Source organism: Vigna angularis, chromosome 1 (assembly GCF_016808095.1).
Source record: "Vigna angularis cultivar LongXiaoDou No.4 chromosome 1, ASM1680809v1, whole genome shotgun sequence".
Lineage (NCBI taxonomy): Eukaryota > Viridiplantae > Streptophyta > Magnoliopsida > Fabales > Fabaceae > Vigna > Vigna angularis.
The window spans coordinates 30,207,471-30,279,559 of record NC_068970.1 but is presented as its reverse complement, the minus strand read 5'-3'; the positions used below and the strand labels follow the sequence as shown (position 1 = coordinate 30,279,559).

General features: G+C 35.8%; 4 protein-coding genes across 5 annotated transcripts; 2 read left to right on the top strand and 2 right to left on the bottom strand.

Annotated features, from left to right (window-relative positions):
• Nucleotides 1–13,509: 13,509 nt before the first annotated feature.
• LOC108345756 (glucosidase 2 subunit beta) lies at nt 13,510–32,963 on the bottom strand. Of its 2 annotated transcripts, none has more exons than XM_017584496.2 (18): nt 32,828–32,963; nt 32,544–32,649; nt 32,330–32,446; nt 32,125–32,220; nt 31,310–31,549; nt 29,664–29,890; nt 29,064–29,162; nt 28,850–28,942; nt 15,790–16,117; nt 15,604–15,693; nt 15,422–15,523; nt 15,260–15,317; nt 15,071–15,139; nt 14,840–14,927; nt 14,325–14,386; nt 14,158–14,209; nt 13,992–14,077; nt 13,510–13,921 (listed from the first exon to the last, which is right to left on the bottom strand). In XM_017584496.2, exons 2-17 carry the CDS (start codon nt 32,644–32,646, stop codon nt 14,015–14,017), a joined length of 1,887 nt encoding a protein of 628 aa, XP_017439985.1. In that variant the 5' UTR covers nt 32,647–32,649; nt 32,828–32,963; the 3' UTR covers nt 13,510–13,921; nt 13,992–14,014. The 2 variants fall into 2 exon arrangements, with proteins under 2 accessions (XP_017439985.1, XP_052731071.1); XM_052875111.1 differs by having other exon boundaries at nt 32,544–32,677; nt 32,828–32,916.
• A 10,610-nt stretch (nt 32,964–43,573) lies between these two features.
• On the top strand, nt 43,574–48,058 carry LOC108327612 (uncharacterized). The gene is made up of 7 exons (XM_017561302.2): nt 43,574–43,896; nt 44,005–44,081; nt 44,732–44,866; nt 45,781–45,835; nt 46,002–46,089; nt 47,516–47,614; nt 47,728–48,058. The coding sequence occupies exons 1-7, from the start codon at nt 43,604–43,606 to the stop codon at nt 47,839–47,841; spliced, it is 861 nt and encodes a 286-aa protein (XP_017416791.2). The 5' UTR covers nt 43,574–43,603; the 3' UTR covers nt 47,842–48,058.
• Nucleotides 48,059–59,187: 11,129 nt separating this feature from the next.
• LOC108323870 (DNA-damage-repair/toleration protein DRT111, chloroplastic) lies at nt 59,188–64,377 on the top strand. Its single transcript, XM_017556670.2, has 2 exons — nt 59,188–60,250; nt 63,793–64,377. Exons 1-2 carry the CDS (start codon nt 59,435–59,437, stop codon nt 64,087–64,089), a joined length of 1,113 nt encoding a protein of 370 aa, XP_017412159.1. The 5' UTR covers nt 59,188–59,434; the 3' UTR covers nt 64,090–64,377.
• Nucleotides 64,378–64,720: 343 nt separating this feature from the next.
• On the bottom strand, nt 64,721–67,829 carry LOC108341259 (B3 domain-containing protein Os06g0112300). The gene is made up of 4 exons (XM_017578957.1): nt 67,798–67,829; nt 67,663–67,710; nt 65,738–65,895; nt 64,721–65,277 (listed from the first exon to the last, which is right to left on the bottom strand). Exons 2-4 carry the CDS (start codon nt 67,688–67,690, stop codon nt 64,963–64,965), a joined length of 501 nt encoding a protein of 166 aa, XP_017434446.1. The 5' UTR covers nt 67,691–67,710; nt 67,798–67,829; the 3' UTR covers nt 64,721–64,962.
• Between the last annotated feature and the right edge of the window lie 4,260 nt (nt 67,830–72,089).

Sequence of the window (72,089 nt, the reverse complement as noted above, 5' to 3'; positions counted from 1 at the left end):
TTAAACTAAAACATTACCTTGCACAACGAACCACACACAATCGCCTTTCTTCTTCAACGAACCACCTCCACAAAGAAATCCCTTTCTTTCACGAACCAAACGCAAATAACGAACACATGAACCACGAAAATGCACGCGCAGATGAACCACGAACCAAACCCAAACAAAGAACAGCAACACCAACACCAATTGTAACTGATTTTGAGTACCAATTTCATTCAAGATTAAACAGGAATCAGTTCGACTAAACACACGTCAGCAAAAAACCAAGAACACGTGGACAGAGACGTTAGACACATCAGCACATATTTAACGGTGTTAGTTTTCGAGGACTAAAACCAAAGTTTCGAAAAGATTGAGGACCAAATCGTACCTTACTTTGAAAGAGGGACGAAAACCAGAAACGGCCAATAGTTTAGGGACTAAAAACATATTTAACCCTAAAATTTATAATGAAGTGTATTAATTAAAAAAATGAAAAAGAAACCCTAAAATATAGTAGAAAAAATAATCAGAAAAGAGATTAACAAAATAGTAGAAAAAAGGGCTAATGTAAATTAAGAAGAAATAGATTATCATATTTAAAAATAATTTAAATATATTTTTCTTTTTTAACATCTGAAACACCTTAACCATAATGAAATAATTATTCAAAACAAATAATAATTCAAATAGAGTGAATAACCTAACTATATTACGTAAGGTACTTGATACGTAAGGTACTTCAGTTACCCTAAATGGATAATAAGGAAAAAAATGCTACTTGCAAATGTGTTAAATAGATGTATCCACAAAAGATAATCTAGAATAGAATATTAGATAAAGAAATTTGGAATCCAAACTTATTAATTAAATAATGATAAGACGATACATTTATATTTATTTAACATATTTTATAAAAAATAAAATAGTTATAAAAAATAAACTTTTATACTTTTTTTTAAAAAAAAATGTCAAATAAATATAAAGAATTTATATATGTCAAAATATATTTTTTATATTAATTAAGCATGGAAAAAGCTTCACTGTAGCTGTATTTTGAAATGTCGCTGCTGCCGACGGGAATCTTGGGTTGGAATGGGTTTTCTTATCACTCTATGACTATGGTTCTTTTGCACACATTGAAAATTTGTATGGTTCACGTAATGAACAATTGGACAATGGGAATTTGAAAGAGCAGTGGGTCTGTGGGGTTCGTTGCAAAACCACAGTGGGAATGAGACAGAACAATGGAATAGGAAGAGAGATTTGTGTGTAGGGAGGTGCACGCTTGTAAATTTTCATGCACCGTCACTGTCAGCAATGGACAAATAAAACTCCAGGGGCAGTGTTGTCGTTTTAAAATACGTATTAGAATACAGGAAGCAATTGTCTCACTTGTAACCAATTGTTTCACATGTCTTACCTAATCAGCAGTTTGTTTTGTTGTCAAAGAATGAGATTGGCACAAGGTGTGCTATGCCACGACAACAAGTCCATAAATAAGAATTATTTCAGGGTGTAGATTTGACGCTAAGAGTTCAACGTTCAGTAGGTCATTTAAGAGTTCAAGGCTGCATTCAACTTTAAGTTTTCTCGTAACTATTCCTCCAAATCAGTATTTGTGCAAGACACTTTGATGTTAAAGTCAGTTCAACGTTTGACAGTACAAATATTAATAATGGTACATTAAATGCATATCATTTGCCTCACCTCAAATCTATATTTAATCTATATTTATAGATTTTGGAATAAACTTTTTGATTAATAATGACCTAAGTACAGCCTAATTGTTGGTAAGCACACTTTATTTTTAAGTTTTTTAACATTAATGTTAATTGTTTTACCATTGACCGATCGGTCTAACTTCTCAATCGCATGTCTTAATGAGAGTTAATCGTTCGACCTATGGCCGACTGGACAGTCATACGGTATAAGGACCCTCAAATCTGAGCCTGAAATGACTAACAAAGAGGTTTGTAATAGGATGAATAACGCTCACCTTTTGGGCTATTCATGGGTGGTTATGATCTTTGGTTGTTTGTTTCGAGAGCCTATAGAACGTTCGACTAAGCGATTAACAACCTTTCGCATTTTTTGAAAATGTGATTGTTGAGGGAAGGGCGCATGACACTTTGAATCACACACCCACTAGAATTTGAAGAATCATATGTTGTTGTAGTACTTGAAAAACACTAGAAAGGAGTTGAATAGTGTTAATGAAAAAATTCTTTTCGTAACCCTTCTGATATAGTATGTTGTAGAACTTTATGATTTTCTTTTAAATGATTAGACACTCCACCTATTAAAAGATTGTTTCAAGAAATACTTTGTCGTTTTATTAAGAATGTACACTGTAGAGTTTATTGGAACTTCTTTCATTTAATAGTAATCGTTTAGCTTGTAAAGTTCGTGCGTTTAGAAATAAAAACTCAACTGCAGGTTTTGTAAGAGAAGCGTTTAGGCAAGAGAGGAAGTAATTGCACAAATATTTTATATTAGTTCATCCAATTGAGCTACGTCCAGTCTCCTTCGCAGAGGGTTCCATTATAATCTCCACAAGATTACACTGAGTATTCGCACCACTCCTAGTCTTCTCAGTCAACGAATAACCTCTTGTTACCCTAGACTGAATGAGTATTCTCACCACTCCTGGTCTCCTCAGTTAGGGAATAACCTCCTGTTACCCTAAATTGGATGAGTATTCTCATCACTCCTAGTCCCCTCAGTCAACGAATAACCTCCTATTACCATAGACTGGATGAGTATTCGCACCACTCCTGGTACTAAGCAATCTTGCCTACATTTCCTTTAACTCAATTGGGTTCAACAAGTGTTTTAATTCTCTTCAGAATTACAATCGAAGATTGCTTACAAGTCGTTTAAACTATTACTCACGCAGAGATGATTTAATTACAATACAATGCAGTCTAAACACTCGCAGGTGTTTCTCTCTTTTCTCTTTCTTACAAACAGTAGGCGATATGACAATGAAGCTTGAAAATATTTATTTTCTTCTCTTTTCTCTTTTTCTCTTTTTCTACTCAAATGTATTCTTTTTCTTGAGCTCTTTTCTTTTTGAACGCTTCTCAAGATAAATATTTCGTTGTAAGCTTTTATCTAGCTACCGTTGAAGTAGCATTTGACAATAAAGCTTTTCTTCCAAAGATACCAAACATAGGTTAAGGACTTCATCGTTTGACGAAGTATAACATTTTAGCTTATGGTATTGTTTAGGCAGAGTAAACACTTTTGTTATTTTACATTTACACACATACAACATTTAGATTTATTTGTGCTTTAAGTTTTAGTCTTTTAGTGTATTTTGTCAATGACATCGTTTTTGACATTGTTTCATTTTTCAAGAGCTAATCTAAATACCTTTTAGGTATGATAAGCTTTACGATTTTAGCTTCAACTCTCTTATATGCTTTTAACTTCTTTTATCATTGCATCTAGGTGTTTGACTTAGTTGTTTTAATGTTTCCTAAAATCCTAAATGTTTTTCTAAGGTTTAGGGATGTTGGTTTTAAGTCTTTGTATTTTCATCCTATGTTGTTTTCATATTATTATTCCTTTTAATGTTATTTGGTTAAACTTCAAAATACGAGAGTGTTTAGGCACATAGACGATTTTGTCTTAACAGTTGTGAGTCGTTGGATTTGGCTTGATCCAATAGATGAATGTAACTAATTGAGAGGTCTTTTTTGGCTATAAATACAGATGGGTCTTACCTGTCATTTTTACTTTCGCTTTCAAATTTATTCTGCCAACCGAACGTCCTTCATATTTTAAGTAATAATATGATCATTGATTTGTCTTCGTCTGAGGAGTCCGCAGAGAAGGGCGACCAAGGGTATGAGAACAACACTTCTTCATCATCAGTTCCATTTCTGGTCTCGTCTTTGATTTTGGGATCAACCGAGTGAGACACAAATTTAATAACTTAGTGGCACAAGTCAACAATGACACTAACTGAAGTGGAAACAATGGATACAATCGATCAATTACCCCGTCGCCTCCCATAAGAAAAGCCATAAAGATATTGACCCCTTAAGGCTCTTAACTTGAGGCATATTTAGTACTGAGTTCCAACTTGGTACTAAAGTATCTTTTCGCCTGGCCCTGAATGAGAAAGAATTGGTGAGGGGCTATCTCACTAAGAGTTGCTGGACGTTGCATTTGAGCTTAATGTTCGAGTGACTCTCCTAACCTTTTAGGGTTCCTGATGTCGTAGAGGGAAGCGTTAAGCTGGGTAAGAAGTTGAATAAGGCACATTCTAAAGGTTAACTAAAGGGAAATAATAGTGCCTAATGTGAAGGTGTAGTTGAAGGAGGCTACTACTACTCACGTGTATTGCCATAAAAAATAATATGAAGCCACTCTACGACTACAAGAAGCCCGTGCGACGAGAAGAGCATTATTGATGTTGATCGTCTGCTTCAAAGGTGAAATAACGATATAAATTTAGATTGTCAAAAGTTGAAGACAATAATGGAAGAGCTGACCACCCAGAATATCGAACTTATCTAATAGAAGAGTGAGTTTGCCAAAGAGAAAAACACCTTGGCCGCTTAGTTGGAGGATGTAAACAATGAGTTGTTCAATGAGCATAGGCCGATTTCCACAAGGCTCTTGTCTAAGCCGCCTTCTTCTATAACATCTCCCTAAACAAGGGAAACTTTGACATCGTGAAGCATGATGAGCTTGTAAACATCCAATATATTCCTTTAGATGAAGATGTTGGGGTTGAACCGAATGCTGAAGTTGTTGCGGAAGACCGGGCAACTGAAGACGGGGAGGTTGTTCGGGATCAAGTCAATGGTCAAGGGGGCGATCAAGAATAGGTCCTCTTTGGGGAGTTCATTTTTGTAGTGGCCAGGGAACAAACAATCTTTTTGTAGGACTTGCACATGATTGTTTAGCTGTCGGCCACATGATTTTGTAAATGACACAACACACAAGTTCTACCACTTTTGAATTGATGTTATTGATTGTTGTCGACGCCTTGCAAACCTTAATAAATTTGATTGGTTATGTCTTAACGCTAACATAAAAATAAATTATAAATGTATGCGACTACTTGAGTACTTAAGTGCTTTCGCTAATGATTCTTGCATTTAAGACTGCGTGAGTGGCCTTTAGTTATAATTTATCAATTGAAGTTCACTTAGGAGGTCTTATTGTTAATACAAGATCGTCTAGAGATACTAGACCGTTTAGCAACCCAAGTTTTAAAGCTTAACAATAAGCATTAAACGAAATATTTTCTCAGGAAGAGAAACGCCTACTTGACCTGAAATATCTAAGAATATACTCAATCAAATGAAAAACCTAATGTGTTAGACGAGAAGCTACACAAATCGTCCAAGTAGTAATACAAAATCTTTTCAAAATAAAGAACATACAACACAACGTTTTCCTAAAGTTTATATCGTCTAACATATTGTTTATAGGAAGAGTCTGATCAATAAGAAAAGACTACATGAAAGTTTTAGTGATAATATTCTTAAGGATTCCTACTCATTGAGAGGTGAAAAGAAAAAAGTATTTCATAAAGGAACTATCTAAGGAATATGTGCAAAACATTAGGATGTGTTCTCAAGCTATTTTATTGAAACATATATTCTTTAGAATCATAAAAACACTAAAGTTTAATGTCTTACATATAAAAACAATGTTACAAGCGAAAGTATCTTGTGAAGAATATCGTCTAATGGAAACTGCTAAAATATACATCTAAAATAGCTTTTCATAAGCAGTCTAATGCTTTACATCGTTTACTTCAATATCTTATATATCAACTAATATAACATGAAGAATACATTATTTACTGATAACACGTGCAATAAGATATTTTGAACAAGGAATACAAATTAACGTCTATAAACATTCAAAACAATTAAATGCATGTATTGTAAAGTGTTATTTTTCTTGTATACTATGTCTTTGTTATTTATGCAAAACAAAAATACACCAAGGATTGATTAGAACATCTGCACATGTTGGATAAACACGTTGAGAGAAGTAAAGAACATTATAGGAATAAATCTCTTGAAGACTTATGCTCTGACGAACCGTGCAAGTTACTCTTCAATGCAAACTCTGATAAAACATCGTACCTCTGCGAAAAAAGACTAAAGACTGACCTCCCACCTTAAAGGCTACCTACTCTCATAAAATGAACTCAGTATCCAATGGTCATCTCTCAAGAGAGCCAATATAAAGAAGATCAATTGAAGAGAAGAGAGTTGTTGCTACTGAAAAAGATGTAGAAGGGCATTTGAAACAAAAATATAAGTGGAAGAAAATAAGAGAAGAAAAAGAGAGATAAAGAACATGATCAAGAAAGATTATCATATATCATCTCTATCTCATCATATATATACTCTGAAGTTTATCTCTGTGTTCATGGTGTGTAACGCAAGTGCTCAAAAAATAGAAGGGATAAAACTAAAGAGTCAACAAAAATCAAGTGTATCGCTCTAAGTTCATATCATCTAATGTTGTCGACCAAAGAGGAAAAGAGAGAGAGAGAGAGAGAGAGAAATTACAACAATTTTGAAATGTTTTGTTTTGATTAAAATCCTCTCTAAGAGGGTTATTTTCATCTTGTAATCAAACACTTGTAAACCAAGAGTGGTTAGAATACTCGATAACCAGGAGTGGGTAAACTCGGACTAGACAATTGTCTAAAGTTAGACCCTGAAGAGGGTAAACTCATTCTAGTCGTGTCGACTAGGGAATCAAGAGTAGTTCTAATACACGTTGTAACTAGGAGTGGTGCTAATACTCATTGTAACCAGGGGTGATGAGAATACTCGGTTAGATCTTAGAGAGGCTAAACGCGGACTAGTCGTGTTGACTAGGGAACCAAGAGTGGTGTAATAATACTTGCAACCAGGACTGAGTTAAAGTTAGATAATCTTGAAAAGATTAGTGAAACCCCTTAAGAGTTCTTAAAGGAAAACTAGATGTATCTCAAATTGAGTGAATCAGTATAAAAAGTGTACTTTGTTGTTTTTCCTTTAAAGTTTTTACAAATCCTTTTGAAATGTTATTGTATGATCGTATTCTTATTTACATACCTTATAAACCCAACATCTAAACATAGTACACTCAAGTATACTCTCATTACAAGTCATTAGAAGCTGCTTTGTGAAAATATTTTGAAAACATTATTCACCTTCCCACCCTCCCTCTAGTGTTTTCCTATGTACCTCAGTTTCTACCCCCTATTGACAAGAGTTCATGGCTGAACTTAGTTTTTTACCGGGTAGGCATGTGGTTTGTAGGGGTTCACGAGTGAACTCCCCCTTCACTAACCTCTTATATTTTACTAATTCAACTGAGTCGTAGAGATTCATGGAAGAACTCATCCTTCATAAACCTTTAACGTCTCAATTATTAGATCGAGTGGCAGGATGAACTTGTCATTCACCAGCTTGGCACGAGATTGGCAGGGATTCACAAATGAACTTGTCTGTCACCAACCTTTTATGCTTCGTTTAGGTTATACTTGCACAAATTTCCTTGAAAATTCATCGTTGTATTGATTGTCGTAAAATTTACAAATGGTTTGTACAATTACTCAGCTAAAATAAAATTTCAAGTGAGAAGCACTACAAGTATTGGTGATGACCATCCTGCTCGGGTGCTCCATTCCATAGGCCTTGTTCTTTAGGTCTTCTACAATTCTAAATGGTTTCTCCTAGTTTGGTGCGAGTTATCCATGTGTTTGCTTTTGGCACATTTTGCAAGTCTTCCTTTATACTAAATTTCCTTCGTTGAAGCTACTAGGTTGAACCTTGGTGTTGTATCTTCGTGTTATCACCTTTTAATAGGTCATTTCCTACACTACTGCCAGCTCTAACCTTGGTTGTGCGTCGTTAAGGTCCATATCTTAGACTTGCCTTTTGAGCGAAGTTTCACCAACCTCCACAGGTAGCATGACATCAGTACCATATGCGAGTTTAAAAGGTATTTCTCCAGTGGTACCGTGCGAAGAGCAATGGAAGGCCCACAAGACTTCAAGCAACTCCTCTACATGAGTGCCCTTTGCTTCACCTAAACGCCGCTTTAGCTCGACCATAATGGTTTTGTTTACCACTTTAACTTGGTCATTCGTCTATTGGTGTTTCTCTAAGCTAGTGTGTGTTTGATGCCTAAGTTTTTGTAGAACTTCGTGAGCTTCTTATCAATAAACTGACGATCATTGTCTGTTATGACTGTGCGGGAAAGTCCTAAGTGACATATAACCTTTATGAACTTCTGCAATTATTGGGTTGTGATGGTTGCCAATGTTCAACCTCCACCCATTTAGTCAAGTAATCAATGGCAACCAACAGGAACTTCTTTAGTGGCCGACCGAATGAGAATGAACTACAATGTTCATCTCTCACTACACAAACGACCAAGGAAAGGTGGTGTTCTACAACTGTTGGCAACACTTTAACATTGTTACCATGCTCCTAGTAGTTCTTATATTTTTGGATGAAAACTTTGCAATCCTCCTCCATAGTCAGCCAATAGTAGCCTACTCACAATTTTATAGACGGGGATCAAGAACCATAACACAACAAGGACCCATCACTCGAGGAATGGCTAAGAAACTTCAATAAGATCTTGAAGATTCCCCTACAGCAGGTCAAGTGCTCTTTGCATGCTTTGAGTGGAAGCCAGGAGTCCAACCAGATGATCCAGAATGGTCCAAACCAGAGCGAATATGCCATCTTTTTTTTAAAAGCACGTGTATAAGTGTTGCTTCTAGAATTTCATCACATTTCCCATGCCTTGCTACGTGGCTTGTGATCCTTCTTTAGTGGCAAACATTTGCACCGCACAAAGCTGGGTGAATCTATTATAAATTCACCTTTGCTTTCTTTGTAAAACACTTTTGGAATATTTGAGAATTTCTGCTAATGCAATTTCCAGCCATGTTCTCTACAACCAAGAGTCATTCCCTTGCTTCCCCTTTCACCCCTATAGCTTCCTTCCTTGATGGGTGGTTGTCTAAGCTATAGCCACTTCACTTAAAGAACTTCACCCACTCCAAACAACCACCGATCAACACCTTCTCCACTGCCAGTTTCCAACTACTTTCGCTGATCCAGATTTCACGAAGGACTTGATGAATTCTACACCTGGACGATGCTATCAAGGAAAGATTCTAGTAGTGAAAAGGAATCAATAATTTTAGAAATAAGAGTTATTTCACTACACAACTATTGTAGTGTTTGTCTCCTGACTAAGTCTTTTATTAGATTGGATTAAGAATAAGTCGGATAAGAAATTCCATTTGTAGGGAGAGAAAAGACATAAGAAAAATCTACTATACAGACTAATTGAATTGAAAATTGATGAGTGCTTCCACATTTTATCAATATTCTTTAGATAAAGTAGATTTAATAGCTTTAATTTAGCTAATTCGCTTTCGTAATATTAAAAAAAGTATTCTTTCATATTCTATATTCTAATAAAATGAAAAACTTTTTATTCTAAAATCGAATAAAAAAGAAAAAAAGTTTCTTTAGTTATTTTAGAAAACAAATCGGGAGACATAGTCAGCCAATAATAGCCTACTCACAATTACTTTAAGTGTTTGTCATTTGGTATGGAGGCCACACACGTCGTTGTGTAACTCATTGACCACGTCTTGGGATTCTTAGTATTCTAGGTATTTTAATAATGGGGTAAAGAACCCTTGTCTGTATAAATCTTTTCCCAAAAATATGAATCGTGCGATCCTCTTCGCATTCGCTGAGCCGAGGCCTCGCCCTCATCTTGCTTCTTAATCAAGGCCTTGACATCCTCCCTCCAACCTCCTTGTCCGTCCACGGAAACAGTTATGCACTCTACTATTGGCTTCATCAACACTTGCCTTATTACGGTAGACAATTCTAGCTTCTCCTTACCGCTTGCCAACTTAGATAGGGTATCGGCTCGTGTATTCTCTATTTGAGGAATGTGCTTGATGTCCATGGCTTTGAAACCCTTAATAAGCTTTGTAGCCTTGTTAAAATACTGGACGAGTTAGTCATCCTTAATTTGGAAGGTTTCATTCATTTGACCGACCACTAGCTAGGAGTTCGTCCAACAGTCCACTTGTCACGCTTCCACGTCTTTAGCCAAGACTAGACCTGCAACTAAGGCCTCATATTCAACCTGGTTATTATAAACTTTAAATTTGAACACCAATGAGTGTTCAACAACTGTATTGTTCGGCCCTTCGAGCACGACACCAGCTCCACCGCCCTTCTTGTCAAACGATTTGTTGACGTATAGCTTCTAAGTTGGATCCAAACATTAATCTTGTCTTAGGAGCTCCACAAAAAATTTTGCAAGATGTTTCTGTCATATCGATCCATGCGGCTCGAATCGGAGGTCGAATTCTGAAAGCTCTACTGACCAGCCCACCATGCATCCAACTAAGTTAGACTTCCTCAAGATCTTTGCGATTGAATGGTTGGTGCGAATGACCACTTGATGGCTTTGAAAATATGGCCTCAACCAATATACTGCTATTAGTAGCGCCAACGCCACCTTCTTAATCTATTGATAGCATGTCTCTAGATCCTACAAAACACTGCTAACAAAAGAAATTATTTTTGGCTCAAAGATCTCCTAGATTAAACTTGTAATAATATGGTCAGCTACAGTTGTACGTCACTCTTTGTGACCGATCGTGCCATGGGACTAGCCAATTGGGTCTTTATTTCCATAAACACGGCTTCCCACTATGCGACCCACTTAACAGGAGAGTTATTCTTTGTCATCTTCAAGATGAAATTTATTTTCTCGACCAACTTGGGGATGAACTGGAAAAGGGATGTTAGACGACCTACTAGTCGATGCACCTCTTTGAGATTATAGGGACCCCTTAGCTTTAGGATGATTGCGCACTTGTTCGAATTTACCTCAATGTCTTGTGCAATGAGCTTGAAGCCTAGGAACTTGCCCACTCCAATGTCGAACGTACATTTGAAGGGGTTCAACCGCATGTTGTAGTGTGTTATTTTATCAAAGACCTCCTTTAATTCTCTAATATACTCCTTGATTTATTGGGATCTCACCACCCTGTCATTCACGTAGATCTCCATGCACCAACTGATCTGGTGGTGGAAGATCTTGTTCAAAAGTTGAGGATTTGGTGATCTGACATGCCATCCACCAATCAATTAATGCTAGGAAGAGGATAAGAATCCTTCGGGCAAACCTTATTACGGTCAGTGAAGCCTATGCACATCCTCCACTAGTCGCTCAATTTCTTAATCATGACCACATTCACCAACCACATAGTGTAAGTGACTTCCCGAATGAAGTATGCCTTTTGCAGCTTCTTTACTTCGATCTCCATGGTCTTCTTTTTCTCCTTATCCAGACAACATTTCTTCTGCACAACTGGGCATGCCTCCTTGAATAAGGTCAGCTTATGGGACATCACCATACCGTGAATGTTTGGCATGTCTACTGCTATCTAGGAAAACAAGTCGTTGTAGGCCTTCAACACTCACGCCAACGCTTGTTCGTGGTTAATATCTAGGTCGTCGCCCATATTCATCACTTGACCTTCCTGCTTTCCCAAGCCCAATTGCTTGATTTTTCCTTGCGACTCCATACGATCTTCTGTTTTGGTCCTGGGGTCCAAGTCAGTCACTACCACTTTTGAACGTTTGGCCTTGCGCAGGAAAAGATAGGGTGTTACCTTGAGCCTTTCGTGTAACACTTTTTGTGCAATCTTCTTATCTGCATGGATTGTGCAGATTGTCACCTTATTGAAGGGAAACTTCATTGCTAGGTGAGTCATGAAGACTATCTCACCAAACGCATTCAAGCATGGTCGCCCAATCAATATGTTTTAAGAAGTGTTAGCCTCCACCAAGAAATACCTCATCCGCATCTTTTTGTTGTCTCAATAGGTTCCTAGCCTCGTCCTCTAGTCTACATAGTCGTAGGTATCCACTTTCTCTCCCACGAAGCTGACTATCTACTATTTGTATGACATAATGAGGTTTTCTAACAGGTCTATCCTGAGGAACGACTTCCAGTATAAGATGTTGATTGAGCTCCTTTGGTTAATCAACACTTTATGTTATAATGCACAGCAGAATATTTAGTGAACAGACAAAAATCAAGAAGGAAGTCAATTGGTTTTTCGTTAGAAATAACTTCTTTTAAAAAATGATTTACCTTTTTAAAAGTTTCTTCACAAAACAGAAAAATTATGTCAAATAAACGCAAGTAAATAAAAGAATATAAGAAAGAAAAACTTGCATTTAGTTGTTAATCTCTCTAGAAAAAATCCTACGTTTAGTTGTTAATCTTTCTAGAAAAAAGATTAACCAATAACTAGAAATAAACCAACTACTTATAACAATGAAATAGAATATAGGTTTAGAATACACATTTCTTAACCGACAAGAGATAAACAATATTTTATTTTAACCTACAAAAGTATGAACTAGCTTAAATTTGCTTAGTAAATATGACTTGCCACTTAGATATACTAAGATAAGTACTTTTTATAAGCACAAATTCACAAGCTCACTTAAACATACATACATACATTTCTTCTAGCACACATCTCTTAACTTTCAAGTGAAAAGTTCTTAAAATTAAGTTTAGAGAAACTATATATATATACCATTACTCCTTAATTTGAAAATTGGGTCAGAACAATTTTCCATTTTTACACCCTTTTAATCAAATTGGGCCATTTTACTCAGAACTTCCTCTGATGAGTTTTGTCTTATAAATAATAGAAGAATATTTTCTTCGTCTACTGTTATATTTTCTTATTACACCTCTATAATGCATTACTAAAATATCAGTATTCATTATTTAAATAAAAGGTCTCACTAATACACTAAAGATTTTGTATTACATACTTGGACAAGTTAAAGAACAGGCTATTCAACCAGACATCCAAATTTACTATTTTTAAAATATTTTTCATTATTATTGTCTTAACAACAATTTACACATTATACAATTTACACATAATAATTTGAAAAAACTGGCAAATCTATATTTTAGGTTAAAAAATCCATAATACTTCGGATTTCTCTTAACTATGCAATTCTAAAATATATTCTAAATTACATGAACTAAAACTACTTTAAATTATACATTGTAAAATCCAAAACATAATTTCCATTTCCAGAATCCAAACTACAGGTATAAATGCCAGTCTAAATTATACTTTTAGATTACATAGGCTAAAATATAGTTTCAGATTACATAATTCTAACATGCACTTAAAATATAGTTTCAAATTACATAATCTCACCAAATTTCACAATTTGCAATTATATTTTTCACATTATATAATCCAAAATCATATTCTAAATTTCAAAACCATATTTAAAATTCCATAGTCATAACTATATTTCAATTACATAATCTTAAACAAACAACAAATTATTAGACATATCAGTCATTTTATCTTATGGAGGTGAAGAAAAAGTAAAGGAAAAAACATCCTAATAGTAGATCGATATAAATCTCCTAAAGAGAACACACACAAAAAAATATGCAAACTTTATGCATCACGTGAGTGTATAATGATATAATGATGATTGTTGAAACCACTTATCAATCTTAAAATCGATAATAAAGTACTCATTCTAACAAAATTTGGCTGAAGAAATTCTGACCGTCGCTAGTATTGCATATAGTATTAATATCCACCCTCCGGTAATGGAATGGACAATTTCAAGCCGAGGCAGAGACCTTGCGTATTTGAGTTCAACAATGGAAAAATGTGCAATGGGATTAGTCATATTAGAATGTTGCCAACTCGGACAGCCATAAGGATTACCAATCTCTAGTCAAGATGTTCCTAGCCTCTCCCTAACCCCACCCAATATCAAATTTGGGTAAGCTCTAGCATACAAAACTTAAGGGCACCACTTCTTCAGTTACATGATGATCATCATACTACCTGTTCAAATGAAAATTGATCAACTTCAGGACTCAGGTCTCAAGAAAAAGAGTCAGCCTAGTAAAGTTACCTTTTAAAATCCATCCTGGTTGTTCACAACTCATCATGGTTTGCTGGTTGTTCCGTATTCAATAACTCTAGCTTGTGTTGTAACTCCTGCAAAGTTCCACAGTTGATATTAATACCATAGCGGGGTAAGCACCACATCGGTTCTCATGTCATATATAGAAAAGTACCTTTAGCTTTTCCTCTTGACAAAGGGCTGGAGTAGATAATAAAGCTACATATCTGTCATGAGGCCAATGAGACAACAATGAGAAAAAGGGAGCACCAGAGAAAAATTTGACGAAAAGGAGACGAGAATAGTGGTAGTAGCATTGAAAGACAAGACACAAATCCCTACTCGCAACGGCTTGGTTCATCTACATCAGTAATCTCATTTTTCAACCCACATCTTAGCTTGACCTGTTAAAAACAAAACAATTAAATCATAAGGGGTCAACAAATTAGAAACTGTTTCCTTGTGCAACTACACTAACTACTATAATTACTATTATGACAAACAATGGTTTACGGAAACGGAAATGGGGATCACAATCCTCTGCAGTTGAATACAATTGTAGAGAATTTTTAGTAAAAAATTTAATTTGAAAAATCCAGCTTTTTTATTTGGACTGCACCAGTTTCCTCTGTCCCAAACCCAGAAGGCACTGTTTATTAAAATGCTATTAAGGACAAAAAATATATATATATATATATATATATATATATATATATATATATATATTATACTTCTACACTTAGCGAAATTACATTCTGCATCTAACCAAAGACAGCAGATTTTATCATTATAGACTGATTACAAAAGAAAAAAGTTGTCAAAACTGTAAAAAATTATCACACATCCATTTAAACAACCTTCAAACTCCTATCAGGACCATTCCAGCATTTATCGCCATTAGAGAACACCATTACTTTGTATGAATCCTCAAATTTGTCCCAGCGCCTGCAAAAGACAAGAAAATTGAATTATGTCACTTTTAGAGGGAGGAAATAGAATTTTCTTTGCATCCATTGATATTTGCCCCTTTTTTGAACTGAAGAATAGTACCCTAACAAAAATTATCAGCAAGTTACTAAAAACCATACCCCAAACGGGTGGTGGAATAACCCTCCTCTTGAGAAGCCTGTTTATAGGGGCAGACTTTGTAAGTGTACCTGAATCAAAATTTCCATCACTAGAAAGTGAGATGAACAGGACTATATAAACCGTGCATTCAGAAAAGAAAAGAAAAAAAGTAAAAGCAGAAATAAACTGGTAGGGAGATATAATGTAACTTGTTCTCCTTGCCCTCAAAGCACTGATCATAGAATGTATAAAACTCCTTTGCTGGGCCTGTAATATTTAAGCTCTATTTCAGTTTATTCACGCCAATTTTGTAACTCATTTCTACAACTCAAATGTATGATAGTGACAAATGTTACTAGTGACAGACTAACCAAAATCATGTTTTAGCTTTTGCGTCAGACTTGATATTCTAGACTGTATTTTAGACAACTTGGCACTTGATTCATCATATTCCTTGCGTACACGAGCAGCATCTAAGGAACCAAAGAGAAAGTCTTAACTCTTAAGCTATATCTACATGGATAATATAGGCAATAAAGTGCTAGGGATCTACCTGTCTGATTCACTGGAGCCTGGAATAAGTTGACAGCCTGAAAAATATTTCGTACTGTTTTCTGTATTTTCTCTAACCAAGAAGGATTATCTGTTGTGGTACCATATGAGATGATTTAAACTATCTCATCACAACTCCATTTAAATACCAAACTTGGATAAAGATTATGAAATATGTATAACAAACCTGACAAGTCTGGTTCATTATCAGAATCGGATTTAGATGAGGAACTAAGGTCATCATCATGCTCGTCCTCTTGATATTCCTCGTCAACGTCATCTTCATCATCATATTTGTGGACATCATCATCATATCTGTTGCTCTCATCATCAGTTTCAGAATTATAGCCTTCATATTCGTCCTTTTTTGTCTCCTTTGGAAGATCTTCTTTGTCTAATTTAGTATCAGTTCCAGCACTTTGGACATCAGTATTTTCTCCTGTCCAACGTGAAGCAACAAGCCGGCCCAACTCTTCCCTCGATAATCCCTCAGTGTTTTCAGTTACGTCATTCCCCTACAGATATGCCAACAAAGAGAAAAATAACCAGCAGAAAAGAGAAGCGAAAGAAAATTGCAAAATTTAATACATCTCTATCACTGAAATATATTAGTTTTTTGAGAAAGAAAAGAATCTCATCGGTGTAGGATTTAGGGCAAGAGCTGAAGTCTGAAGAATTCAAAGGGGCACATTACATACAGTAGATTATGGTCACCTTCAAGAGTAACAATGACTGTATTCAACACCAATGACTACAAATAAGTGCAATGTACTACAGCTAGGATTCCCAAATACCCAGAGAGCACATGAACTATAACCAAGACAGTTATCAGGAAGGAAAAACATTCCTGACTCCTATAACATGGCTCATGGGCTTAAATAGTGAATGAGGTGGAGAAAGATGTTCAAACATCAAACAAGACAAAAATTTGGTTCAGTTATGAGGTTGGGATTTGATATTGTTCATGACTGGGTGAGTTATGGAGGATAAATAAAGTTTTCTAGAAAACAGAAAGGTCTTGAGTGCTACACAGGTGGATTGCTGACTGTCTCTTGACTGCAAGTTTTAATGTAATTGTAAGCTAAACTGTTAGGTTTCTGTGTTAGAAAACCTAACTTTCTCACAACACCCACTCACACAAAGGCAATTCAAGCAAGAGAAAACAAAGGAGATGTGTAAATTCACTGTAATTGTACAACGAAAAACAATAACGATTGTGGAGCCTAATCCCCCTCAACAAGGTCCAAGACCTGTTTACACAACGTAAGAAATGGCTAGCTGCCCTCTAACAAAGAATAAAACTCTATTTATATAAGATCTCTCATCCCGCCTTTCCTAACCGCTCTCTCATTTTCCCGCCTTCTATCCTCTTACCTTAGATCCTATCATTACACCCCGCTGCAAAACAACCTTGTTCTCAAGGTTGGAACCGAAAAGCTTGGTCTCTTGGCTCCTCTTCAACATTTTGTTATCATATGAAGTGAATCCACTGGCTACTGCCCACCAATTCAGGTCTGGAGGCTTAGGTGGTGGCAATTCCTCCTCCACTATCTTCCATTCTTCCTCTTTCCTTCCTATCACCCCAAATCCCACACCAAGGTCCACGGTTCTACTTCCTTTATTTTTAACAAAGCTTTTGGCTCCCCCCACCTTCTAGCTAGTGTTGGATCCCCCTTGCTGAATACCTTCTTCCCTCCTTGATTGAACACCCTAGTTAATACCGTTCGGTTTCGTCCTATAATGGTCAACACCGTTCGGTTCCGTCCTATATTGGTTAACATCATTTGTTTTTGTCCTTTAATGGTCAATACCGTTCGGTCCCCCTATCAAACCGTGCAGCTTCATCGCTTTTGGTTGAATGGGGCCTCCAGCCGAGAGAGTGGACAACTCCGTCTACTTCAGGTCTAATTCTGTCTCAGACCGCTCGACAACCTCACCTAGGATATTGTGCTTGACCTCAGACCGCTCGACAACCCTCGATCTACCGTTCGGTTCCTTCCCGCTATCTTCAACCATTTGGTCTGTGTTGGTTTTCTTCCTCTGCTCATCCCCCAAGCTCACCTGGTACGGTTGGGTATCCTCCATGGGTAAACCCCGTTCCTCTACCACTCCCTTGCCTATGAAATTGTGGCTGGCTCCACTGTTGGTCAAAACCATACTCGTTCGGCCCCCTACCAAACCGTTTGGCTTCATCATTTTTGGCTGAGTGAGGCCTCCAGCTGAGAAAGCGGACATCTCCATCTGCTTCCGGTCTACTTCAGTCTCAGCTTCCTCAGTCTCCACCTCTTCATCCTCCCCCAAAATAACCATCCCTCGACTCTTTTCTGGCCAATGATGGCCTAGACCGAACGGTCGTCCTGGATTATGGCGATCGGCCTCTGACCGCTCGGTAACTTTCAATTGGCATGGGTTTTAGCAATAGGTCTCGAACCGCTAGGCTAATCCCGATCGGTCTTGTCTACAATACCTGGCCTCGTACCGCTCGGTAACCGCTCCTCGCGTTCGTCCCCCAGATGACTCGTCTTCTATCCCACTCCCTTTCCTTACCTTTTCGCCTCCCTGTACATACTCTTCCACCGTCCCCATCTGTTTCGATGCCACCAAACGCTCAACAATGGTTCCAAACCTTATCACCAGGGCTTCCTTCAAGCCATCCCAGGAACGATTCTTGGCTTTTTCCTTCCATGCTCTGAACCAGTAGCCAGCGCTCCCCTCCATACTGATATCGGCTAGGCGCACCTTTTCCTCCTCCAATACCCTTCGTAACTCGAACAATTTCTCTGCACAATTGATCCAGTTCAGCGAATCGATCCCCTCGAAGACGGGTAGCGCCACCCGTTTTCGCCAGTTATTTTGCCCCTCAGTATGTTCGTCTTCCCTTCCTCCTTCGTCTTTCCGCCTCACCCTCCGATTCTCATTGACGGACGCTTGACCCCCATCTGCGTGTCCATCCTGGTTCCTATTTCGTCCACCCAGCATTTGCATGATTTCTTCTAAGTCTTGACACATCACGCCCGTTTCTTGCCGTATTTCTTCCATATTTCTTCTGTATTCTGCCATGCTCCTTTCGTTGGTCCTCCTCTCCCAAGTATTGTCTCTTCCTTCCATCACGATCGCTAGCTGCCCTCTAACAAAGAATAAAACTCTATTTATATAAGATCTCTCATCCCGCTTTTCCTAATCACTCTCTCATTTTCCCGCCTTCTATCCTCTTACCTTAGATCCAATCATAAACTATCAGTTTCATGAGAAACGAGAAGATATCCTTTATTCTGATTGATGTTTTTTTAGTGGTTGATATTTCTTCTTTTGGAGAATTAAGAGAAAGAAACTCTCTTTTTCATATTATTATCTTCACACTAAACACATACTTATACAATAATGAAAAACAGTAATCAACAATAAACAGTAAACAATAGGCTCCTACAGAGCCTATATCTAAAAACATATTACATTTCAACACTCCCCCTCAAGCTGGAGCATATAAGTCATATGCCCCAAGCTTGGAACATATAAATTGAATTCTAGGCCCCCTTAGAGATTTGGTCAACATGTCTCCGAGTTGTTCATTAGAATTGACAAATTCAGTAACCAGTTCCTTTGACAACAACTTCTCTCTAATAAAATGACAGTCAATTTCTATGTGTTTCGTCCTCTCATGAAACACAGGATTGGAGGAAATGTGTAGAGCTGCTTGATTGTCACAGTACAGTTTCATTTGCTCATTTTTACAAAACTTCAATTCTTGAAGAAGTTGTTTAATCCACACAAGTTCACATGTAGTCAGAGCCATAGATCGGTATTCAGCTTCAGCACTAGATCGAGCAACAACGTTTTGTTTCTTACTTTTCCAAGATACAAGGTTCCCACCAAGTAAAACACAATATCCTGTAGTAGATCTTCGATCAATTGGACTACCAGCCCAATCTGCATCACAATATCCTTCGATCCGAGTGTTTCCCTTGTTCTCATACAATAGTCCCTGTCCTAGACTTCCTTTTATGTATCTGAGAATGCGAAGTACTGCATTCCAATGATCAACATGTGGATTTTGCATAAATTGACTCACAACTCCAACTGGATAAGAAAGATCAGGTCTTGTTATGGTAAGATAAATGAGTTTTCCAACTAGTCTTCTATATCTCTCTGGGTCTGAGAAAGGTTCACCCTGATCTGTCATTAACTTTTGATTTGGGTCCATGGGATTGTCAATGGGCTTGCAATTTGTCAGACCTGTTTCCTCTAAAATGTCAAGAGCATATTTCCTTTGTGAAATAATGACACCTTCTTTTGACTGTGCCACTTCAATACCAAGAAAATATTTTAGACGACCCAGATCTTTAGTTTGAAAGTGATTGAACAGATGATTCTTTAACTGATTAATTCTAGTGATGTCATTCCCTGTAATAACAATATCATCAACATACACCATGAGATAAACACATTTGTCAGGAGAATAGTGACCATAAAACACTGAATGATCCGCCTCACAACGTTTCAGTCCAAATTTTTGCACCACCTGACTAAATTTACCAAACCAAGCTCGAGGTGATTGCTTTAAGCCATAAAGGGAACGACGCAACTTACAAACTAATCCAGACTCCCCCTGAGCAACAAATCCAGGAGGTTGCTCCATGTATATCTCCTCTTCCAGATCACCATGAAGGAAGGCATTTTTAATGTCTAACTGATAAAGAGGCCAATGACGAATGGCAGCCATAGCAAGAAAAATACGAACGGTACTGGTTTTAGCCACAGGAGAAAAAGTATCACAATAGTCTTGGCCATAAACTTGAGTATAGCCCTTAGCTACCAAGCGAGCTTTAAGGCGATCAATTTTACCAGTAGGACCAACTTTAACAGTATAAATCCATCTACAACCAACAGGCTTCTTATCAGGAGGAAGAGGGACAAGATCCCAAGTGCCATTGTGTTCAAGTGCCTTCATCTCATCAACCATGGCTTGTCGCCATCCAGAATGAACAAGTGCCTCATGAATATTATTAGGAACCTTAGTCGATGATAATGAGGAAACAAAGGAGAAATATGTAGGAGACAAGTTATGATAACTCACAAAATTATAAATAGGATATGGATTGCGAGTAGAACGAATACCTTTACGGAGGGCAATGGGCCAGTTATCATCTGAATCAGTAGAAGGTGAAGATGATGAAGGATCCATGGTCTGAGGATCTGATGCAGAAGGATCTGAGTCTCGAGGATCGTCAGTGTGAGGAGTTCGAGATTGGGTTCGACGTTGATATGTGATAAGAGGTGGAGGAACAATGTTATTTGGATTTTGATTTTGAGGTACTGAATCAGGAATAATTAGAGGATCACATGTTGGTAAAGGAAACATTTGTTGAACAGAGGAACGATCCTCCATGGAGGAAGAAAAAAAAGGTGTATCCTCAAAGAATGTGACATCAGCTGACATATAATATCTCTTTGTGGAGGGAGAATAACATCTATACCCTTTCTGAAGACGAGAGTATCCTAAGAAAACACACTTGATAGCTTTTGCTGAGAGCTTATCAAGACCTGGAGAAACATTATGAACAAAACACATACACCCAAATACACGTGGGGAAACATGGTATAAAGTGTCGTTGGGAAAAATGACAGAGTGAGGAATTTTATTATTAAGAGAGGAAGAAGGCATCCTATTGATAAGAAAACAGGCAGTGAGGACTGCATCGCCCCAATGATGTACAGGAACATTAGTATTCAACATTAAGGAACGTGCAGTTTCAATGAGATGTCTATTCTTTCTTTCTGCAATGCCATTTTGTTGTGGAGTGTGAGGACAGGTTGACTGGTGTAAAATTCCTTGGGAAGATAAGAATGAAGAAAATGCTAGAGAGAAGTATTCCTTAGCATTATCACTTCGAAGAATTTTAATTGTCTTCCCAAATTGGTTCTTAATTTCAATAAAAAAGGACTTGAATATGGACAAAAGTTCAGATCTCTCTTTCATTAAATAAACCCAAGTACATCGAGAGAATTCATCAATAAAGGTTACAAAATAATTCAAACCAAATGAAGTAACACGACTTGGTCCCCAAATATCTGAATGAATTATTGAGAAAGGAAAATCACACTGTGTCTCAGATCTTTTAGGATAGGAAGATCTAACATGTTTTCCTAATTGACAAGATTCACAATCTAAGACTTGGATGTTTTTGAGACTTGGAACCATCATCTTCAACTTGAACAAACTTGGATGGCCTAGACGATCATGCAGAAGTTTGGGGGATGAAGTGGTAAAGCAGGAAACTGAGGAATGAGGTTTTAAGAAATAAAGTCCTTGAGACTCATGTCCTTCTCCAATCAGACGACCTGTCCCATGTTCCTGTATAACAAAAGAATTGGCCGTAAAGGTTATGGAACAATTTAAGGTACGAGTCAACTGACTCAAAGAGATTAAATTGTATGGACAATTGGGAACATATAACACAGAATTTAAACTTAGTGAAGGAGATAAGGAAACTGTTCCAATTCCCTGAGATTTCACTTTTGATCCATTGGCAACGGTAATGAGATGAGGAATTCTTGGAGAAGACAATGAAGAAAATGAAGGAATGTTACCAGAGATATGGTCTGAGGCACCTGAGTCCAGAATCCATGGATTATGACCTTCCACAGATTGAGATAGGCTGGCTGTAGGCACACTAGTCATGACAGAGGATTGGCCAGGATTAGACAGTTTTCCAGATTTGTAACGTAAAAATTCTTCATATTCTTCATTTGAAATTCTGGATTCTAGATCACCAGATTTAGACACATGAGCAACTTTGTCTGGATATCCATGTAGAACATAACATTTGTCTCGAGTATGGCCTAGTTTCTTACAGTATGTGCATTGAGGAGGAGGACGTATGCTACGACCACCACGTCCTCGGTTGCTTCTGCCTCCTCCTCTTCCTTGTGGCACTCCTCTTCCTTGTGGCATTATCATAGCTGATGTTCCAATAACATCGATTGAATTCTCATCTTTCACCAATGGAGGTACTCGAAGAAGTCGAGTAACCAAACCATCCATTGAAGGGATTTGATCACCAGCTAAAACTTGATCACGTACATGATCATAATCGGAGTGTAAGCTTCTCAGAATTAGGACCATGTAAAACTTGTCAAGCTTTTTATTGATCCCTTCTAATGAATCAGCTACAAAGAAGTTCTTTAATTCTTCTACAGCAGCCCGAGCCTTTGCTATATGAGAAACCATGTCATGGTTGACTTGTTTTAGAGAAGCTACTCTTTGGGTTGCATCAAAAAGACGTTGTACATCATTTGCAAAAATATCTTCTGCCCTCTTCCAGAATGATGAACATGTTTTATAGGGTCTCAAGATATCTAAAACCTCTTGCTCCACTGACTGCCACAAAATTGCGCATAACTGAAAATCCAATTTTTGCCATTGAGATTTTTCTTCATCTGGAACCATAGAGATATCTTGTTCTAGATGATCATGGTGTCCTTGACCAAGAAACCATAATTCCACTGCAGAAGACCAAGATAAATAATTTTTCCAGTTGAGTTTTGCAGATGTAATGATAGGAGTTGCAGATAGAGAGGAATTAATTGCAGTAGATGCCATTACAGATCGGAAAATGAACCAGACTTGGAGAGATATTCAACTATTGAGAGAGAGAAAACCCTAGGTATCAATTACACCCACTGAAACAGGGAAGTAAGATCAGATATAGGCTCAGGAGAGTGAGGCGAGCGGAACCCTAGATGCGCGGTGAAATTCCGACCAGCGTAGGGCGGCGCGTGAACAGTACGCGCGCGAGATCTGGCGGGCTGCGGCGGCGCGTGGCAGCGCGTGAGGGATTTGCAGGGACGGCGACCACCAGGGTTGGGTCGCACTCACGAAGGCGCACAAAACCCCTAAATTTTCCTGAGAAAATGGGGTACCGGCGGCGGCGGCGGCAGCGACGGCGACGGCGACGGCGACGGCGAAAACGGCGGCGACGGCGGCGGCTGGTGGTTGATGGCGTCTACAGAAGAGAGCCCCGGTGCTTGGCTCTTGATACCATTTTGGAGAATTAAGAGAAAGAAACTCTCTTTTTCATATTATTATCTTCACACTAAACACATACTTATACAATAATGAAAAACAGTAATCAACAATAAACAGTAAACAATAGGCTCCTACAGAGCCTATATCTAAAAACATATTACATTTCAACATCTTCCAAAAGATCTCACATTCAGTTGAAAGGGATCTCAATGAATGTAGTAGATTAAAAATGACATTATGATTTCTAATGATGGAAATGATTTCTAAAGAGAAGATGGATGGATCTTTGGTTGATTGTAACCACTACTTTGTCTAAGATCGTGAAAGGCAAGCCTAAGTATTTGGTTTGAAGGCCGGTAGGGTATCAGCCAACAAAACACTTTATGTGCCATCCTGTTTACTTTAGTGGTTGGTGGCTTATGTTTGACGTTAGATGATCCCAATAGTGGAGACAAGGACCTCATTTAGTATTAGAGTAGGCTCGCTCAAGCAACTCCCTTGCAATTGGATTGAGTAGAACATCATTAATCATAACTCCAACAAAGGTTATCAATTGTGGAAGGCAGAATGCCAAATATCTGCCATATAAACATACCAATGTGGCCTATGGTAGAGTGTTGAACAACACGTAGCTATAGCATTATGATGGCGCTATAATGATCATTTAACAACATTGGTTCCAACTCAGAAGTTTAAAGGCAAATAAACACAGCTTTAAGATGTCAGCATTTACATCCAAATACACAAGACCTACACTGACTGCATACTGCTCAAAATTTTAGCAGCCTCCTTATTCCACAAAATCATTAAAATAAACCATCAGTAACTGCTCAAACAGGACACACCCAGCATTTAACAAAAAGCCTGAAATGACTATTCCCTCAGAATGTAGCCAGCCAAAGTCCAAAATTTGATGAAAGAGGGATCTCAAAACTTCCAAATAGATGATTTGGAGAGAGGTATAAACTGAATCAATGTAGAAACTCTTCTCTATATGGATAGGCAAAGGGATGGGTAAATTCAAGTAAGAGCAGCAGGGGTTTCGAGTGCATGAGTTTTATAGATAGACCAGAGCATAACTAAGGGGCATACGTAGACCCTTTCTTCAACAAGGTGATAATGTTACTGCAGGTGTGATCCAGCATCCGCTGTGACTAGTAAATATACATTTGCCTAATAACAGGCCCTGAGAAGTACTGTTTGACCAAAACATTTGCTAAAAGTATATATTTAAAATGGTTTGAGCAAAGGCAGAAGAAAAAGAGTTCAGGGCCGCAATAGAAATATTACATGAGCAAAAACCAAAATTAATTTTTAACCCCCAAAACAATAAGATAATATGTTAGAATAGATGATAATATCCACTAATATCTTGATATTAAAGTATCCAAGAATTCTAGAGTATCCAATAATGCAAACATTGTATCTCAGAATATTGTCGGGAAACCCAGAGATTATCTCTTAGGATTAGTTTCTCTATTTTTTCATATTTCCTAATATCTCACGTTTGTTTCCTTATTTTGTTTGGATAATAATTTGGACAGATGAGGATTAGAGCTCAAGGTCTTCTAAACGTATAAACACATTGTGTTAGGAACCAAGAATTGAAAAAGGAAAGAAAAGAAAGGTTTTATTAAATAGAATGAAAAGAACAAGAAATAGGAGAACACACTCTTCACCAAGGGCCATTCACAAAGCTAATGCTCAATTTCCAAAATTAACATCTTTTATCTCCTCTCCTTCCCATATTTATATATAACTAACTCCTCAAGAAATTAACTCATTAATATTCTAACTATATTTCTCTTCTCCTTATATCCTAACAACACACTCCTAAAATCAACCTTGTCGTAAAGGTGGGAATGGTGGAAGCTTGATCCCATGGCCTTCCTCCTCACCATGATCTTCATCTGCCCTTCCTGAAAGCACTGTGATACTTTTCTGCCACAGGAAGGAAACTCAGTGGCTACTGATTGTAAATTCAGGTCTGGAGGCAGTGATGGTGATGGGCATGAGGGTGGATTTTGTACAACAGCTTCTGAACATTCCTTCTATGTTGGCTTCATTGCCAAGCTGTCATCTATAGATTTGAAGTTTAATGCCAAAGGCTCACCCAGTAAGTTGAAATTCCAAGATTTCAATGCCATTGATATTCCAACCACCTACATTATAAATCTAGGTCCAACAATGATTTCTGATTCATATAATGGAAATCTGAATTTGGGAAAAATATTATGCTTGGTTGCATGTCCACCTTCAACTTTATTATCAATTAACTCCACAATAGGGTTACAAGAAACTGATCTTCATAGCGCATAATCTTCACTCTCATTATCGATGCATCCACTTCTTCCTCCATCAAAATCTTTGTTTCTCTTGCTGATCTCACTTAATTTTCGGTTTCTTCTCCACTACAAAGGGTATGATTATTGATTACTGAATCTTCTTTACTTCTTTTTTATTTCAAGAATTGCAATGGATTACCATCACACTTAGAACTGCTATTCTTTGAATCAGTTTCCTCAAGACTGGCAATGGATTACCATCAAGAATTTGTGTACATTGTTTGAATAGTCAATACAAAAACTCATTCTTTTTACAGTTTGAGTTCTTGATTGTGAGTGTGTGAGTGATTGTTTTAGATAGGTTTTGTTACATATCCGTGTATGGAACGTAACTAGAATGTTTTCCTTACACACTCTCACAGACAAATAATGATGGAATATAGCTGAATAAACCTCTTTTATTGAATTGAAAATAGGAATAACTGAATCAAAGAAACAAACAATAAGTGGGCGCAGGATCTTCGTCAGTTACCCGAGAGCATAACCTCTCTTACAAAACTCAATATTCAAAAGCATACCTTTAACCCTAGACTTCCTCTTTATTTATATTAATTATTTCCCGTCCAACTTGTACTGAATAATAGCAATTAATCCTATTTGCTATAATTACTGAATATATTTATCTTTATTTACTATAATTAACTTATACCGAATATTGCCCTAAGATATGACCTTGATTACTCTAATTATCTTTTGCAAAATATCCGCTCAGAATATCTCTCTCATTATTCTAATTGATTTCCCGCTCATCCTAACCGTTGTGGCAATTCGGATGCTTCCTCACTGCTTCCAACCATTCGATATGGTTTCTCCTGTTATCAGTCGTTCGGTCCACACGCTCCCCGCTTCCAACCGATCGGCTTGGTCGTTCCCCGCCTCCTACCGATCGGCTTGGTCGCTCCTTGCCTTCTACCGTTCAGCCTGCTCGGTCCCTGTTGTCCACTGCTCGGCCTGATCGTTTCCCGCCTTCCACCGTTCGGCCTGGTCGCTCCCCGCCTTCCACCGTTCGGCCCCTGTCCTCTACCGTTCAGTCCTTGTTCGCTGTTCGGCCATCTTGCTCCCCCCTTTCTACCGTTCGGCCCCTGTCAGCTACCGTTCAGTTCCCTTCTCTTTCTCTCCTATACCTCCTTCTCTCATATACTTGTCGGCCCCTAACATGTTTCATATCCAGAAACCTATCAATTTCTCAACTAAAAGAACTTATTTAGCCACTTTAAGACAGACCAATGACCTTGGCTTATCTAAAATACTTTATTGGTATTGAAGTGGCTCAATCAGAGGAAAATATTGTTATTTCACAAAAAAAAAATGCTCTTGATTGGAGGAGACAAGGTCCAAAATTACACACCCATTAATAGTCCTGGTAGACCAAGGTGAAACTATTTCAAATCTAGATAGGTATATGAGACTAGTAGAAAAACTCATTCATGTGACTATTACTTATGTCGTTAGGATTACTCATCAATTCATACAAAATTTTACATTGACCACTGAAATGTTGTGATTCACATTTTCAAATGTGGAAAAGGCTCCAAGACAGATAGTGTTGTATGAAGACAATAGAAATACTCAAATCTTAGGTATTGTGGCATATTGAGCAGGTTGTCCCATTGAGAGGAGATCCACCACAAGATATCGTATATTCATTGGATGAAACATTATCTCTTGGAAGAGTAAGAAACAAAGTATTGTTGCTTGATCTAACACTGAAGTTGAATATAGATCTATAGCCTAGGCTAATATGAACTTGTGTGGGTTAAACAACTCCTTCAAGAGTCAGAAATTTTGTGAAGTTAAGCATATAATGTTATACTGTGTCAATCAAAACTCCCTTCATATTGCCTTCAATCTAATATTTCATGAGCAAACTAAACACATAGGGATTGATTGTCATTTTGTTAGGAAGAGACTAATGTCCAAGGAACTTAGTATTGAATCTATCAATTCTAGTTATCAGCTTACAAACGTTCTGACTAAGTTTTTAAGAGGGCCAAAAATTCAATATAGATGTTCCAAGTTTGGTGCATACAATTTCTATGGCCCAGCTTGCTGGGGAGAGAGTGCTAAATAACTATTTATTATTTTTTGTATGGCTTTTATAAAGCTTGCCGTTTGGATGTTTCTTTTTAGAGTTAAAAGTCAAAGACCGTAGCACTTTCAGTGTATTTATTGTACTCTTCTTTTTTTGTTTCATATACATATAATATGCCAGCTGAGGGTAACTCACTGATTTTTTGGGCATCTAACTCTAAATTCAAGTGTAACATTATTTAAGGACTCTCATCTCTGAATACATCCCTCAATACCAAAAGTCCCATAATTTCAGAAATATTCATGCATGAAATAGGATTAGAATCAGCACAAGAGAGAGTGGTGTTTCGTATCTCAACTTTTCCATTTTAATCTTTCAATCAGCGATATTTTTAGGTCTGAAAAAACATCCATAATGTTGCTTTGCATCCAAATGTGTGAAAACAAAGGCAGTGAAACTATTTACCACCAGAAATGTTCTGCAATCTTTGTTGTAGTACACTAGATATTGTAATTATTGGTAAATCAATTACTACAAAAATAACCAAGTGACTGTTCTGGAAATAAAATCACTTTGTTGCGAGACAATTCACTGTGTCTCACTTCAACCGTTTCTCATGAGATGTATAGGTGCTATATTTTGTCTCAGAATAATGATTTCTTTAGCAAAGTAACAAGACAATAACTGATAAAAATGAAAGAACACACATATACTTGTTTATGAGCTAATCATATCAAGAACCAAACAGTACACATCAATTGAAATGTGTAACTATGAGATGAATGTAACATAAGAGTAAACTCCAATCATACCATGAGATTGAGAGCATGGACTAGAGACATACCTTACTGACGTTTTCATCAGAGGACACTTCGTTTCCAGCCTTATCATTGACCTCAGATTTAACAATAGGTTCTTCATTGGATTTTTTTGCATTCTACATTAAGGGAAAAATCAAATTAAAATGCTAAAAGGCCTTAAAAATCTTATGCGTTTGGCAGAATATGTTACATTAACAAAAACTCCAAAGAAAAAAAAGATGCAAAATTTATACTCACCTCTTCTACTATATTATGCGAAGATCCTTCACTTCCAGGAGCATCTCTGTCTCGATCATCATTATCAAGTGCATCTGCTAATTTCTTCCCTGCTTCATCCTGTAAGAAAGCATGGAATAATAAATAGAAGAATTAAACCACCACCACATGATAGGATAGTTCAAGATCACACACATGTAAATGTGGTTCACATACAAACACACAACTGAAGGAATAGTGGATAAGAAAGATGAAGTAATCTGCTTCACAGTGGGAAGAAATAATTATTAGTTGTTTGTCCACCATTGCTTGCAAGTATAGTACAAGTAAACAGATGAATAGCAATAAAATTGTTTTTTCTTCCTATAACAACATATTTGCATGCTATTTAGAGGTATGGTAGTTCACTGCATAAAGAAGCCTGACAAGGTTTACTCTTTTTATAATACCCATAGCATAACTACCTAGGGATAATACAGGGTTAATAAGAGATCAGGAAAATCACTCTAGCACGCATATGTACCAGATCAATGAATTCAAAAGTCAAATTAAAACTCCTCAGTATGGTGCATCTAATTGTACTGTCAAGTTCTGCAAACTTCAAGGAAAATGCAATTAAACCTGATCTGCATGAGAACCCTCTAGATTTTCTATTTTATCATGATTATTTTCTACATCATTATCTTCTAACTCCGAATGCTTTCCAGCTTCATTTCTATTCTCCATATCTTCATCAGTTTTATCTATTGTTTCATTAGCCTTCTTCTCAGACTCCTTTTTCTGCATCTCTTCCTTTTCTTTCTGTAAACGTTCTTTCTCCTCTGCCTTCTCTATTTGTTCTTTATGATCTGCAATGGAAGTAAAAGATAGTTGTCAAAGAAAGTATTTCATTGATAGGATAGAAAATTGCTACACAACAAAAAATTTCCCAAAAATAAATTGTATATTCCTTTTCTCCCTGATGAAAATTCCATATGCACTATAAACATAGCATGAAATCTGTAAACTTAGCAGTTAAATATGCATTATCATGTTTACTTTTCAGAACACATAAAATGTCATCCCCTCCTCAATAATACAATTCGAGAAATGCCAAAAGAAAATCTTCAACTTCCTATATGTTAAACAAACTGTTAATGATGATGTTAGGTTTCTGGATATGAAACCCAACCCAGACAGCTACTCACACACTCACAACAATGAAATCACACTGTAAAAAGAATGGGTTTCTGTATTAACTATTCAAACAGTGTACACAAATGGCAAAAGCCAGGAGCCTAATCCCCCTCCACAGGACAAATGTTCCTGTCTATACTCAAATGAATACAAAAATCATCCCCCTCCTGTACAGAACACCTACCCTATTTATAAAGTCTCTCTTCCCCTTCCCACTAACTAACTAATTATCAAACAACTCTTCCCTCCTAACTGCCCTCTCTTTTCCTCTTCCTTCTATCTTAAACCCATTATATCCTATTACTTATATCCTATCAGATGATCTGATTTCAGATGCAAGTGCTTCCTTGTGATCATCTGTGTAATTAAACAGACAGTTGGTACAGAGTATCTTACACACTTGCTAATTGTACTCAAATTATACATTCAATAGGTTTTTTACAGTCAATAAAAACATATAACACTTCAAACAAAATGTAACATCACATGCATTTCTACAGCCCTAATTTATACATAAAAAGGTTATTTGCAGAACCAATAAAGGCATCTAACACTTCAAACTGAACATAGCACTATATGCTTGCATCCCTAAGTAGATTTATCCACAACCACTTGTATCTCCTACCAATGAGAAATAAGCCTATTAGTAAAATGATGTTACTAGATAGACCAGTTTGATAAATTTTCCAGTTTTCATCCATTAAATAATAGTTAAATACTTGAAAAGTTTCTTCTAAATTGTCAAGTTGCAAATTTTTAATTATTGAGACCTGATTAAGAGAAATGAAATAGTAAAAGTGAAAATTTGCAAAATTTAAGGGCTATTCCCAAAAGGACCAAACGAATTCTTAATTTGAATCATAGGATCTCTTTTGAATTTGATTAATACCTTCTTTATCTCATTGCAATATTTTCCATCATGGAATGGTCATATTTGAAGACAATTAACCACAAGAACATTAGACACATTTCCTTTATTTTTTTTCAATGATCGTTATTTTTCAGATCAAATTCTTCAACCAAAGTTCCATGTACTTCATATATATAGAGAAAAAAATTCAGAATAACAGGATAGAACCAAGAAGAGATACCCTTTAACTGTTTTACAACCACTTTAAGTATACTTTCTTCCTTTTTTAATTGTGAAAGTTCTGCCTCATCCTTCTCGATAGCTACTTTAGCTTGTTCAATTTCTTGCTTTCGCAATTTGACACCCTCTTCATAAGTTGCAATCTTTTTTTCCAGTCTATTTCGAGCCACTTTCCCAGCCTCCCAGCAGGTATTTGGACACTTTACTTTACCATCATATTCGTCAGTTCCATCACAGCAATCTATAGATTAAGACAGGAGAGTAAACCAATTACTTCAGATTAACAAAACAAAAAAGTCTAATAATCCAAACTACAGATTAGTAAGGTATTGGACAACAGCACTTTTAACTTTCTAGATAAAAATAATTATGAATTCATTATCTATAACAAAGGAAAACACTTCGAAGAATTATCTACAAATGCACAGTGTTAGTAAAGGATGAAAACATAGGATGTGCTCTCCGTACTCATCATGTCCGTTGAAGAGTACGGAGAATAATACCAGTGACAATAACAAGATAAAAAACCATCCCCATAAATTCAAATTATATGCACAGAAAATTATTAGCTTACATATCAAAATGCATGTTGAAGAGCAAAACATAAATGCATAATCAACAACGTAAAGACGACTTCTAAATCTGTACTAATAGGACCTTGCTCATGCACATCTACCCAGTTCGGAAATTTTTCTTGTATCAATTTCCCCCTTTTAACCGTGTTTCAATTTTTCAGCTTAAGCATTCATTATGTGTACACCGCATGAATTACACAATACAACTATAAAATTTGAAAGATACACGAATCATGCTCACCGCAAATTCCATCATTCACTCTGGATGAAAACAAGTCAACAGGAGAATGTCCTGCATTCCGACAAAAAAATCTTCCAGCCGGACATGCCGATGTACCTGCCCCCAAAAAAAGGAAAGAAAAAATAAATAAAACAATGAAAATTGAGAACACCAGATGATCCTATACGAAATAAATAAATCAAATCGCTAAAAAAATAATAAGGACCCGGTTCATCGGTGCCATCAGCGCAATCGCAAAAATCATCATTGAGCTGCGCCTTGGTGAATTTTCCGGATCCATCTTTACATCTTATAACATCGGAAGCTCTATAATACTTGTCATCTGTTCAGTAGAAACATAAACACCCGCAGAAGTGTCAAAATGCAAATAAAATTGAAAACAATAGCGATGAGTATTGCGCGGAGCAAGGGGAAGGGACCTTCGGGAGCGATTCCAAGGAACGGGTCCTTGGGCTTCGAAGAAGAAGAAAATGGGACGCACAACACCAGAGCAATGAGGAGGATTCGCAGTCGCAGCTTCATGTTCTGCGCTAGGAAGAAGGAGAATTGAGAACTGAAAATGCGAATAGGAACCAGAATAATGATAATAATAATAATAACAATAATGAATTGGATCAAGCTGAGTTTGTGAAGTGATAAATGGCGGTGTAATTAAAAGTTGCGTTGAGTTGTGTGGAGTGGTGAAGTGTGATCGGAATGAGACCTTGCCGGTTCCGACTAGCGACTGCTACTACGCGTGACAAGTGAAATGAGATTCGAGAAGCTACTGTTATTTTTTTTTTTCAAGCCGGGTCATGCCAAACCCGAACTACTTTTGTTAATGTGGGGAAAATTTTCTAATATCACGTGACTTAATTAGAAAAAAAGTTCATTGGTGTCTTAAAGACTAATAATATGGTTATGTAAGAAAATAAAGTTAAGTCCCGTTATATAACTAATATTTTAATTTCTTACCAGTTAAAATACATGTAAACATCACAAATAAATAATAAAAATATAAATAACTAATTATTGTGCTGTCATTAAAATATAACTGATCAATGTATTTATAACTTTAATAAATATACGAAATACAATATAACTCTTCTCTTCTTTCTTCTTTTTCTTTTTTATGTTTTACAAGAATAAATAATGATCTTTTCATTCATTCTTCACATATACTTCAAATTCTAACTTTACACCTTCAGGATGTTATAAGTTCTCATTTATTCAAGCAAGAGAGATGTGCATACAAAAGACAATTCAATATTCTAAGTCAACTAAATACAGTAATAATGGAACTTAATTAATTTATCTTATGTATTATACCATTTATATCATGTTTATGGGCTTTTATATGGATGAGCCTAATACACGTAACCAATTACCTTGATTTACTTTGCTTAATACTCTAGTAATATGTTTTAACATTTACCTTAACTTAATTTCATTTTGTCCATGTTAAAGACGTGGCCAATATGATATTATCCTAGCCCGATATGCCTAGGCCTAGGTGGCCGAGATGTTCCCAAACATGCATAGTACAATAGCCTTCAAGACTTGATAGGATATATGTTTGAGTCTTTATACTATCATCATGATGTCGGTCTCAGTTTGATCGGTATGTGCAAAGAAAAATTATATGTTTTTTGTTATCTCACCCCATAGGTATAATAGCCCCTAGTCTTGATGAATACACCAATGAAGAGGTTTGATTGATAGGTTTCAAACTTGTAAAGTTCGATGTGACATTAGGAAGTCCAATAGTTGTTGCCCTTGATCATTAGATTTGAGGAGATCTAACGGTGGAGATTGAAGAGGTGAGAGACTAAGGGTTACCAAGAATGGACTATAAATTGGAAACACATTTGTCTCATTTGAACACCTCACTCTAGCATTCCTCCTTCTACTGTCGAAGTTTTGTCAAAGAATTCCCAGTTTCTTGTGTCGAATATGTTGAGGATTCTGCTCAAGATACTGCTACACAACCTTCTCCCACCATTGTTGCTAGTCTCTCTGTCGAGGAAATCGAAGTTGTCATGGCAATCCAAAATGTCAGATATGCTAACCCTGAAATCGTAGAATAGTGTAATTTGACTTGATGACAATGTTGCTTTTTTCTTCAACTTGTTTTGTTATATCTGCAAAGATGTATGATGGCCAATTTTGTAATGAATATCTCACTCGGGGCTTATGAATGAAAATCATCTTCTCTTAATACTTATATTCTTTCTCTTTTTTCTCCTTATGACTTAAGAATTTCTTGTCATATTGGAAATGTTGACGCCAATACCCATAAATCCTTTAGGTGTAATGCTTAATTAAAGGTCGAAGTAATCATGGTCATCAAAAATTATTTTCCATGTTTAACTAGGATCGATGTTGTTCTCGGCAAGAAACTGAAAAAATGTTCAATCAAGACCAACCAAGTAGCTGAAAGGGAAGTCTCAAGATGTTCAATAAGGATCGACAAGGTAATCAACAAGAAACTATTTAGATGTTCAACCAGGACTAACAATGTAGTTAGTAAGAACTATGAAAATATTTAACCAGGACCGACAAGGTAGCCAATAGGGAACTACGAAGACGATCAACTAGAATCGAGAAGGACTTACAAAGATGTTTAACCAATACTAACAAGGTAGTTAGCAGGAAACTACGAAGGTGTTCAACTAGGACCGATAAGATAGTAGTGGGAAACTACAAAAGTCGTGCTTAAACACTTGTGATTTTAAGAGAAAGTGTTGATATGGGAGCAATATAAGTGTTAAATCCAATCCCTAGTGTGTTTGGTTTTTTATGATGACAACTCATTGATGATGACAACACATATATGTTTTCATGACAGCACAAAAATGTTTCTTTATGATTCTTTATGAATTGATACATTTGTTGTTGTGTAAATGTTTCTTTATGATTAATACATATGATGATATGTTGATTAGTTTGCATACTTCTAAGATCATAATTGCGTTTATATATATTGTATGCATATTCATGTTTTAAGTGATAAAACCACAAGCACAAAATGCAACTCTATATGAAATAATCGATTACAATGATGTTGTAATCAATTAAGTTCATCAGATAGCTTATGTTTAAAATTGTGGCAAAACAACAAGTTATAACCGATTACATTAAGTGCATAATCGATTAAAACTCGTGTCTTTGCAAACATCTTTTTGAAATGTGTTGTGATGAGTTTTGAAGTGAAAAGGTTTTCAAAATTTGTTTTTATGTAATCAATTAAGTTTGTTATTTTTTGAAAATTGTTTTCAAGCTAAGTCATAACAGTGATAACGGTCATATTTTCAAATGTTTTGACTAGCATTTATTAACAATCGATTACATTAAATGCATAATCAATTTGAACTATTTTAATTGTAATTCTGTTATCAAAGAGTTTTATGTATTAAAAACTTTTAACACTTTGATCATTTGAGACCTTTCATATCTGATATCAAAGAGTTTTAGAGAGATTTTGCAGGTGCATAGAATTGCTCCAACAATATTCAAAGAAAGTTATACTCTTGAAGGATTCTTGAAGAACAAGTTGAAACGCTCACTGTCTGATCAAATTTTGCACTACTTAGGTGTTTTCTATTTTGATCAGGTTTTGTTTTACAATCAAGAGGATTGTTGTTTCCCTGTGCGCGAGCCAGGAAGAAGAACATGAGGTTCTTGAAACTTTGAGAAAAGTCTCAAAGGGTTGTTGCAGTTAAGAGGATTGTTCTTCTGCAGGTTGTATTTGCTATATTAGATTGGTGTGAATTAGAGAGGTGTTTTACATTTTGGCAGTGTGGTCTATGTAAAGCCTTGTTGTAAAAACTCAAAATCTTTATAGTGGAAAGTCTTTCAATCTAAGGTTGATTGAAAGAGACTGGATGTAAGCATTGAGGCTAAACTAGGATAAAAAGATTGTGTTTGTTTTCTTTCTCTATTTCTCTATTGTTTTATTATTCATAATTGTGTTGTGCACATTTAAAGGTCATCTTAATTTTTCGGAAATATTTAAAAAGAAAGAGTTTTTATTAGTTACCAATTCACCCCCCTTCTTGGTAAGAGAAACTAGCCATATTTTTTCTTATAGAAAGCATAAAGAATACATGCATATATAAGAAACTTTCTTATTGTATTGATGAAAACATTCTCGAACAAAAACCCTCCTTAGAGAAAAAAGATTGAGGAAGGAAAGAATATACTATAGGTTATAAGATTAACTAATGTAAAACTTCAAGTGAGTTATATTTCAAGTATTAGGTATAGGCTGGTCGATATCTTCCACTACTTGAAATGGTCCTTCCCAATTAGTTGAGAACATACCTTCACTTTTTCTAACACTATTGGCCATGCACCATACCATATAACCCTTCTGGAATGTTCTCAACTTCAACTTTGAGTTATACTTTCTAGTTGTTATTTTCTTTGTAGCCGCTTCGTGCATTTGAGATTTCTCTCGCCTTTCAATAATGTAAAGACAATCCTCGTTGCTACTTTTATCATATCGTTGTTGCCGAGAAGATGGCTCCCCTATTTCTAGTAGATCATGGCATCAATACTATATACTAAGTTGAAGGGTGTTTCTTTAGTACAGAATTAAGGAATTCACCTATATGCCCACTACACTTCTAACAAACCTTTTAGCCATCTCCCATTGGCTAAATCCAACATTTTCTTCAATTTTAACAAAATGACTTTATTCACAACTTCAACCTTCCCATTTGACTAAGGATGCTCCACAAAACTTGTAATGTGTTTAATGCCGAGGTTGGTATAAAGCCGACATGATATACTCTTTTACATGAACTTCTACACTTGTTAGGCAGTGATGTGTGATCAAGATTACAAAATGACTACTTCTAATAATTGTATTTATGTTAGAAAGTTCTCAAATGATGACTTTATTATTCTATTGTTTTATGTTGATGGCATGCTTATCGTTAAGAAAAATATTTTCAAAATTGACAAGTTAAAGAAAACACTTGGCGATGTGAAAGAATTAGGAGCTGCTAAAAAGTTTCTTGGCACAAGTATATCATGTGATAGAAGAGAAAAGAATATTATGTGTATTACATCAAGAAGATGTTGCAAAGATTCGAGGTGGAAAATTCTAAAGCTATAAGTCCTTCTCTTATTGATCACTTTAAATTGAGTGTTGAACATAGTCATTTAAATGAAGTTGAGAAGATATTTATGACTAGAGTTCCTTATGCGACAGTTTGTACAAGACCATGTATTGTACATGTTGATATGATCAGTCGATTTCTATCAAATCCATGTTGCATTGTAATGATGTAAAATGGATTTTGAGGTATTTTCGTGGTACTAGTTATTCGATGCCTTGTTTTAAAGGTTATAAAATTCTTTTATAGGTTACTTAGATTTATATATGGTTGGATTGATTCCATGTGTTTTTGGTTATTTGATTAACTTTGTAGGGGAGAGTTATGACTTTGATTAACTTTGTTTTGAGAGTATTATTACTTTGATGTTGATTCCCAAGGATTTTGGTTTTATACTTGTTCAATAATACGTTCAATAATACGTTGTTGGTGGACCAAATCACTGAATGTGGATTCTTTGTAAAGAGGACTAGCAACCTATTGTTTTTCAATCTAAATTAAAGTATTTTTAATTCAAGATTTCACAATCAACACAAAAATGATGTGCAAACCATTTATACTGTGGATCAATTTAGAAAATACATTTAATTAAATGAATTGTATATAAAATGTTATGAACACAAAATTGATGTGGAAACCATTTAAATTTTGGATCAATTTAAAAAATACGTTTAATTAAATAAATTGCCTATAAAATGTTATGAACAAAGATGAAGAAGATGAACAATAATGGTGAAGAAGAATATTGATTAAAGTGAAAATGTTTGAACTGCAAATTTTGAGCGAAAAAAATATAAATAAAGGAAAATAAATTATCAAGGTAAAACAAAAACTTGCTAGGAGAGTACTAACCCAAATTACACCAAAATTCATCACTGGACTAACCATTATCTTGTTTATAATGTTCTCTATATTATAAATATAATTTCACACCCTTCTTTTGAACATAAACAAGTTATTTATATTTTTCTACCTTTTTTTTACAGTTAACCCAAAATAAAATAAAATAAAAATGCATAATTTATAATAATTGTCTTAAAATTATCTACCTTATGTGAGTTATGTTTAGGAAACCCATCTTTTATAATAGTTATCATATATCTTAACTCTCCTTTTAATCTCACCTAATTCATTTTTCAATTTGAATAATGATACTTTTTTTGACAATCAAATTTGACAAACTTTTAACACTAAGTCTCATTATCCACCTCATTTTCAACTCATTTTCAATTTTGTCAAATTTAGATGTCAAAATATTATTATCATTTCAATTTTGTCTCAAAAAGAACATATTACTTAATGATTTAGTGAGCCTGATCATTTACTCTATTTTTGTACTCGTCTCTGTGTATAAACGTAATCTACTTGTCCTTAACCTTAAGCATTTAATCTTCGTTCATATTTTTTTATATGTCATATTTTTGTTATTTTTTTACTCTCTACTTCTAGAAGATAATTATATTTTCTTATCATTTCGGATTTACATGCTAATAATTTTCCTTTTGGACTTAGCCTACAAGGTTGATAAGAAAGAGAAACATAACAATTCCTCTTGGAAAAGGAATATTAGGAGGAAAATGACAAAGAGCTTATGAAAACAATCTATTAATATAGTAAATTTTTAAATTTATGTAAACAATATTTTTGGTTCAAATTTTCTAAATATTTCTTCGAACTTTTCTATTTATGCATCAATGTGATGGGGGAGAATGAAGTATGTGTAGATAAATTATATTTCCAATTATTTAAAAATATATATTTAAAAAAAAGGGTTTGCTAACGCGCCTGTTTTTCAGTTGGTACATTTTAGCAACGAGTTTTAGTAGACAAAAATACTCTTATATATCATGGATTCTGGATTCTAATTTTTAAGGTTAAGGATATTTTAATAATTTTCATTCTCAAAACTAAAAAAAAAAAAAACCAATCTCTTACTCACCTCCCTCATTCCTTTTAACCATTTCTCTTTCATCTCTCTCACTCCAACCTTTTATCTGTCATCCCTACTGTAGCCCAATTCAAAAAATCAGAAACACTCGCCGTTAAACAATCTTACAAAAAATGATTTTATAATGAGTTTTCATTTTATAATTTTTGTCTTATCTAATTTTATCCAATTTTCACAAACATAAAGGAATTGATAATTGACCTGGAAAAAATCAGAAATACTCGTTGTTAAACAATTTCTTACAAAAAATGATTTTATAATGAGTTTTCATTTTATAATTTTTGAGAAACCCTCGTTTGTTAAACAAGTTCTTACAAAAAATGATTTTATAATGAGTTTTCATTTTATAATTTTTGTCGTATATAATTTTATCTAATTTTCACAAGCATAATGACATCCGAAAGAATTGATAATTGGCATGGAGGGTTTGTTTAGAGATGATGATTCAACATATGCAGATGATGAAATTAAAGAAGTGAGTGGAGATGGTGAAATTGAAGAGATCTTGAATGAACCTGAAGGTGAATATGTAAATGACTCAACTCTTTAGAACCCGATATACATTACTAAAATATATCAACTAAAAAATAGGCATACACACATTAACAAACCCCTTTACAAAAAGACAAATTCCATTTAATAAAAACTTAACAGAAGAAAGTGCAGAAAATAACAATAATGACAAATATTTAAATGAGACTCTAAAAAGTAGGTAACAGGCATAATGAGATTTTATGATTTTGTTAGCATATATTTGTAACGCTTCCATCACATTGAACGTAATAATCCCTTTTTTACTAAACTTTAAAAATACATTAATATTATTATAGTAATAAATTTTTAATAAATTTTAAAACATTTAAATAATTATATTTTAACCATACAACATAATAACAATACTAAAAATTCAATGGAAAATTTAAATTCAAATTCTTTTAAAGTTTTAAGAATAAACATATGCATTTTGAATGAGAGAAAATATGTCACGTCCCATTTATTTTCCTGATGAGTTACCACACTGCTTCCATTAATGCTCCGTGCCACGCGTCCAGTGCATTAAAAATCCACCACCGAGCCATGCATGCGCGTCACTTGTCAAAGTGGAAGTTTCTGAAGTGAATGGTGGGGTGCAGGTGTAAATCAGAGAGACGTTCGTTCGTCTGGAAGTGGGATTTGATCAAAAGTAAAATTTTTTTTTGGAAAAGCTCCCACTCTCTACGCGCACCTTCTTCCCTTCCAAACTCAGAATCTCCATTTCTCCTCCTTCTCTCTTGAACCCTTCTCCTTCTCTCTTCTGCAACTTACCACCCTTTTCTCCGTTCACGTTTCAGCACCGTAGGAACGTTCCCTGCACCGCGAGCTTCATTTTTAGCCGAACAACTTACAGTTCTGGTAAGTTTCACTTGGACGCTCGTTTCTGGAGTTCCTGTAAACTGTATTCAGCTGCATGCAACGGTGTAGACTAAGCCCTTCATTTTCTTTTGGTTAGTTTAGTTGGAGAGCTTAAGAGAAACGTTGAGAGAGCTTCTTTTAGACGAATCAAGATCCACTCATTTAGGACGATCACTACTGAATCCGGGTAAGGGGAGCTTATTAGATTTAATTCTTATGATTTTATTGTACTGCATGTGCGTATGTGTTGTTTGAAGTATGATTTATGATATTGGATGTTTGGCATATGAGTATGATCCTGAATTGATGTATGGAAATGATGAAATGTTTTATGATTTGATTAAACTGAAATATGAGCTGTATGATGAGATGAATGCATGAAAGTATATACTGAGAAAATGTATTTGATGTAAATGAAACTTGGAATATAAATTATCATATGATATGGAACATTTATTATCGAAACGGTCTTTGACCGTTCGGTATTCTCAGTAAATTCTTTGAAATAGTCGAACCCTTTCATTTGGAAAGGATTCTATTTGAGGACGAACGCCCTCTTATAAATATTTTTACGTTTGAGCGTTCGGCCAAACGTAGATATCCTGAGTGTTGTGTGAGGATTTGAGAAGCTTGGGAATACACATTCAGACACTTAGTCATATTGTCAAAAACATAACTTCACCATTTCTACTTATATAAAATCCTATTTCTATGATTTGGAATCAGCAAATGGTCTCGACCCATAGACGTACGTCCCAAAACGTACGTGATAAGTAGCGCTCGGTCCTATACCGAACGCTCGTTCTTTCCGTAATTAGCAACGAGCTGTAATAGCGTTCGTCCTGAACTGAAATAACGTTCGTCCAAGACTTCAGTGACGTTCGTCCAGAAACTTCATTAAATGCCTATTTTCACGCTCGATCATTGACTGACGGTTCGTTTCCTGAATTAAATAGTGCTCGATTTATTTATCTAAACAATTTGTGATGTATCTATTCATTTGATTCTCTCTAGCGTTATTGAACTTAAATTATCCTAAGTATTTTCCAGATCGTACTAGAGTCAGTTCATCAAACTGATTCAAGTTGTAATGAAGTCCGTCTAATAACCTATGTTGGTTTTATTCTACTCGTGAACGAGCCTGTCTTGGTATTGTATTAACGTTCGTCCTCTATTACAAAGAGGGCTGGACGTTCGTCCTTTTATGAAAGTGGAACTAAGAATGAAAGTGTGAATAAGAGGAAAGATTAAGATGTGCGAATGGTGTAAGAGATGAAATTACGATTGTTGAATTTGAACGAGCGTTCTAGGGAGGAAAGACTCTTGGTTGGAAATTGAGATTTGTAAAGTATGAATGTGGTAAGATTAGCTGGCGGGTCATCCTGATATTCCGTGAGTGCTCGTTCTCAAGTAGAGAGGAGTATGTCATGTGTGGGAATGGCAGGAGGTCTTAGTCCATAACTGTAACTTGGACAGAACGGACTAACCTCAGGTGGATGCTGACGAATATTCCAGCTATCCCACCTGGGTGCACGGACGTCGTAGCTACACAGAATTCATACAGTCCGGACGGTCGGTCTAGTATCAGAATTTTTATTTAGTTAATGGATGAATTGAATGTATGTGTTGTGACTCATTTGATGTATTTGATATGTATGAAATGTATGTTTAACTTGAATTAAATTCAATAAGCTTACCCTGTGTTATTTCCTTGTGTTGTCGTTCGTCCATGAACGTTCGTTTTGTCTATGCAATGATCATCCGTGTGGATGTGAGCAGACGGAGGAGCGTTACTTGAAGAAACACTGGAAGAAGAAAATTTGGAGGACGCAAATCTCGTAGAAGTAGAAGTGAAGGCCGAACAGTAGCGCGTTCGGTTTTTAGTTAGTGTATTCAGGATAGCGGGCCGCTTGTGAGCGAGCGCCCTTTTGCTTGATGTAAATACTTGGACGTTCGGTATTTTATTTTGTAAACCGTTCGTCCTCATTGTTTTGTAAACGCTCGTAACTTATGTATGCATGTAAGGCCGTTCGGCCATTCGCGAATTTAATCCCTCTTTTTTTTTTTTTTTAAGACTGTTTTGCCATATTAATACATGTGATTATTCTAAGTATATAGTTGATGACTGTATAATTTTGGGATGTTACATTATTGGTATCAGAGCAGTTTTGTTCTCTTAAAGGACACTGTAGGTTATGATTGCACTGCGTTTTGCTGTGTACTTATTGTGTGTTTAATGAGTTATTAATTTTTAACTCTTGAACATAACTAACGTTCGTTTTCTCTGGTCCAGAGAATACATGGCGCCTAGACTCCCTCCTCCACCTCAGCCTAACGAGCCCGACACGTCCAATAGCACTAGGTTGATGGAGACTGTAATTGATAGACTGCAGCAGCAAAATACTACTTTAATGGAGCAGAATGCCACGCTAATGCAGCAGAATCAGAACGCCATGCAGAGCTTGGAGGCCGCTCGCGCCAGCTCTGAGACTACACAGCGACAGTTAATGGAAATTCTTGCTGCAACCAGAGGCACGCCGGGGGCGTCCTCTTCTAATGCTACACCACATGCTGAGTGGAGTTTAGAAAGCTTCCTTCAACACCGCCCAGCCAAGTTCAGTGGGACGTGCCTTCCTGATGAGGCAGACCAATGACTGCGTGACATGGAAAGGATTTATAACGCTAAGATGTGCCCAGATGTTACAAAATAGAACACCAAGTCAATTTTTTTAATCTTTCTAATTTCTCTAATAGTCCAACTTTACGCTGTCTTTATAAAATATTTTTATTTTATTATTTAAGTTCAATTAAATAATTTAATTGTTAAATAAGCACTTTTATTTTTCATAAAAAAAGTTACTTACTAAGAAATTTCATTTTTTAAAGGATGAATTATTTATAAAACATTGGAGTAAAATCTAATATATTTCAGAAACAAACAAATATATATATATATATATATATATATATATATATATATATATATATATAGTAAGAATGTGTAAGATTAAGATATTTGCATTTATCTTGTGTTGCAATGGAGGGAGTGTTGCTTCCTGTGTGTTCTTCCCCTTCATCCTCTGCAACTCTTAAACCCAAAATCTCCATTCCCCAACGCTCTTCTTTTACTTCGTCACTACCAACCCACTGTTCCTTCCCTCAAAACGTAGCGTTTTCCCTTCGTAACACTCTCCGAAGTTCCACCTCCGCACTCGCCCAGCACGAAGCTCCGGTTCTGGGAAAACCCGACAACAACTCCGTACCTGCTCTGCCCAAAATCGACAAGACTGGGCGCTTCTGCAGCCCCAGAGCCGCGAGAGAACTCGCACTGTAAAACCTGAACCGAATCCCTTCCTTACTTCCTTCCATTCAACTTACTAATTTGTCAGTTACCTTTTCTCTGTACACTTTGTTTTCTGATGAGAATCTTTCGTGCAGCTCCATTATTTATGCCGCATGTTTGGAGGGAATGGACCCTGTTCGGCTTTTCGAGAAACGGATGAATGCGCGGCGAGGTAACGGTTTATCTTTGATGATAGGGTCTGCTGGGATAATAAACTTATCAATGAACACTTTTATGATATGACGATAAGAAACAAAATTGAGACAAGAGGGTGTTAAATTGGATCTGTGTTTACTGTTTATTATTTTTTAATCATAAAGTTGCAATTTTATTTGAAATCTATTTGATGTTTTCAGAAATTTGTATAGAAAGCACTCAACATTCTTTTTTGTTTTCTTTTCCGTAGAAATCTTCGAAAAAGCATATTTTTTATTACTGTGATAATGTCTGTGTGAATCTGGCTTATAGCCTTTAGTGGAAAACAAGGTATCAATTTTATAACTAAAAAGTGAAATAAGTAAATGGAAACACAAATAAAGGTACATTATACTCATGTTTCTCCATGTATGAGTTAAAAAACAAAATTTGGTGAAGTTAACGTGAGAAGTAGTTTATAAATAAACTAATTTTAACTTCTGGTTATAAATAAGTTAATTAATTAACTAATTTTAACTTCTGAAGAAATTTATTATATTCTTTTGTTTTCCTTTTTTCTGGAAGTGCTTAATAGAAATGTTTATCCAAACATGTTCTATAACGTGGTTAGTTAAGGTTTTTGTTGTCGTTTGTTTTGAATTGGGTGCATTTGGTTTGTTGTTTCAGAGGCCGGATATGAATTTGACAAGAAAAAGTTGTTGGAGTATAATCATATGAGTTTTGGAGGGCCACCTGCTACTGTTGAGTCGGATGAAGAGGCAAATGAGCTTCTGCGGCACATTGAAGAAGAGTCTGCCATTGGTAATAAAAAACCATAGATCGAGAATCTCTCTTTTCCTTTGGTGAAAATGCTTGAATAGAATGTTCAATGTATATATATCCCTGCTTTTCTTTTACTTGACATTTGCAAGTTACAACATTTAAAAAATAAAAAATGAAACCAACCAGATTTGCTACTGCTTCATGATGTTGTTGTATGTACATGTCTTTCATAGTTTATAACGTACGAGCTTTGAAAGCCGAGTAGTCTCTTTTCACATTTTTTATTTGTTGTCTCCTCTGCACACCCGTGTGACTTGCAAATATGATTGGTCAATTTAATTTGCTGGTAAAAAATTGCAGTTTTAACAGTTGTTGGAGATGAAAGTCAACCATTTATTTATTTTGTGTTTCTCTTGCTGCCATGATTGAAAGTAAGCTTATCTAGAAAACCTTATTGACTTTTCATGATATTTTAAGCTGAGGAGTTGTAGCATTTGCGTATCAGTGAAACTTAGGAATACTCCATTGAACATTTTAGTTTAGTAGTGATTAGGCTGGAAATGTATAAGTTTTACTTTGGTTGTCACTGCAGCAAGGTTTTGCATCCTGGTATTGTAAGTTAGCTTTGAAGGGCTACTTCTTTATTCTAACAGTGTGTTAGACAAGAGTTTATGTTGTGGTTATATTGTAAAGCAATTTTACAAGTCACATTATGGACAGAAGTCTATGTTCTGGTATTATATCTTAAGGATTTAAATTTGGTACACAGCCTTCCTTATTGTGTTATATTCTTTCGTATGACAGAAGTCTGTGTGTTTCAGTGACAACACAATGTGGCACATATGCCCAGAGAAATGTATAATGGGCTGTAAAGTATTTATTATTATCTGTGCAGTTTTCTGTTGTTGCTTTCATCTCTAAATTGTACTAATGTGTTATGTTGTGCATGGCAGAGGCAGAAGTCCTTACAGCTCCACCAAGGTTGGTATATAACAACCTGATTTTGAGGTAAACGTAGACCCTTTACAGCTCCTCCAAAGCATACTTTAAATATAAGCTTGTCCTTTCGTCCCCTCACCCACCGACCCCCCAAACACGCACTGTAAAACTGGGTCTTTTATTTGCGTTAAGGTTTGTTGGCAATGGTAATAATGTTACAACTCCCTATCTGCAGATTCACTAGGAAACTATTGGTTGCAGTCAGGGATACATGGGACAATCATGTCCTGGTTATTAACAAGATCGTCCCTGAAAATTGGAAGGTATAATAGTTGATATATATTGTAGCTTTTTTACTCAATTTATTATCTTGCCGCTGCAAATTCATTGATCATGGGCATAATTTCTTCTTATTATTGGATGACTTCTATGTTACTAATGCGCCAATCCTGATCAATTATTTGTTACACGAAGTTGAACCACCCTGAAAAAAGTGGGAAATAGATAAGGTCAATGGTGAAACAGTGCAATAGTTTACAATTTTGAATTTTATATAAAGACAGAATGAGAAGAAAAAAAATGTCATGCAAAAATGGTTGGTTATCTTGCCCTAGTTATATTTGTCATCCATAGGAACAATGCAATAATTTACAATTTCAAATTAAAAGGCAGAACGACAAGAAAAAAGTCTCCTGCAAAATGGTCATAGCTAAGCTTATTAATTCAGAGAGGCATGGGTTGAGTCATGCTCTGTTTCATATATCTCTCCTGTCACCAATTATTACACATAATGTATATTCCTTTTTCTTATTCTTGTAAATATATGATGTACATATTATATGAATTCAGACTGCTGAGTAAAACCACGCAAGCAATTCACTCGATTCTTCTCTATTATTTTCCTGGGCTGTATCCATTTTAATAAGTCCTCTGTTAATAGCTTACTCTTTTTAGAAAATTGGTTGTTGACATGATATCAGAGTTTCCATGACCAAGTTGTCGAGAGGTTGATACTCGTTCCCATCTTATAGATAAAATAAGCAATTTTATAACAGGTTAGGGTATACTAGTATGTTTGTCCACACTTCAAGCCCAAAGAAGTGAAAAACTCCTGGGGGGAAGGGGGGATGGGTGGGGGTGGGGGGGACATGTCAGATATTCTTGGGATTTCGTCTAATAGCTTGATCTTTTGTTATAGTTTGATCTTGATAGGGGAAGTTACTGGTTCAACACCTGGAGTTTATTTATGGTAGATAACATATTTTCCCATTCATACCCATCATTCCCTCTTCATTTAATATACAAAACATGAAACACCTACTATTGAAAGGCAAGTATGCTTATTTGTCTTGGACCCTAGACTATCATCATTTTAATTTGATCACCTAGTTTATTTGCTCATAACTGCAAAATGCTTCTCACTGGTACAACATATTTGTTGTGCAAAATTTATACTACTGTTATAAAGTTTCTTCTGCCTAAGATATCTGTCTGCCACTATCATGTTTAATGTTAGTATAGATGACTTCGTATTTTTATTGGTTTGATAATGTTTTAATGAATTGTATGTACTGTATCTACTTCTTAAAGTCATGCATTGATCCAACTTAGCTTCTGTCAATTTGTATTTATGGTATGCTTTTACTTATTTCAGTTTTATTCCTTGCACGCAATTATGCTAAATTTTAAAGATCCATTTTGTTTGCTAATGCTCATGGTAGTTTGCATCTTTCTGTTGATGCATTTCAGAATGAACCAGCAGGAAAAATTTTAGAGCTTTGTATTCTTCACTTGGCCATGTCCGAAATGGCAGTGCTAGAAACAAGACACCAAATCGTCATTAATGAGGTATATCTTAAGTTCACGTGATGAGAAACCAAACATTACTTAAGCTTATATCGTGTCCTATTATTTTGCACATAAAAAAAGTTTAACTCATAATTTATATAATTGTTTTGAAGGCTGTAGATCTTGCTAAACGGTTTTGTGATGGAGCAGCCCCTCGTATCATTAATGGCTGTCTCCGCACATTTTTCCGAGAACTTGAGCTTCAGGAATCAAATAACCGAGTTTAGTTGTCTTTGGCTTATGGAAAAGGTTTCCTTGCATTTCAGGAATATCAGGTTTCGTAGCTTGCATATAGAACGCTACTCAATGACTGAAATAGGAACCTTGTTTGAAAATTACTGTTATTATGACATTGAAATAGTTATAGTGTATATGCTATTTTGTGTATTTTAGCACGTGGGATTTGTATTAAATTTTTGACTAAAATGTTAATTTCGTTCCTTATTTTTGCTTTGCGGTATTATTTTTTCAATTTCTTTTGAAATATATCAAATTTTAATCACCACAATTTTAATAGGACTGTTTCACTATTTTGAAATGTATATATAATTATATTTATTTATTTATTTTTGAAATTTCATTTTAAGGTATGTAGTGGACACCACAACTTCCAACTTTTTAGAGAAGGACAACCCAGTAACATATTGTAAGAGGATGAAACATTAACCACTATATAATGGATCCCTATAGTTTTGGCAGCTTTCTCATAAGAGAAGGTGGAGAGGTGCTCCCTCCACCACCCTGTTTTTTGTACCTTCCTAAAATTTTTTAATTCTAAAATTATCCTTTTTACTTTTACCATTTACTTATTTTACTTTTATATCAAAATCCTAATTTTCTACCTCTCATTTTCACTCACAACCATCAACCTGCCCTCCCCCAACTCTCTCTTTCTCTCTATTTTCGTTTCTTCCATACCATTCTCCATATCCATTTTCTTTCTTCTCCATTTTGGTGCCTTGGTGGTGTGTTTGTGGTGCATTGGTGGTGCGGTGGTGGTGTGTTGGTAGTGCGTTGTTCGTGGGGTGCGTCTGCTGTGGAGATTGGCGTTTTTGTTTGGTCTATAAGATGTTGGGTTTCTTTCTTGTGCTTGTATGAATGATAGATAGATAACATTATAGTTTCATTTTAATGTATTTGAATGTGTTGTGATTTGTGATGTTTGTTGTGTTCTTCATGCCTGCATTTTCTGTGTGTGCAGACAAAGAAGATAACTGCGACAGGCCTAAATGGATATGACATATCTGTTTGGCCTTCAACGGATGTGGATATTCGTTGTCGGGAAAACGAATATCCATATTTGTTTTCCCTTTAATGGATGTTAATATCATTGATGGATCTTCATATCCGTAGAAGAGTTCTCCATCTTGCTTTCGCACCCGAGACGATCTCCTCTGCTGTTGTGCTGCCACCACTACCGGAGCACCTTCTTGCACCAGTACCACTACCACAAGACCACCTTCTTGACCACCAAACTCTTCTAGGAAGCTCTCCAACATCCAAACAAACACACCATTACCACAAACAACCACCACCAAAAGAAGCATAAGCATAGTGAAAGTGAAGAAGAAAGATAACGAAAGTGATTTCCATGAGTGTGGGGGTGCATTTTATACAGTGGGGACCGCTTAAATAAGGTGGTTGAATGTTGGTGAGAAGTAAAGTTTTTTTCAACCATTATCTTTAATTTTGCTAACGAGGATAAATGGGGAATGGAGAGGTGCAGGAAGAAGACTGTGGTGGTGTAGGGAGCAACTCTTGAGAAGGTGGTTCTTAAATTCACATAACCTTTGACTTTGACTTGTTCACCAAAAAAACCAACCAGTACATCGTCGAACGGTTGTAACTGGTCTCGTGGTACCTGGATGCCCACAAACGTATCCCAAAACATGACTTTGGCAGAGCCTCCTGGTCAATCAACACGCGGTGAACGTTCTTGCCCATCATGATGACAGATAATACAATTATGTCATCTTTGCATGGGAGGACATTTGCGCAGTCCACCTCCAAGAACACTTACCAGTACAAAAACACTGTATACTTAAGTGGATTTTGGCCTTTCACGTCGAATTCGAGGTCGACGTCATATCGGGAGACGTTAAATTGACGTCGAACATAGAACAATTCGACGTTCAAAGTAAAGCAAATTAACATAGAATTTTGTCAATATTCGACGTTAATCAACTTTTTTTGTTTTATTTAATTAATTGTGATTCTTTTCTACAACTCTGAGATCTGAAAAGTAGAAAAACAACAACTTTCAGTTTTTGGTGTTTTATAAAGCATGAACTATGAACGTGTAATGTAGTGTCAACAACAAACAACAATAACAAAAAACAAACAAGTTCAATCAAACAACAACAACAAACAAGTTCAACAAAACAACAACAACAAACAAGTTGAACAAAAAAAAACAACAAACAAGTTCAACAAATAAGTTCTTCAAAACGAAAACGAAAACTAACTTTCGAAAGGTGAGTTCGTCAAAATAGAGTGTTGCCACCAGTGAGAGAGAAAGTAGAATGTTCCTATAAAGGACAATAACACGAAAATAATCGGTCAAAACAAATGAAAATCATACCTAAAGTAGTTAATTAACATGCATTTGTAACAAATGAAAGAAAGATTACATGTGATGGTCGTTAAACTTCGTTGCAGAAAGGTTTGAGCAGAGAAGAGGATATCACGCGCTAAGATAAAGTGAATGAATTTTCAATCTCCCACTTAAATTTTTATTGAATTCACTAACCTTTTAACGTCTAACACTGGGGCATTCGACGTTTTATACCCCTTTGATGTCTAATTCTAGGGAATTCAATGTCATACGTAAATACATTTTCACCTTCGCGCCAAACATTTTTGCAAAAATTTATCCAATATAACAAATTAACGTCGAATTACAATTCTAAACGATGTTTAATAATTGCATTTATTTACAAAAATGTCACCGACCATTTTTAACGTTGGTTATTCAGTGGTTGGACGTTGAACGTGTTACGTTATACGCTGTTTTTACACTAGTGACTAAACTAGCTGGGTAGACATTACGCTCTGCCAATGGCGTATCCGCCCATATTTCGTTACACCTCCCCCCGTAAATTCCCTTGTGATCGAGTTGAAGTCTTCCAAAATGGGAGTTTTGTGAAGCTTTGATAAGTGTTTAGTATTAGTTATTTTCAATGTTAAATTTTTATCGCAACTTTCTTATATAGCACTTTCGTCAAGTATAAGATTTTTTAAGTAGTTGTTAAACACTTGACCTTGTATATGATTTTAATTAATGAATTATATTTTCGTCTTATATAGGATATTCATGTGCTTGTAAAAGTTTTCTCCATATTGAACAATCGTTTAGTATGGAAAACTCTTGTATTTAAAACTAAAATGCAACTGTAGATTTAATAAAAGAAACATTTAGATAGAATTAAACACTAAATGCATATATATTTTTATACTAGTTCACTCCAATTGAGTTACGTCTCTTCTATCCACAAAGGGTTCCACTATAATTTTCAGCAAGATTACAACTGAGTATTCTCATCACTCCTAGTATCCTTAGGCACTTTTGGTATCCCTCGATACGCTGCCTAGTTGAGTTTCACTCATTCTTAGTTGCGCAGTATTTTTAACACTTGAGAATCAAACTGTAAAATAATTTTAGAGGGCTTAATTGATCCCTTTCATAATCTTCTATTTATAAAAATAAATTGATACAAGGTACATGATAACTAGGGTAACCTTAGACACAATATAATCATGATAAATAGGGTAACCCTAGACACAATATAATCATGGTAAATAGGGCAACCCTAGACACACTATAATCATCATAAATAGGGTAACCCTAGACACAATATAATCATGATAAATAGGGTAAATATTCTAACACTTCCCCTCAAGCTGGAGCATACAAATTATATGTGCCAAGCTTGGAATAAATAAACTAAATTCAACACAATCAACTTGTCTAAAATGTTGAGACACTAGACGTGGTAACTTTGTCTCCGAACAAGATGCACATATGCTTTAGACCATCAAAAGAGAATGTCTATAAACCAAATTGGACTCACAAACTAGCGTAACCAAAGAGACTCCTCATAAGCTTATGGAGAATAATATTGGACAACCACGAAACTTCGCCTAGCACCATGAACCTTCAAGTAGGATGACTTTGACAAAGTTGATTTCCATCAAAAGTGAATGATGAGTGGTAGACAGCGACAAACTGCAGAAACTGGATTGCCATCAAGTAAGGATGGGGCCTCCATGGCTAAAAGCGACAAACTGCAGAGATTGGATTCCATCCAGAAAGGATGGGGCTTGTAGTGGCTAAAAGCAACAAACTACAGGGATTAAATTGCCATCAGTGACTGATGGGGCCTGTAGTGGTTGAAAGCGACCAAACTACAGGGTCTAAACTGCCATCAAGTAAGGATGGGGCCTGTAGTGGCTAAAAGCGACAAACTATAGGGATTAAATTGTCATTAGTGACTGATGGGGCCTGTAGTGGTTGAAAGCGACCAAACTACAGGGACTAAACTACCATTAAGTAAGGATGGGGCCTGCAGTTGCTAAAGGAGATCTGCAGGGATTGCCATCACTAACTGACGGGGTCTGTAGTGGCTGAAACATATTGTAGTGACTAAACTTCCATCACTGATTAATGGGGTCTACAGTGGCCGAAACATACTGTAGGAACTAAACTGCCATAATTGACTGATGAGGGCCTGTAGTGGTTGAAAGCGACAAACTACAGGGACTAAATTGCCATCATTGATTGATGGGGCCTGTAGTGGCTGAAGCATACTCCCCTTATGACAAACGACGAAAATGATGACGCGTCGATGACAAATCATGAAGGTTGAAGATCATAATGGTCTCTATAATTCATCAAAGCATCCAAAAACAAATTTGTTTAGGGATTGGTGAAATTGTTTGACTAAGATTCTTAATCTTGCCAGAAATAGACTCCCCCTCCTGTCATGAGCAACCTTCAACCCATGACTTTAGTGTTGAAATTCCTTGTTGTTAACTAGTTGATAACACTGACTCTCCTTAGAGACTTTTAAATAAATGACACAAGTCATCAAGAACATCACAACTGCTACAATATGCAAAGCTAAACAAATATTATGAAAGGAGGCTAAGGAACAATGTTGAAACAGAGGTAAAATGTTGAAACAGAGAGTTTTTCTTCTTATTTTTCATTTGGTCGAGCGAGACAAACAGTAGTGGCGTGGTGTGATTCCGACACCGGGAAGGTGGCATGTAACAAACACGCGCCAGAAGCTTATCAGAGAGAAGTCGTGCGTGACAGCGTGTGTGGATGAGAATGAGGCAACAACTAGGGATGGGTCACGCTCCTCGAGGCGCACAAAACCCCTAACTTCGCCAGAGAAAATGTAACGACGGCGTAGGCGGACGTCGAACATATGTGGCTCGCGTGACAGCGCCTGGATGAGAACTAGCCCTCGACACAGGCACGGTTGACCGTGGCTCAAGGAGGCAATCCAGATCCATTGGTCGCTCGACTAAACTGTGGCGGTAGCTGTCGGCGGATAGTGGCAGACAGTGTCGGAATGGCAGGGAACAGAGGTTGATGGTGATAAACTTATCCTCACATTGGCAAAACAGTGCCAAGTGAACAACGACAAATGGCGCCAGATAATGCCAAACGACGCTAGACAGCAGCAAACGACACCGGACAACAGCAAACAACACCAGACAACGGCAAGTTACGAACAAATAGGGTTTGGAGACTAGACAGAAACCATAACAAGACTGCTCATTGAGGTATTTCAGAAAAGATGAAACTTTTAAGGCCGCTGGTGGCGGCAACCACGGGCCACCGGCGACAACAAAGACAGAGTCGGAAGAGACTCGGATAACCTGCTCTGATACCAACTTGAGAATTAAACTGTAAAATAAATCTAGAGGGCTTAATTGATTCCTCTCATAATCTTCTATTTATAAAAATAAATTGATACAAGAATACATGATAATTAGGGTAACCTTAGACATAATATAATCATGATAAATAGGGTAACCCTAGACACAATATAATCATGGTAAATAGGGTAACCCTAGAAACAATATAATCATGATAAATAGGGTAACCCTAAACACAATATAATCATGATAAATAGGGTAAATATTCTAACACGATGTGGGACTTCTAACACACCCCCTCACGCCGAGGTATATACATCTCAAGCGTGAGATTAGACATTTTTAATGGGTGGTCCGATAGCGGGTGGAACGATATGTCCAACAAACAACAAATATTGCTAGAATAGGCTCTAACAATGGCTCTGATACCATGTTAGAAGTGGACTTTAAGCCTAATTCAACCCCACAAAACCGGCTTATAGGATGAGGTTTGCACTCACTTATAAACTATGAATTGGCCTTATCTCTATTCGATGTGGGACTTCCAACATTAACCACTCCTGGTATCTCTAGTCAACGAATAACTTCCCATTACCCTAGACTAGTTGAGTATTTGCACCACTCCTAGTACTAGACAATCCTGATATCCTTTGATACACTACCTTGAATTCATTAACTCGTCTGAGTTTCACAACAAGTGTTTTAATTCTCTTCAGAATTGTATTTAATTGATTGCTTACAAGTCTCTTAGACTATTACTCTCGCAAAGAGGATATGTGTTCAATACAATACAGTCTATAGACTCGATGAGTGTTTCACTCTTTACTTTTTACTCTCTACTTATAGTAGTAAGCAAATATTAAAATGGGGCTCGAAATTATTGCTTGACTTTTGTTTTTCTCTTCTTAGATATTGCCCTCTTGCTTGAGCTTTTATGTGCTTCTCTTCTTAACGTTTTTTGTAGGGTTGATATTTTCGTTGTAAGTTATTCTCTTAATTCTTCCTGGCTTTTTCAAAATGTATCCGTTAGCCTGAGCTCTTGACCTTGAATCTTTTGTATTCTCTGTCTTTCATGGGAAACAACCGTTGGTTAAAGTCAACTTGTCAAAGCAGGCTTGCTTTTTGAGTAGTTTGCTCAAAGTAGGTTGAACTATCTTTCAAACACATCTTCTTATGAAGAGAACATTCTGTGAATGTCTTCTTTGTCTCTAATGTCCATTTATGATATATTTCAAATAAAACATTTGGATGCATGTAATAGGTTATCTGCATAAAATAGAATAGATTGTGCATGCAACAGATATGTCTTATCTCTTATCACTTTTGATGTTTTTGAACATTAAACATTTAGTGACATTTAATGCTTGTTCATAACAACAAAGTGTTTTTCGCATTTTCTACCGTTGAGGTAGTGTTTATCATTTAAGTTTTTTCTTAAGATACCATTCGTTGAGTAAGAACTTTATCGTTGGACGAAGTAAAAATTTTAGCTCATGGTATTGTATAGTATATTGTAAATGCTTTTTGGGATATTGCCTTTTGAACTTCATCTTCTATAGGTTTTGGATCTTTGTTTAAGGCTTTTAGAGGGTTTGGTCAAAGATATTATCTTGACACCTCTTTGCTTATTGAGAGTTCAACTTATTATCATCGGGTACAGTGTAGCTTACGCGTTTAGCATACCTCTCTTAGAAGTTTTGACTTATACATGGTTTAACATTGAGTCTGGAAGCTTTAACCTAGTTGTTTTCTTAAGGCTTATCTATGTTGATGGATGATTGAGAATGTTGTTCCTAGCACCTATGTTTCAGCCTATCCTATTCTTTTAGTTTAAGTATTTTCAGATTCGTGTCTCTTTTAATTTTATTTGATTAAACTTCAAAACATGAGAGCGTTTAAACATTTTGTCTTATAGAAGATTTTGTCTTAACAATGAGGAGCTAAATCTCCAAGTGTTGGAGCAAGATGTAAACAGATTTGAACTCTCTTGTATTTGGTAATACCTTCTATTTGTGTATGATTTCTTTTGATCTAAAGTTTGTTAATTGATTTATATTCACTATTGAATGAATTGATCACTTGTGCTATCTAATTGGCTTAAGATTGAGTGGAAACTAGTCTTAAGTTGTAGTCCAATGAATTATTTTGTGAGCTTTTTTATTATAGGAATAAAATAAATCTAGGGTGTGCAATTAGAGATAAACTCTTAACCTTAATTGATAGCATATCCCCTATCCATGACCAAACACTTTCGTTGATTTCTCCTCAAACTTGAATCGACCTTACTCGATTTCATCTCGTATAGTACTCTTGAAAAGTATACGATTTTTTTATGAAACTTACAATATTTTTCCCTCTTCTTTGTTCGAAAAAAGACCATCTATGATCATTGCCCATATTTTCTCTCTTTATCTTTTAACAAAATAGTGAATATGTGATATGTTTTTGATACATTGAATGTATAAACTCTCTTTGCCATTTTATTATTATATACCTCACCTTTTTGTAGTAACTTATAAATATAAGGTGGTCCAACTTTTAATTCAACTAAATTAACCTCTTTGCTATCACTCATACTCTCCTCATGTGAGTTTTCGTGCAAAGCCTCTACATAAGAAATTCACTCTTTCCTAGTTGCTTTCTCAAACTTTTGATGTCTCTCTTTTTCATATTTAATTTTTACAACTCTTCTTACTCTATCTATTAATTGAGCCATAACTCTCAAAAGTATATTTATTAATTTTTTGTGTATCATCAAAAGCTTCAGGAGTTAAATAATCGTCTATGGCTTCATTATTATAACTTTTCACATTCATTAGATCAATTAAGCTTACTTGGGTTTCCCCTCTAAAACTGCTTAAGAAAATTTCTTTCTAATTGATACCAACTATAAATCGAATTTAGGGGTAGAGTTGTAAACCACGTGAAAACATCTTTTGTAAAAGAACTAGGAAAATACTTCTTTTTTAAATTTTCACTCATGGTGAAATCACCACATTCAATTTGATACCTAACAACAAGTTCTATAGTCGATTCGCCTATTTTCCTAACAAATTTAGAGAATTTGGGTATTTTATACATGAGAGTAACTCAATCTTGAGTACAAAATCTAGGAATGGAGATACAAAATAAGGTTGGTTATAAGGTCCAAGAACCATTCTTTGATTGAACTTTGAATGCTCATAATGATTTCCCATGTTATTTTGATTGTAATTATAACCAAAGTCATTCCTCATATAATCGATATTCCTTCTTCAATTATTTCTTAAATTGTTTAGTAGATTATCAACATTTTGACCTCACTTAAGCATATGAAAATTTCAATCTAGATCTTGGTTAAAATTACCAACCTTCTCTAGCTATTGTATCCTTTGGCTAGCAACTTTTTGTTGTTTTATGTAGTTTTGATTAACATTATGGTTCTCAACATTATTTTCTTGGGGAATTGCCAAGGCATCCCTTATTCGAGCCACTTGCTCTACCAACCTCTAAAAACTATCAACCGTTGTTCAAACCAAAACATTTAAAAAGGTGGTCATTTGAATGGATAATACATTCACCATTTCTTTATTACCATCATCTATTTGTTATCTCAATAATTCTAATGAAGCATTGGATATTTCAGTCCCTACACTATCAAAGTCATTATTTGGAGCCTAATATCGATGATGATGTCAGCATGCCCCAAAGATGCCATTCATTAGGAATTAGCATGGACGACCTTGTTCCATTGAAGTTTCCTCCTAAGGGCATGTTTTCTCCTCTCGGACTCACATGTTGCCCTGCATAAGTAGTAACATGACTACTTCTAGTTTGCATTGAAGATACATTTTGGCCAATTGCTTGATTTACCATAAACCCTACAATTAGCGCTTCAGTGCTCAAATTCATGCTAGCCAAGGGACACATGAATCCTATTATAGTTGACAAATTCAAACTTTGTGTATTTTGAGACATTGTTACTCGCTCACTCCTTAATTTCGTACACCACTTAGTTGATAACTAATCTTCTTCTAACACACAAGGTCCCATTGGGCGTGCCAATTTGTTTCTTAAGGATTTAGTTTCGACCGTTTTCTTGTTATTGCTTAAAAACTAAATCGATTCAACGTGATTTTTTTTCCACAATACTAGCAGACACTTGTTTTTCAATCTAACTATGGCATTTTGCTTTAAGTCTTTACGAAGATATATTTGATGTAGAAATCGCTTATTTCGTGAATTAATTTCATCTAAACACTCAATAAATTCAATCCACCCTTTTGCTTATTTATTTATTTAGTAACATTGGAAATAAGAAAAAAATTACAATGGATGAAGTGTATATTTAAAATGGTGAATATAGAAATGATAGGTACGATGACAACAAAAAACAAATTAAACGAATTACAATAAAATGTGAAGAAAACAACATAACTTGAAGAAATTAAATTATCAGTAAAAGTAAAGAAACTTGTAAACTAGATTAATGAGTGGTGACCAAAATTGCAACAACCAAAACTTGATTAGTCATTTTTCTTGCTCACAACGTTTCAGAGAATGTATGTATTGTTCCACAATTTGTCACTCTTGTAAATGTAAAATGAACCTATTTATATTTTCTAACTCTCTTGTGACACTTATAGAGAAAGTAAAGAAACTTGTAAACTAGATTAATGAGTGGTGACCAAAATTGCAACAACCAAAACTTGATTAATCATTTTTCTTGATCATGACGTTTATGAGAATGTATGTATTGTTCCACAATTTATCACTCTTGTAAATGTAAAATGAACCTATTTATATTTTCTAACTCTCTTGTGACACTTATAAAGAATAAATTTAAAATTTAAACAAGTTACATGCTAAACTATCTTATAACTCTCTTAAAAAAACTTTTCTAGGTAGCTACCAATTACATGTCACGTGTCTTGAGCAATTGAGATTCATTTTACATATCTTTATAACGGTCGGTGTTTTGTTCTTCTTTTTTATTTCCTTTGATTTTTGTTTTGATTATCTTTTCTCAATCGACATTAACAAATTATTTTCTCTCTCCTCCTTCAAATATCTAAGAAAAATAAAGACTTCTAAATCTTTTGATCATAATAAATTTAAAATTTAAACAAGTTACATGCTAAACTATCTTATAACTCTCTTAGAAGAACTTTTCTAGGTGGCTACCAATTACATGTCACGTGTCTTGAGCAATTGAGATTCATTTTACATGTCTTTATAATGTTGGTACTTTATTCTTTTTTTTTTTATTTGTTTTGATTATCTTTTCTCAATTGACATTAGCAAATTATTTTCTCTCTCCTCCTTCAAATATTTAAAAAAAAATAAAGACTTTTAACTCTTTTGATCATTAAGAAAGATAAATAATCAATTTCTAATTAGTCCTTCAAAGATATAAGAGAAATAAAGACTTCTAGCTCTTTTTATCATTCAAGAAGAGAAAAGAATGATTTCTAATTAGTTACATGTTTTTTATCATATCCTTCACTTATACTATTTTTATAAAATATTATGTGCATGAACCTCTTCAATCTAACAATTTTTATAGCACTTAACTCTCTTAAACTTTAATCGATTATGCGAGTAACTCTTAACTCCATGGTAAACAATTTTTTTCCCATTTCACGTGCATTAGTAACTAAGGTTAATGTTAAAAAAAAAAAAAAGACTACTAAAGTGAATAAATCACTCTGCCGCGACGCAATCGAGTGGTGCGCGACGGAGACCCATCGACTCATTGAGGCCATCGAGATCACTCAACGGCTAACAGTATTCGGCCGCGCGTGTTGTGCTTCGTTCTGTGTTGGTGTCATCAACAAATCCCTAATCTAATCCCAAAGCACTATTCATTATCCGGTTTATCTATCTTTTCTCGATTCCCCTTAGTAGAATCGACGAATCCGTTTTCGTTTGCTTTCAATTTTCAATATTCAAATGTTGGGTGGATTATACGGAGACCTTCCTCCACCTTCTTCGGCGGAGGAAGACAACAAACCCACTCCCAATGTGTGGTCTTCCAGCACCAAGATGGCCCCGGCCACGCTCCGCAAACCCGCCTCGCTCTTCGCGCCTCCCCAAACCCTCCTCCGAACCCAGCCCAAGCCCAAGCCCGTTGTCGCCAACACTAAGGCCCTTCTCTCCCCCACGCCCGCCCCGCCTCCTGACGACGCCCTGCAGCCCGCTCTTGTCGGCGTCCAGTCCACCGTTCTCGAGGAGTACGACCCGGCCCGGCCCAACGACTACGAGGAGTACCGCCGCGACCGCAAGCGCAAGGCCCGTGAGGCCGAGATGCTGCGGGAGCTCGAGCGCCGCCGCCAGGAGGAGGAGGACGAAGAGAGGGAGCGCGAGAAGGAACGAGAGCGAGAAAGGGATTACAGTGAATCGAGGTTGAATGTTTCCGGTGAAGAGGCGTGGAGGAGGCGTGCGGCGATGAGTGGGGCCGTGCCGAGATCACCGTCGCCGCCTCCAACGGGGAATTCGGACGGGTTTAGCATTGGGAAGTCTGAGACAGGAGGGTTGGGAGTGGGGGCGGGTGGACAGATGACGGCGGCGCAGAGGATGATGGCGAAGATGGGATGGAAGGAGGGGCAGGGACTTGGGAAGCAGGAGCAGGGGATTACCACTCCTTTGATGGCAAAGAAAACGGATAGAAGAGCTGGGGTTATTGTGAATGCTAGTGATAACAGCAAGAAAGTGAAGAGTGTTAACTTCAATGGAGTGCCTACCAAGGTGCTGCTACTTAGGAATATGGTATGTTACATCTGTTTATTGGGTGTGTTTCGACATGACAAGTGCTTGTTTGTGTACTTGTGTTGATTTCATTCAAGTGCTTTTGGATATTGATCTTTAGTGATGTTGAAAGTTTATCAGTCAGGTTTGTGTTTTATGAGGTAACTAGTGTGCTTGTGTTATGACTGATTCTCTACTGGATTATTATCAATTCCTTTGGATGTTGCTGCCTTAGATGAACCGTCTTGTATTAACTTTAGATAGGATGTCATTTTAGCATTTTGTTGCTTGTGATGTTGTAGATTTTGGCCTTCCTGATATGGAGTTTCCGTTTAAAATTATTAGGGGTTAATTTTTGCACGCGATGAGCCCTTGTGAAGTTTTGGCTTGGTCAGTGATGGATGTGGTTTTAATAATCGTGACGAGTGATGAATTTGATGCTATGAGCTATTGTTTACGGTGCTTATATTATTTAATTTGACAAAATGAATGCGTCAGGCTTCTTATTAGGTTTTCATTCCGCTGATCAGTTTGCTTTATCATGTAGAAATTGTGTTTAACTTGTATACATATTCTAGGTTGTCCAAGTTGAGAGTTTATATAAACTCATAGAGGCCTTGACTGTATATTTGAAAGAGCTTACTGAATATAAAATACGTAAATTATTCTGAACTATCCTCCCAATTCCCAAAATTATTATACCATAAATATTGCAAGATAAATCCAAAATATACTGCCAATTCCTGAGGTTTGAAATGCCAAACTTGAAATTAATACTCTCAAAATTTCAGCATTTCTCAAACGTATAAAATATAGACAAAACAGAGAAACAAAATACAGGGCTGTAACTTGCAGTTCTGTTTGATCAGAGAGACCGCCATATGCAGAGGAAATCAACTGACCAGATAAAAAATAAGGTTGTATGCAATTAGACTGTGAACGAGCCTCAATGTTCTTTTTTTGTGTTGAGACTCAAATGAAATTAATAACTGTTCTTTTGAGTAATTTTTTTTCTACCCTAATGAGCTTGTGAGCTTGTTCCTGGACCAATGAGATTGACTGAGTTCAAACGAGTTTGTGAGTGCACTCAAGCTTGTTCAAATAGGATTCTGCAACTGAGTTAAACATTTGTGTCATCATGGGCATGTAAACTCGTCCAAGTCTGAGTTAGCATTCTAGTTTGATAACCATGTTCCTATTAGTCTTCTTACCTTTGTTTTGGTCGTGATGTTTTTTGGATTCGGCATGCAAATGCTATACCAACAATTGTTAAACTTGAAGATATAGAAAATATGCTTCTTTTGTGTACTATACTTGGCTGCTAAATGAGCCTTCAAATGGTGAATACAGCCTATGGGGACCAACATAGCTACGTTAACTATAAACGCCCATTGACAATTAGCTGTTACTGGTTACTTTAGATACTAGATCCAATGTGCTTTACAACGTAGGGAAGACATTTCATCTGTAATTGCTTGGTGCCAATTATGACGATATAAGGCTTCACTTGAGATTTTAGGAATACAAACAGAGGACAGGTTTGAAATAGCCTGTCCTCTGGTGTTTTGCATGCTTCTTGTGCATGATATGGTTCTAGTCAATAAGACTAGAGAAGGGGTACACCCTAAATTTGAGTGGTGCAGTTAAAGTCTAGCAATGTAGAGTGTAGGATTTTAGTTAAGTACATAAAAGAAAATGTGCATGGAACAGAAGTTCATTAAGGTGCAGGTTAATATTTTAAAGGTGTAAATAGGGGATCACATTATAAACAAGTTGTATGGTTTATGTATCTTCGATCCATCTTTCACATTTAGGCTCTAGTATCCGTTTTGTCATTTGGGATCGTAAAGTGACTTTCAAAGTCAGTAAAGTTATCTTGACTGCTGTAGGGTCAGAACTGTTTTATGGTGGTGCATGTAGAGAAGTGTCAACAGAAGTAAATAATAACTGAATAAGTGTAGAAGATATGAGAATGTAATAATAGCCTTATACCACTAGGTGAGGTAGGTGGATGAATATGAATACAAGAAAAGAATGAGGAATGAATGTAGGGAAGAGAAAGTTGAAGCAGCATCGATTGAGGATAAATGTTATTTGAATTTTGAAGTTTGTTTACTAAAAGATGTTTAGAAGAATGGAATAGGAATCATACCTCTATGCTTCTTTATTGTCTATTGGTCTTTTGTACAGCCAAAGCAATTACATGAATGAGAATATGCTGTGCAGTGTGCACTCCTTGAACGAGAAATTGTTATAGTTTTTAAGTCCTTGTGGTCATGCTTTAGAAAGTATAAAAGAAACTCATGTTACTTTGTTCTCAATAATTTGTGTATTATATCTTGACTCATGCAATGGATAGAAACTATTGAAAAAAACCCTGTTACACCATTGACGTTCTTTCCTTTAAACATTTGTTGGATAGGTTATGCCTCTATTTCCTATTTTTATTAGGATTATTTTTTATTTTCAGTCTAGTGTGGGTAACTTGTCGGTTGGGATTTACACTCCTTTGAATTGGCTTTAGTCTATAAGTGTATTATTGCAGGGATGTTTGTATCTTTGAACTTACTCTCATTGTGATGATGCTACTGTCTGTTAGTTATAAGTCAATTTTTTTTTTCTAAAACATGGCTTTTGAGATGAGACTTAGGTGAGGAGGTTATTGTTATAATATTCTGAAGGGATTGATATTTGTCAGTATCTGTTTACAGTTGTCATATTTGGTTTCTTTGGAAAGTTTAGGTTATGACCTTGATTTTTAACCAAGTCATGTTACTTTTTGCATGATAAAATATTTCTAGACTTGTTTCACACACACGTTGTAACTGTTGTTGACTTGTCTGGACACTGGATTTTATAACATATTGGTGTACATCATTTGTTTCCTCCTTTGCACATTACAAAGTCCTAGGTTGTAATCACTAAAGGTAACAAATCAGATTGATGTGTTTATTTGATCATGTTTTTGTTGACATTGATCAACAGATGTCTTCTTGAAAGTCTGCCCTCAGAAGGAAATTAATAATAATTATAAAAGCCAAAACTAAAAGACTGATGCAAACATCTGTACTGAAGGGTTTTCCAATTTCAAAAGTTGAAATGGTTGCAGATTTTTACATTTAATTGTAGTTGATGCAATAGTTATGATTTCCTTCACGAGATCGCAATGTTCACAAGAGACCCTAGATGGTGCGTTTGTATCCTGAAATTATACTTGGGTTTTATTTGGATAAAATTTTCCGTAACTTTTTATTAACAAGAGAAGAAAATAAGAAAGTATAATAAATTGAGTTTCTACCCATACGTTTTTTAAATGTACTTAAGCACCATGGCTTATAGAGAAGTTAAGAGAGTTTGTTAAGATAATTTAATTCATTTACATATTTATTTTCTTCTCTTACAAATACCTATGAAGAAAATTATCCGAATAATTTCATTTAAAGTATGCATAATCTATGCCATGAAAATCTTAGTAGTGATTGCATAAGTCATCCTAAAATGGATGTGGGATTTGTAGTTTAATCGATCATAGATGACTCACTGAATATGTTTTCTTGTTGAAGGTGGGTCCTGGCGAGGTAGACGACGAGCTGGAAGATGAAGTGGGATCAGAATGTGCCAAGTATGGAACGGTAACCCGAGTTCTGATATTTGAGATAACAGAACCAAATTTCCCCACTGATGAAGCTGTAAGAATATTTGTGCAATTTGAGAGATCCGAAGAAACAACTAAAGCGCTTATTGACCTCGATGGTCGATATTTTGGGGGTAGAGTGGTGCGTGCCTCATTTTATGATGAGGAGAAGTTTGGCAAGAATGAGTTAGCTCCAATGCCTGGAGAAATTCCTGGCTTCACCTGAACGAACAGCGCCTCTATTATTTTTGTAAGGTCCTTGGTGAATGCACTGAAGACTTGAAATCGAGGTTTACCTTAATTACATCATAGTTGAGCATTATCTTAAGCTTAGTCTTAGTCCATGTGTTTGTAATAGTGACAAAGGGTTGTGCTCAGGTAATTATTATGATCACGAGAACACCGAGAGTTCCTTACTAGTGCTAATGTTGTCACTGAAAATTCGAAGTTCTTTAATATTTGATTATTTGGAGATTAAGGTAGAGCATTGAATGAGCATTCACCACTTTAGTCGAGGTACAATGTTTTAATTGACTATTACTGATCTTGATTATAAGTTATAAATAACTAAAGTTTCTTCTTCGTTTAACATGCCTTTAAAAACAAATAACTAGATTTGAGACAAGCTATTATTGTTGTTGTTCTAATTATCACAAAAGCAACTTTATTTTGCCTAAAATATGCGTCTAGGGGCACAAAATGTCTAGGTCAAATATAATGTATTAAGTTCAAATCAGCTTACAATAAAAACATTTAAGGTTCATTTAAACGGAAGAAACGATTTGTCCTTTGAAGCCATTCAAGACTCACCATCACTACTCTACCCCTCAACAGCGACGTAGTAACAAAACCCAGAGTACACCAACAAAATAGCATTCAGTGTTAGCCTAGAAGGTACAAACTATAATGTGTCACTCTGACAATAATAAAATTCTAGTAGTATTTAGAAACGGAAAATAGAATTACTACTCCTAACAAGTTGCGGCAGTGATTAAATCCATTCACTCACCTACTCAGAAGAAAAGATATCCAATAACCCTCAAGTCCTTAACCATCTCAGAATGAAAAACAAAATAAAATGCATCAGATGGTTAAAATACTAGTTAAGGACAATTGGCATTTCCGGATTCTGACCCATAATCATTTCATTTTTAAGAATTTCATATGGGATGTCACCTCTAAGAATTTGAACTTCAAAGATGACTTTCTTGTCACTGCTTTCCATCAGCTCAAAAATGCATGCATCTCCAACCCTCAAACAATTTTCAACAGCAAACTTTTTCCATCCTGCGGCACTAAAAACCTGCAGTTTGTTTTGTCCACAATACACCATGTCCCAGCTCTTGCCCATATAGGTGAGAATGGTGGGGACCTCACAAAAAGGAAGTTCTAACCGTACGCTGATCGCAGGCCACTGTATACCAACAAATAAAATATTTCAAACGATTCTCCCATGTAAACTGTATGAAAGAAAGAATATTAAATATTGATAGTCTAGTGTTTCAATGTGTGCATGACTTCTCAAGGCATAGTAAATTAATCAATTTTCTATATGATCTAGAAAATGAACCTTTATGAAACAAAAAATGAAGTAATCCAACTCCAACGTAATCAACAAAAACATTAGAATTGAATAGTCATGCCTGTTTCCTTTTTCATTTGTTTATTCTATTTTTCTTTCATGTTGATGTACACAAACATACAACTTTGATGGTCTCTAATGCATGATCTTAAATTCAACCCCACTGCTAAGAGTTGGAAGGAAGAGTGCTATTAGACCAAATTATAGTCAATTGACTTCTATCTCTTTTGTCTTTTATACTAAAGAGATACCAAATGGGATATGGGGCCTATAAAACCAAGTGCGAAATTACCATATAATAACGGGGATAGAGATTTGAACTTGTAAGAATACTATGAAAGTATGGTTTTCCTGAAAGTGGTTTAACCTCACCCCATTGCAAATTTGTTGTAGGATCAGGCAGCGGCGGCAAGGGGACTTCATTTTCTAATGCATCTCTACCACTAGCTACTGCATCAAAAAAAGATTAGTGATAAAGCTTTCATATCTAGACAAATAAGATTGATCACCTCTCCAACAATGGTTATTTTTCAAAATGTTGTTGACTAATACAAAAAAAATGATGAACTCAACTCAAGTTTGCAAATGTGATATGAAACAGTATGATCAGCAATCATAAAAGGAAAACGACTTGAATTAATAGGCCAAGTCAAGAAAATACATTATTCAGCACGGCAAGGGATTTGGCGTTTTGACATGTTTTGCTTAACCAGTTAATTGAAGTAGTTATTAAGTATACTAGCTACATAAAGTTTTTTAAGACCTAAAACAAACAGCAAGAGTATTATTCGGTCATTGGAGTCCTACTTCATGAAGAAAGGATTTAAAAAATGTTCAAATAAGCAAACCTTATCCTCCTAATGTATAGCAACAAGTAACGATACCATTGTAACATCAAATACCTAATCCAAGAGCATGCTTTCTTCTACGTCAAAATTCAAGCCACTTTGGAAAGGGATCCAAGAAATATTCTCCATGAATACAATATCTGACCAAGTGTTTATTTATGCAACTAAATTATTGCCACAAATTAGTTTCTACTAATTTCTCCACAAATCTCATTTTTTGCTCATGTATAAATTATAATTTTAGTTTGAGACATTAATTTCATTTGTCTTCTAGTTTTCTTTCTTATAAAAAGATTAACTCCGGAGAGCCTCTCATTGAGTGCAAGGCTCATAGATCAAATTTTGGCTTTACGAAGGAAGTTTATGACCTTATGTTAAAGCATTATAATACTATTATATTAGGAACCCACAGCATAAACCCAAAAACCTTTCTAGGAATGCCTGTATATTTGACAAATTGACATATTCTATATTTAAAATGTTAACTTATTAAGTGGATTCGTAGCTATTTGAGAATTTTATAAATAAGTCTCCAAAATCTAAACTATTTTCTTAATTGCGCTACTAATCATATCATTTTTTAAATTAAATTCCTAAAACTGTTAAAAGGTTAAATTAATATGTAAGTTCGTGAACTATTTATGAATTTATAAATAAACTCAAATTATTTATGTTTGAACTATATCCCTAAAAAATAAGTTCTTGCATTACTTTTTTGTCTTAAAATTGCAAAAAAAATGATAATTTATGGCGGCTTTAGAATTTTGAGGAACTCAACTAATTTTTTTTTATCAGGAACCTAATTAAAAAAAATCAATTTAAATACCTATGAGAAAATCCAAAAATAGTTCATGGACTTATCGAGTAAAATAACCTTTTTAAAACTATTGTTAATTTTTTAGCTGGTTCAAAGGGTTGCAAATTTACTGTATGAGCCTACTTTTTAGTTCAGAAACCTAATTAGTTTTTTTCAGAGTAAATCAATTTTTTTGTAACCATTTATTGAGTAATTAAATATAAAGATATAAAAAAAATTCTGAAATAATTTAGTAAAAATTGAGTAACTTCTCCTATACAAAATTAAACTTGAACGCGATTTCTCATCAGCATCCCCAATAAACAGAGTTTCATCTTTGGGTTTCAGATTTACACAGTAATGAATAACAACTCATGCAGATACAATATTTACAGTTGAAATAATCGAAACGCTTTTGTTGGCCCTGCACTTTGTTTTGTTCGATTATCAAAATAGTTTTCTTAACAAAACAAATACAGGGCAAAAAGTGCTTTGCATGCATATTGTTTTGAGATGAAGAAGATTGGGTATGAAAGCAGAAATTTATAAAAAAAAAAACGGTTCCAAGATTACCTCTTCCGTTTGATCTGCGAGAAGACATTGTGGAACAGCTACTACTACCTGAAAATTTTAAAGAAATAAAAGCGTAAATGGTGTCAAAATGAACGAAGCAAAAGCGAATATTGCTGGGTAAAAACTACTTAGTACCAGTAGAAGCCTCTGCCTGAAGTGACGTGAGAAACTTCTGTCTACTATGGAGTAATATGTTTTTTTTTTAATTTTAACTTTAATACTTTGATCCTAGTTTTGGGTTTTTTTTTTAAAGTTGTCCTAAGTTTTAAAGAAGGTCACTTAGGTCTCATATTTCGTTAAAAAATATTCAAAGTGGTCTTTTTAACTTACGGCGTTAAAAACATGACCGTACAATTGCCTCCGTGGCCAAAACCGAACGATGTGTATAGTTTTTGCAATACGTGACACATATGATATATTTGAATGTGTAAATTAAAAAAAAATTATAATGATGTCAACTAGGTTTAACGAAATGGGTTAAATCAAATTATCCTTATCTAAGAATCCTATCACAATTTCTGGGTTTAACAATCTGGTGAAACTGTCTTGTAATCACTGTGGCGTGGTGATTCCTTGAAGGTCAAATTTAAAGAGTGTACGTACGTGAAGTAAGTGTTGCTAACCCTAGCCTACTTACTTGATGTTCTTGTTGTTGGATTTGGGGGTTAGGGTTTAAGGTGGAAATAAAGGGTGGAAAGTAATGGTGGAGAGGAAGTGGATGGTGGAGTGGAGGTGGACAGAGATGGTGAACTAGAGGTGGAAAGTAATGGTGGAGAGGAGGTGGATGGTGGAGAGGAGGTGGATGGTGGAGTGGAGGTGGACAAAGATGGTGGACTGGAGGTGGAAACTAATGGTGGAAACTAAGCCAGATATCTTTCATGTGTTTTTCGTTGATATCCATTTGGGACCAAAGTACACAGTTTTAAATTGAAAAGGGGACCACATTGCACATTTTTTGACCAACGGGGAAACTAAATTTAACATTACATATAAACACCTGAACGTAAACATTGAGCTTCACCTTCACATTACATGAACACCTACACCTAAACGTAAACATTGAGTTTCACCTTCACATTGTTTCTACATTTCTGGCTTGTGCAATTTGCAGGTTGGTGCCCATGGATGCTGCTTGCGAACTAGGTTTCTACGATTTGGGTATGTTTATGGTTTGTTGTAGGTGTGAATTGGTTTCTAGGTGTCGTGATTGCGATTTTCTTGTTCATATTTGGGTTGGAATTTCAAGTTTGCAGGTTAGGGATTTCGATTCGATTCTTGCTTAATGGTGGTGAGGCGCAACACATGGTGGAGATTTTGCCCTGATTACTGCGACGCGGTTTAGGGTTTCATGGTGGCCAAGGTTTGATTTCTGGGTTTTCTGTTGCTTTTCTCTGCTTTGAATTATAGGTCTGTGTTGATGGTGGTGACGGCGGCATGGTGGCCTGAGGGTTTGGTGGTGGTGCGTTTCGTTCAACGACAACGGCGACGACTAGGGTTTCACGGTGTCCTCCTATCCTTTTACATTAACATTGCCACATCAATGGGTCAAAGTTGCCACGTCATAAAAAATTGGACAGATCACAGTTACCACATCATTGCACCATTATGTTTTTAACGTCGTAAGCCAAAAGGATCAACTTGAACCGTTTTTAACGAAATATGGGACAATAATGAACTTTTCTAAAAGGTAGGACGACTTTGAACACAACGCCCCAAAATAGGGACCAAATGATGTATTAAACCTTAATTTTATTAAGAAATATACTTCTTCTTTTTTAAATTCAAAAAATAAATATATGTCAACCTTATTTATCTAACTTATTCTTCATCCTGTACAAAATTTGATTTTTGGAACGGAAATTTTCCCTCTATTAATCCGGTTAGTGTTGAAAAATAAGCCAAATATTTTGGAATAATTAAGGTCTCATTTTTTTTTAGTATAACGAACATAAGAAGAAAATACATAGAAGTTGTATAGTATTATTGCCCGACCAACACAGAAATCAGATGATCCATGATTGATTAGTAGGAGATCCTAAATAAGTCGGTCGGAGAATCGAACTATTAGACTAAAGATAGAGTTAATATTAAGGATAGTTATATTAATCCTAAGCTAGACAATTATGGCTTGGGTTATAATTAGATCAACACTAATAAGAAGCTCATTTCAAAGTTTATAAATAAAAATTTGTGCTATTCAGGTAGTTTTTTACATTGATTGCACATTTATTTTTAACATTATCAGACATTTACTGACTTTAGCATCCAAGTGTCTTCTGCAGGTAGCACCCCGATTCGACCAAACAACATTTAACATGAAGTGAAGAAAGAACTGTGACGTGAGTTTGGAGTTTGGACCAAACAACATCTAACATGAGGTGAAGGAAGAACTTTGACTTGAGTTTGGAGTTTAGAGACCATTTTGAGAAGTAGACTTAACCTCAACCCCTTAAACTGAAACATTTTGGCACCCACCGTGGGGATAGATGCTGCTGGGAATGGAAAGGGTCTTTGGCACCATGTTGCCCGTTTTAGGGTACGATTGGATCCTACACGAGGTTGGAAACTATGTTTCCTCCTTCAATACCAGTCAATCCTTTGAGGAGTTCAGGGGTGTTCTTAACTTGGTGGGGAGGCTGCGAACATCGAGTATTCTAAGCTCATCATGTGCAAGAGGAAGAACAGGCATGCCACAGGAAGGAAGCGTACGCACTAGACTTCTTCTACGCGTATACTACAATATTTCGTGACATGTCCGTTCGGTTGCCCTTTTCTGAGTTTTAGATGGACGTTCTTCGGGAGCTAAATATGGCTCCTATCCAACTGCACCCAAACAAGTGGGCCTTCATGCAGGCGTTCATCGTCATCTGCAAGGCCTGGACCTAATTCCCACACCAACATCTTTCCTTTACTTCTTCGTACCCAGCTGCACCCCAACAAGTTATGGATTTCCCTTATCATTAGGGATGGCAGAAAAATTTGTACCTGCGAGTAAAATTCGCTACGGGTATTTAGTACCCGTGGGTAGCGGGTATTTTAATACCCGTTTGTTAACGGATCGGGTTCGGGTATTACATTATCCGTACCCTCAAGTACCCACTACCCGTTTGAGAAATGAAATTACAATTTTACCCTACTAAGTTTTCTTACTTTCACTTTATGTTTGTATTCTCTCTGCCTCTGTCGTCAAGTTCTTCAAACTCTAACTTGCCCTCTGAAATCCTGAATGCTCACCTTTCTCTTCTATGAAAGCTGAAATCCAAAAACAAAATTAATCATTTTCCCATTGCGGTTCAGAGTAAAGAAAAACCGAACAAACCTTGTAGATGATGAGATTGCCTTCATTATCGGACTCCTACAAAATCTTGTGAACTGTTTCCTCGAGTTCGGTTATAGCCTGTAAGGAACAATTGATTTTGCATTCTTATACATTGTTTCTTCCTCTGTTTTATTTTATCTTAGTTTGTTGATGTTGGTTCGAACTTTATTAAATTATTTTATGTGTTTGTGTTGTCTTTGTTTAGAGTTTATAGTTTTTTGTTTATGTTTTCAAGAAATTGGATTTCTTCTGGTACTAAGTTGGTGGATAAGCGAATTTCTTTCTTTCTTTTCTTTTGTAACCCGTTGGAATTTATCCTCAAGCATTGGTTTCTAACTCGTTTTTGGTTAGCGTTGCGTGATTCATGTAGTTTGAATTGATTCCATCCACTAGGATTAAAATTTGCTTTTGTTATTCGATCAGAAAATAGTATGAAATGAACAAATTTAGCCTGTTGTTGCTAGTTATATTCTCATTTTGGTCTCTAGTGTTGTTTCTTATCTTCTATGTAATTCTCTACTACTTTTGTTATGCAAAAATCATTGATAAATGAACGTTCCAGCTGAAGTAGCGAAGAGGAACTAGTTTCAGCTGAAGTAGCTCCGACAACTCTTTATTTGGTGTGTTGGTCGAGACATAGTGAGTATTGGTGCATTGTTTTGTCTACGCATGTTGTGTCTACGGGGTGGGTTCAATTGCTTTGTTGATAGAATAGTGTTGCAATTACTTTGGTCTGGTTATCTTGTGCATTTAATCTGAAGCAGCCCACATGTTTGTGTTATTGACTCAATGAAGAGTATTTTAACAAAAGTCAGTAAGGTTGTTTGAAGCGGTGAGAACAAGTGTTTGCTTTGGAAATATGTTTATCTATAGTTGTTAATGTCAACATTGGTTCAGATGAATTCAGTGAAATTTACAACCTGGTAACTAGTAAACTGACTATGTCAATTTAGTTTTTTGTAGCCTAACTCTTGAAAAGCAAGAGTTCATTAACAAAAAGGATGAACCACAATGTTGGTAGCTCCTTGTTTGTTCCTTTGTCTTCCACACCATTGTATTTTTTTCAACTTCATACCCCTGTAATTAGTTATCTTGCTCAGTAAAATTC

Coding starts and splice junctions, on each gene's coding strand:
- LOC108345756 (XM_017584496.2), bottom strand. CDS start 32,646: ATGAAGCTGCGACTGCGAATCCTCCTCATTGCTCTGGTGTTGTGCGTC. Junction 29,891..31,309: donor GGTTGTAAAACAGTTAAAGG/GTATCTCTTCTT, acceptor CTTCCATTGCAG/ATCATAAAGAACAAATAGAG. Junction 15,524..15,603: donor GGCTCCAGTGAATCAGACAG/GTAGATCCCTAG, acceptor TTGGTTCCTTAG/ATGCTGCTCGTGTACGCAAG.
- LOC108327612 (XM_017561302.2), top strand. CDS start 43,604: ATGGAGGGAGTGTTGCTTCCTGTGTGTTCTTCCCCTTCATCCTCTGCA. Junction 43,897..44,004: donor GCCGCGAGAGAACTCGCACT/GTAAAACCTGAA, acceptor TCTTTCGTGCAG/CTCCATTATTTATGCCGCAT. Junction 44,082..44,731: donor ACGGATGAATGCGCGGCGAG/GTAACGGTTTAT, acceptor TTGTTGTTTCAG/AGGCCGGATATGAATTTGAC.
- LOC108323870 (XM_017556670.2), top strand. CDS start 59,435: ATGTTGGGTGGATTATACGGAGACCTTCCTCCACCTTCTTCGGCGGAG. Junction 60,251..63,792: donor TGCTGCTACTTAGGAATATG/GTATGTTACATC, acceptor TTCTTGTTGAAG/GTGGGTCCTGGCGAGGTAGA.
- LOC108341259 (XM_017578957.1), bottom strand. CDS start 67,690: ATGTCTTCTCGCAGATCAAACGGAAGAG. Junction 65,896..67,662: donor TCGCAGATCAAACGGAAGAG/GTAATCTTGGAA, acceptor TTTTTGATGCAG/TAGCTAGTGGTAGAGATGCA. Junction 65,278..65,737: donor TCTATCCCCGTTATTATATG/GTAATTTCGCAC, acceptor GTTGGTATACAG/TGGCCTGCGATCAGCGTACG.